Source organism: Quercus robur, chromosome 5 (assembly GCF_932294415.1).
Source record: "Quercus robur chromosome 5, dhQueRobu3.1, whole genome shotgun sequence".
Taxonomy (NCBI): domain Eukaryota; kingdom Viridiplantae; phylum Streptophyta; class Magnoliopsida; order Fagales; family Fagaceae; genus Quercus; species Quercus robur.
The window spans coordinates 28,662,870-28,734,958 of NC_065538.1; the positions used below are offsets into that span (position 1 = coordinate 28,662,870).

The 72,089-nt window shown below is 38.8% G+C and overlaps 2 protein-coding genes and 1 pseudogene across 2 annotated transcripts; all 3 read right to left on the reverse strand.

Moving 5' to 3' along the window:
* Positions 1-21,715: 21,715 nt before the first annotated feature.
* On the reverse strand, positions 21,716-30,586 carry LOC126728059 (uncharacterized; annotated as a pseudogene).
* A 9,140-nt stretch (positions 30,587-39,726) lies between these two features.
* On the reverse strand, positions 39,727-40,925 carry LOC126728060 (uncharacterized). The gene is made up of 2 exons (XM_050433939.1): positions 40,044-40,925; positions 39,727-39,990 (listed from the first exon to the last, which is right to left on the reverse strand). Exons 1-2 carry the CDS (start codon positions 40,923-40,925, stop codon positions 39,727-39,729), a joined length of 1,146 nt encoding a protein of 381 aa, XP_050289896.1.
* Positions 40,926-41,100: 175 nt separating this feature from the next.
* LOC126728062 (uncharacterized) lies at positions 41,101-43,912 on the reverse strand. Its single transcript, XM_050433940.1, has 2 exons — positions 43,488-43,912; positions 41,101-41,239 (listed from the first exon to the last, which is right to left on the reverse strand). The coding sequence occupies exons 1-2, from the start codon at positions 43,877-43,879 to the stop codon at positions 41,101-41,103; spliced, it is 531 nt and encodes a 176-aa protein (XP_050289897.1). The 5' UTR covers positions 43,880-43,912.
* Positions 43,913-72,089: the final 28,177 nt, after the last annotated feature.

The window sequence follows — 72,089 nt, forward strand, 5'->3', positions numbered from 1 at the left end:
AAACATAGAGGGTGCGAGTCTTCCTCGGCGATTCCATCAACCCATGTTCACCATTTATAATGGTCGAACAAATCCAGTAGAACATGTCAGCCATTTCAGTTAGAGGATGGCCGTCCATTCCAAAGATGAGGCCTTGATTTGTAAGGTCTTTTCATCTAGCTTGGGCCCAGTGGCGATGAAGTGGTTCAATGGTTTAAAGGCAAACTCTATTGACTCATTTAAAAAACTCACTCGGGCCTTTGGTGCTCGTTTTATTACTTGTAGTAGGGTTCCTTGGCCTTTAGGATGCTTATTATCTATGTCCATGCGGAAGGGTGAGACTCTGAAGGTTTACTCAGATAGATACTGGGAGATGTTTAACAAAATAGAAGGAGAGTACAATGATATGGCCATTAGTACTTTTAAGGCTGGCCTTCCAATCGAGCATGATTTGAGGAAATCTCTAACTGATAAACTTGTTACCAGTGTATGTCAACTGATGGATCAGATTGACAAGTACAGAAGGGTAAAAGAAGACCAACTGTAAGGGAAAAAGAAAGGCTAAGGTGATCCCTTAGGAGAGGAGGGATTTTAGGTCGGACCGGTACAATAATAACCAACCTCAGAAAGACTTTTTTGGGCAGCTAGGATCTGCCAGCACCTAGGTGGTTAATGCTGTGTTTCAAGAGTCGGTGCAGCAATGCTAGAGAAGATTAAGAACGAGCCGTTCTTCAAATGGCCAAACAAGATGGCAAGAGATCCTATGAGACGTAACCAGAACCTTTATTGCCAATATCACCAAGACTATGTGCATACCACCGAAGATTGTAGAAACTTGTGGGACCATTTAGACCAGCTGGTCCGGGAAGGGAAATTGAAGCAACTCCTACATCATTCTAGTGGACGGGGAAGTCAAACGAGTTTAGAATTTCGGGGAGATGCTTCTTCAAGACTTCCTCTCGGCACAATAAATGTTATATTTGTTGCCCTAGGGAGAACCAGATCTTGTTTCTCCAGGGTAATGTCGGTGTCCCATTACCTAGCCGAGGAGTCTAGTTCAATGCTGAAGAGAATCAAGATGGGCATCCCATTGGTGTTAGATTTTTCAGATGAGGACAAACTTGGAACCATACAGCCACTTGATGATGCTCTAATGGTCGCACTCAGGATTGGTGGGTACGATGTGAAAAGAGTGATGATTGACCAAGGCAGCAGAGCTGAGAGAATGTATCCAGACCTATATAAGGGGCTAAATCTAAAACCTGAAAACTTGACAGCCAACAGTTCTCCTTTGGTGAGTTTTGAAGGTAAAATGGTTGTATCGAAAGGTCAAATCAGATTACCTATGCAAACTGGCCCAGATGTGGTAAAGGTGGACTTCATTGTTGTAGATGCTTTCTCTCCTTACACAGCCATTATGGGCAGACTCTGGCTTCATACCCTGGGGGCCGTCTCCTCTACTCTTCACTAGAAGATAAAGTACCCATCCGAAGGCCAAGTTTTGGAGGTAGTAGGAAATCAGTCTATAGCCAAACAATGCTTGGTAGCGGCCATCCAACATCGGCCTGAGGCTGAAATCTCGATCACTACTGATAACGACTTATAGCAATCAGAAACTCCAGCCTTGCCCATCAATGGACCAACCGACAAAGCGAAATGTGAAGATCTAGAGAAGGCAGTTGTTGGCGACGATCTGAAAAAGTTCTTTCAGGTTGGAGCTCAGCTGCCTATGCAGGAGAAGGATCAGTTGGTTGAATTCCTTAGGAAAAATGTTGATGTATTCGCATGGAACGCGTATAAAGCCCTGGGTGTAGATCCAAGTTTCATTTGTCATCATCTGAATGTTAACCCTTCTATTACCCCGAAGATATAGCCACCTCAGCGCTCGTCAAAAGAGCACGCTGAGGCTGTCAGAAATGAAGTAACCAAGCTCAAACAGGCAGGGGCTATCAAGGAAGTTTTCTATCCTTAATGGTTCGCTAATACAGTGGTGGTGAAAAAGAAAACTGGGAAATGACGTATGTGTGTGGATTTTACGGATCTCAATAAGGCCTGTCTCAAAGATCCTTTCCTTATGCCTTAGATAGATCAGTTGATGGATGCAACGGTAGGTCATCCTCGGATGAGCTTTTTGGACGCCTTTCAAGGATATCACCAAATACCATTAGCGTTGAACGATCAGGAAAAGACAACTTTTGTTACTCCCATTGGAAACTATCACTACAAAGTGATGCCCTTTGGTTTGAAAAATGCATGGTCTACTTATCAGCGGATGATGACTAAAATGTTCGAACCACAACTAGGCAGGAGCATTGAAGTCTATATCGATGATATGGTTGTAAAGAGCAAGGTAGCGTCGGGGCATGTGGAAGACCTCACAAACGTTTTTGAAGTTCTGAGGAAGCATAATTTGCGCCTAAATGCATCCAAGTGTTCGTTTGGTGTAGGTTCGGGAAAGTTTTTGGGTTACATGGTGACTCACAGGGGAATTGAAGTAAATCCAGATCAGATCAAGGCCATTAATGGCTTACGAGCACCTCGAAATGCCAAGGAAGTCCAGAAACTGACCGGGATGATTGCTGCTTTGAATCGATTTATATCCAAGTCAGCAGATAGGTGTAGACCCTTTTTCCTTTTACTGCATAAATGGAAAGGATTCGAATGGACTGAGAAGTGTGCTCTAGCCTTTCAACAGTTTAAAGAATACCTATCTCGGCCACCCATCATGTTCAGTCCTGAGGTGGACGAGGTTCTATTTGCTTACCTGGCGGTAGCCTCTCACGCGATAAGTTTTGTTTTGAGATGAGTAGATGGTGGTATCCAAAAACCAATCTATTATGTAAGTAAGTCGCTTTATGAAGCTGAAGTTTGGTATTATCACTGGAGAAAGCCATTTTGGCAGTAGTGTATGCTACATGGAAACTCCCCCATTATTTTCAGGCGCACACCGTAGTTGTTCTAACTCAATTACCGCTCAAATCAATACTTCGGAGTGCAGATTATACTGGGAGGATTGCTAAATGGGGCATGATTCTAGGAGCTTTTGACATCAAGTATATGCCTCGCACCTCTGTAAAAGGCCAAGTCCTTGTTGATCTAGTAGCCAAGTTTGCTGAATCTCTTGAAGAAGTAGATACGAAGCGGCATGGCATGGATGAAAAATCTGTTGGCTTAATCTCCACCCAATACCCATCACCCTGGAAAGTATATGTGGATGGAGCAGCAAACCAGCGGGGATCAGGATTGGGGCTAGTTTTGGTATCCCTTGAAAAGATCACCATTGAAAAATCCTTAAGGTTGGGATTCTTGGCTACAAACAACGAAGTGGAATATGAAGCTTTGTTGATGGGAATGACGATGGTCCAGCAAATGGGTGGAAAGGCAGTGGAAATGTTCTCAGATTCAAGACTGGTCGTAGGCCAGGTAAAAGAGGAACTAGAAGCCCAGGATACAAGAATGCAATAATATCTGGGTCAAGTTAGGCGTATACAAACGAAATTTGAATCCTTTAACTTATCGCATATTCCCAGAAGTGGAAATACCCATGCAGACTCTTTGGCTACCCTTGCCACTTCCTCGGCACAGAATTTGCCCCGAGTGATACTTGTTGAAGACTTATGCACCCCTACCCCAACAAAGAAAGATTTGCTCTGGATCCATCAAATCAAGCTAAGGCCGAGCTGGATGGATCCTATATCGCTATTCCTTGAAAGGGATATATTGCCTGAAGAAAAGTTAGAAGCTGAGAAAGTACGAAGGAAAGCTTCTCGATTTTGGTTGTTCGAGGATAAAAAGCTATATAAATGTTCTTTTTTCTGGACCATATCTGCTTTGCGTACATCCAGAGGCATCAGAATCACTCCTAGAAGAACTACATGAAGGAATTTGCGGAAGTCACACAGGGAGAAGATCCTTATCTCACCAGGCCTTTTCTCAAGGATATTGATGGCCAAGCATGCAAAAGAAGACACAAGAGTATGTTAAAAAGTGTGATCAATGTCAGAGATTCGCTCCAAACATCCATCAGCCAAGAGGAGTTCTTAACCTTCTTTCCAGCCTTTGGTCGTTTGCTTAATGGGGCTTGGATATTGTGGGTCCTTTCCCTAAGGTACTGGGAAATAAAAAGTATCTGTTGGTTGGCATAGATTATTTCACCAAGTGGGTCGAAGTTGAACCTTTAGCTAATATCAGAGACATGGATGTTAAAAGGTTTATTTGGAAGAATATCGTTACTCGATTTGGGGTTCCCCATACCTTCATCTCGGATAATGGCCTTCAATTTGATAGCAAAGCCTTCAGGCAGTACTGTTCTGATCTGCGGATAAAGAATAGATATTCCACTCCAGTCTATCCGCAAGGAAATGGGCAAGCTGAAGCTGTCAATAAGGTTATAGTGAGCGGACTTAAAAAGAGACTAGATGATGCAAAGGGAAGATGGGTGGAGGAATTACTGCATGTCCTTTGGATGTATCAAACAACGCCTCGCTGGTCAACTGGGAAGACCCCATTTTCAATGACATACGGGGCTGAGGTTGTAATCCCTCTGGAAGCAGGTTTCCTGACGCTGAGAACAAATGCATTTACCCCGGACGGCAATGATAGGTTACTGGAAAAAAGTTTAGACTTGATCGAAGAGCGAAAGGAGAATGCAATGGTCCAACTAGCCTACTACCAGCATAAGCTCAAGTAAGGTTATGATACCAATGTAAAGCTGAGGCCGTTGGCCGTGGGAGATCTGGTATTGAGGAAATTTTTGGGAACCACCAAAAATCCAGCCTGGGGAAAATTGGGGCCTAATTGGGAAGGATCGTATCAAATAACTTCAATGGCAGGAATAGGTGTATACTATTTGAAGGATCTAGATGAAAAAACTGTATTCCATCCTTGGAATGTAAACAATCTAAAGAGATATTATTATTAATAAAAACAGTCCTGTTTAGTTTTTTCTTTATTTTATTCTAATTATGTATCATGTGTTTCCCTATCTATTGAAGTGTTAAACAGAAGCTAAGTTATGTTAGGTTCCTCGAACCACAAACTTAGTGGAAATTAATACCCCTTGACATCTATTGAAGTATTAAACAGAAGCTAAGTTATGTCAGGTTCCTCGGACCACAAACTTGGTGGAAATTAATACCCCTTAACATCTATTGAAGTATTAAACAGAAGCTAAGTTATGTCAGGTTTCTTGGACCACAAACTTAGTGGAAATTAATACCTCTTGACATCTATTAAAGTATTAAACAGAAGCTAAGTTATGTCAGGTTCCTCGGACTATAAACTTAGTGGAAATTAATACCCCTTGACATCTATTAAAGTATTAAACAGAAGTTAAGTTATGTCAGGTTCCTCGGACCATAAACTTAATGGAAATTAATACCGCTTGACATCTATTGAAGTATTAAACAGAAACTAAGTTATGTCAGGTTCCTTGGACTACAAACTTAGTGGAAATTAATACCCCTTGAACTGAGTTATGACCAAATTTATATGCCAAAGTAAAATCCATGAGCATCACTTAAAGCATTTTAAGGTACCTTGGACTTGCCTGTTATTTAAACATTTGAATATTTTCTCAAAGTTGGAAACTTATTAGAATTGATGAATTAAAAGCATCTCTTGATGGTGCTGTGGGTTTAACAGTCATAACATACTTGGATTCTCAGTTAAAATATGTAAAACTGTGTTTTCCCTCATATTAGCAAACTTCGCTCTTCTATGGCATATGGTTAATGAACAGAGAACAGTCAAAATGAAAATTGCATAAATAAAAGATAAAATAATAATAACCCATGTAAATTTGGAAAGGTAAAGCGTACATCTCATTAAAACTTGTCTTAAAGTAAAAAAAAGAAAAAAAAAAGAAAAAAACAAAAAAGAAAAAAAAAAGAGGAATTTCATTACATTAACTATAACTACCCTATGTAAAAATAAAGAGTTATGGCTTTAACTTTATTTGGAGCTTGTTCTTGGAGGCTTTGTCAACTGCTTCAGGAGGAACCACTTTTTCTTTTTCCTTAGGGACTTCTCCATAGTTGAGGCTAAAACCTACTCAAAACTTTGAGAAGCTACCTTATCCTGAGGAACCTCTGCGGCCTTGTCCAAGGAGGTGTCTTTAGGAGCTTTAGGCTCTTTGGACTACTCCTGCTGACTAGAAGGAAGAGGATTCTGAGTTTGGGCTTCCTCGGCGAGGTCAGCAACTGTAGAGGCCGCCTCTTCTTGGTTGGAAGGAAGGTCTGAGGCTTATATGGCTGGAGGGAAATAGACATTTTCTAGACTTCTTAGCTCAGAAGAAGCCTTAACCCCAGCTCGGTTGAGAGCTTCTTCCCAAGTTTGAGCACAGTAGGCTTGGCATACGGCAGGGACCTTTGCCTGGAGGGTATCCTTGGTCTCAGCTACGCCGATTTCGTAGCCATGTTGTTCAGCCTCATCCCTTGCCTTCTCAGCCTCTACCTTTGCCTTCTCCACCTCAGCTTTTGCTTTTTCGGCCTGATCTTTGAGCCTTTTGGCTTCTTCCAGTTGTTTCCTAAGGGTTGCCATTTGTTCCCTAGAAGCAGCCAACTGTTCATTGGCCTCACGCAGGTGCTTCCTCTGATCCTCGGCTTGTCTTTGTGTGCTCTCCAGAGCCGAGTCAGCACTTTTCCGGGCATGTTCCTCATCGGCCAGCTTTTTTCTCAACTCTACATTGCTTTGATCAGCAATGTTGAGCGTCTGCACAGCTGCTACCCGCCTTTTTCTTTCATTATCCAGCTACTGGTAGCAGGAGTTGGTTATCTCCTCAAGTCTGAAAGTGGCTTAGACAGCCTAAAAGAAAAGGGTCAATAATATAACAAATAAGAAATATATATATATATATATGATAATTATAAGTAAAAAAAAAGGGGTTAGCATCATACCATGCCCAAATATCTCTTAACATTTAGGAAAACTTCGTTCTTCCTGATATTCCACAGCTCGATCATATCCTTTGGAAGTAACAAAGCCTCTTCCAAGACCGAGGCAACATGGCACCCAATACCCCCGTTGAAGTCCCTGAGTGATGCATCATTTCTCAAGGGCTCACCACCGAGCATGGGTGCTGAGAGCCAAGCCTGAGACTCCGGAGGTTGGTTATCTGTTCTTTCCGTGCCTCGTTGTGACGCATGGCTAACTTTTTGCTGCTTCGCAGCTCGTTGAGTCTCGTCTTCACAAGTAGGACGAGGTCTCCCGGTCTCCATCACATCTTTACCTTTTTGCTCCCTCTTCCTCTTCGGATCAGCAGGATCAGGCCTGGAAGGCAAAGATGGCTGAGGAGGAGGGAGAGGAGATTTGGGAGGAGGAGGAGGAAGTTTGGGATGGGTGGACTTCCCCAATGTGCCTCTCTCGGGTTGATCTTTAATTAACTCCATCAAACTCCTCTAGGACTTCCTCTGGATACCCATTTCGTTTGATGTACTCTCGAGGGATAAGGGCTGGTTGAACGCTTCGAATTCCTTCAAGGAGTATGACATGTCAACAATCCCCCTTCAATTTTCTTTTTCTTCTTCTTCTTTTTCTTCTTCAAGAATGAGTTGGGATGAGGATGCTTTTATTGAAGGGGTGGCAACAAAGAGCGGTTAAGTATGGGGAATGCCTTCAGAAAGTGGAATACCCTCTGGAACAACGAGCCCTTGGTAGGCAACACTAACACGGTGGAACCGAGGATCGTTGGCTTTATCACGTACTTTGGGGTTTGGAAGGCAAGAGAAAGGGGTGTATACCCAAGAATTAGGTGTGCCGCTCGAAGTTGACCATCAGCTTCGTTTACGTACACCTCGGCCCAGAAAATCCTATCTAAACTCTCTTTGTTGACTAAACTGAGCTTGGGTTTAGTAGCACTCTTATCTGCAAAATCATTGAATTAGAGTAAAATTTCGTTAGAGACAGGGATGTTGGGAGACAAAAGAGAAATGCAAACCAATACACATAAATCTATGGCTATACCCCCACCTGGTTTTCCCTCCTTAGTTGGACAGGGTAGGCCATCGTGCCATTCCCCAGAAAAGATTAAGAAATCCTCCTTTAAGTTTTTTTTTGAAGTGGGGAGACACTGGATTAACCTTACTTCGGGATGCCTCAACTTAAGGTAGTATCCCTGTCCTTTTAGATGGTGTAAGTTGTATACCCAATTCACATCGTGGTGGATCAAATTGAGGTTCATTCTCTTGTTTAGAGCTTCTATACTTCCTAATACCCTAAACATATTTGGGGCGCATTGGGTGGGAGATAGTCTAAAGAACCTAAGATAGTTCCTAGTAATGGGGCCCATATGAATGGTCATCCCTCCCTCTATAAAGGCGATCATGGGTATAACCACTTCTCCTGTTTTCCTAGCATCTACCCTATTAGGACATATGTGTTTCACATATTAAGAACATATGTCATGATTTTATGTAATTGGATTATCCTTTGACAAAACGCACTTTACTTGTATTTGGGTAGATTTAGGATGTTTTAAATACTTCAAGAAACCTTGTTTCAAGATCAAGTATTGAAGCTCTCAAGTCTGTTCAAGAAAACAAGTTCAGAGTGCAAAATCATTAAAGCTCGACAGTTGGCTCGACAGCTGCATCTATCGAGTTTAAGGAAGCTGTTCTTCATTCAGTGTGCTCGACACCTGCTCGACACCTGCTATTTGTCGAGATTTAAGATTTTCAGAATTCCAATATGATTTTCTTGGGATCTGTGAATGTATCTTTGGGCTTTCTTTTCTCCTAATCCTAGACATATAAAAGGATCAGTTTAAGGGACGTTAAAGTGTTCACAAGTTGCACAAGCTTTGAGCAAACTCTGTTCATGCAAATTGTGACTGGAGACGAAGTTCCTGCCCTAGTTCATCTCTTTCTCTTAAAGAAGTTGTTGTATATGTGCACCGTAGGATTTTGTGACCAAGCATATTTTTGATCTTCATCGTGTGGATGAACTGAAGAACTTTGCAATCAACAACCTTCTTAGTTGGTGATTGAAGTCGTGTACTGGGATCTGCGCAATTGGTTAGTCACGTACTAGGAGTTGTGCATTTGAAAGGGGAACTGTCACTACAGAACAAGTCCAATTGGGTATTGGGGTAAGAGTTCAACTGTAGGTTAGTAAGGTACTTGGGTTCCTTTACTTGTAACCGCTTGTTGTGATAATAGTAGAGTTTCGGGAGTGGTGACCTGAAAATCACCCGGTAGGGTTTTTGCCGTTAGGTTTTCCCTATTCGTAAACAAATCACCGTGTTATTTATTTTCCACTGCATAATTAGTTTATTGCTAATTTGTTTGTGCTACCACACATTTGCATGATAAATTGATTAATTAATAAATTGGTTAATTAATTAATTAATTTTTATCACAAGAAGTCATTCAGTTTGTGGCCTATCAAGTGGTATCAAAGCAGGCATACTCTGATTAGGGTTTAATCTTTGCTGTGTTGATCCATTGACCCCTGTTTGTCATGGATAGAGGATAGTCATTAATCATACCTCCTTTATTTGATGGCACTAACTATGCATACTAGAAAGTATGCATGAGAGCTTTCTTGCAGTCTTTAGATGAGAAAGTGTGGCAAGTTGTGGAGATAGGCTGGACAAAGCCTACAGAAGCGCCAGCCAACTGGGATGATGCCAAGATTAAGGTAGAAAACTTCAACAGCAGAGCATTGAATGCATTATTTAGTGCTGTCACCAATGAGGAGTTCAAGAAGATATCCTTAACTGAAACTGCCAAGGAGGCTTAGACCATTCTCTAGACAACCTATGAGGGTACTAAGGCTGTCAAGGACTTAAAGCTTCAGAGGCTCACTACAAACTTTGAAGAGATAAAGATGGAGGAGGATGAATCTTTCAATGAGTTCTATGCCAAGCTAAAGAACATAGTGAACTCAGCCTTCAATCTTGGGGAAACCATTCCTGAACCCAAGACTGTGAGGAAAGTGTTCAGATCTCTACCCGAGAGATTTCATGCCAAGATTACGAAAATAGAGGAATCAAAGGATATTGACAAGATTCCTCTGACTGAGCTGGTTGGAAACTTGTAGACCTACGAGCTAGGGTTGACAAGAATAGGCAAGTCGGGTAAAAGTAAGAGTATGGCACTGGAGGCCAAGAGCAGTGAAATAGATGAATCTTCTGATGATGAAGATTCCAAGATGAAGTCCTACATTACCAGGCAGTTCAAGAAGTTTATGAAGAACGCCAATGGAAAGGGTTTCGACAAGGACCGTAGGCAATCCAGTTCTTCTCAGTTTAAAGGCCAAGACAAAGGGAAGAAGGATGCTAAGGAAGGTGGTCAGTACACTATTCCCTCAGGACCTAAGTGCTTTGGGTGTCAAGGCTTCGGTCACATGAAGCATGAGTGTCCTACATACCTCAAGAGCATTGGGAAGAGTAAGACACTTGCTATTACCTTGAGCGACACTGAGCCTGAGGATGATTCCGACAATGAGGATGACGGAATCTTAAATGCCTTCACGGCCACTGTCAATCCTATTGATGGGATTGTTGAAGATGTGGTTGAAGAAGAGGAACTGGTGGAATCCAAATTTGAGAAGATGGATGATCAAAATGACATCCATACAGCCTATGAGAAACTGTACAAGCTTTCTGAGAAGCATGAGAAACTGTATACGCTAACCACCAAGAATCTCAGTGATGTGGAACTTGACCGTGAGGAGCTTTCCACAAAGTTTGATGAGGCTAATCAAACTATTGGAGCACTGATGTTTGAGAACAATTTCTTGGCTGTGAAGACCAAGAAGCTTGAAGATGAGCTATGTCAAGTTAGAGCTCAATTGGAAAGGACTTTAAGCGCAAAGCTAGATGAGATGCTAAGCATTTACAAATCTGCTTCAAATCGAACAGGCTTAGGGTATGGTCTTTCTTCCTCTAATACTGCTTCTTCTAGTACTACTATTTTTGTTCCTCCTGCTAATAATCTTAAAACTGAGAACAATGAGATTAAAACTGAATTAGCTAGTGAGAACTTAGACAAGGGTAAATCTATCTTAGGAGCACCCCCTAAGTTTAAGAAGAAAGATGTTAAAAACCCTAGGGTTAAGAAGGCTAACTCTCAAAAGCCTAAACAAAAGAAGTAACATCTCTGTCATCATTATGGAGCTACTGGTCATACTCAACCAAATTGCTACAAGTGGCTTGCCACTCAACAGAGCAATGACATGATAGCATCTGGGAACCAGAATCAGCTTCAATCCTCTCTTGCTCCCCTTGGTGATTTTCTCAAAACCCTCATGTTCCTTTTGAACTTGAACGGTTTTAATTCTTCCCCTTCATTGCCAGTTCAAGGGTTTGCTAGACGGAAAGATTCTTTCAAGGTGTGGATGGAAAATGGCTCCAAGTGATTCTGTCACTTTTCTCTCTCTCTTCTTGTTTTTGTGTGTGCATTACTTATGTGTTCTACTTTCATGTTTTGAGTCGGTCTAGTTTTTATGCTTTGTTTGTTTAACATGTTTTTGTTTGGTTATTTTTCAGTTTTTGCTTTGCTTTGTTTTTTCTTTATAAAAAAAAAAATTTGAAAAAAAAAAAATACAAAAACAGTGTGTGTTTTGTGTACTTTGGTACTTGTGTACCTTGGATGGCCATTGAAACAAAATCTTCTAAATTTTGTATCATTTGTAGCTTAGATGAGCATCTCTATGCACAACTAAGCAAGTGAGCTTTGTGGCTCGTGTTTGTGATGAGTACGATTAAATTGTCTCTTAAACTTAACATGCATATCACTCTTTTTGATAGGAAGGACTAAAAAAATCCTGAGAAAAAGGCATAAATAACCATCTCACCACTGTTGCCCGTCAATCATAATATGACACTTGTATGCTTCGGCATAGCAAAAGTGCAGTGTCAATGACATTTGTGTGCTTAGGCATAGTAAAATTTGAATGTCAAATATCATTGGGTAATTCTTTTCTCTCTCTAATAAGCCCATGCATGATATGTTTAAAAGAAAAATATGCAAAGAAAAATCAAAAGCAAAAAGATAAAATATGATTTAAATATGATTGCAAGCGTGTATTCTAGGAGATGTTGGAGTTATAGGATGTACCTCAAAGGTGATAGTCCCCATCAAGTAGTTATGATTGTGTGTGAGTGAAAGTGATTTTCTCATATCTCAAATCGTCATAACATGCATACACTTATGCAATCTTACAATGTTTTTCACACACAACACGCAATATTCTATGCTATTCTTGATACATATGTAGGTACAATGTGATTTGGCCATCACGAGGTTTTACATATATTAATGTATGCTCTCTAAACTGTCTAGACTTGTTTTTGAAATATAAAATTGGTTAGACCTGTTGTGTGTGTGTGTGTGTTTTTGGAGATCCACGTGCTTAAATTTTCATTTGAGAGATGTTTTTAAGAGCTTAATATGTTGATTGGATCGTTGGTTGAGTTGCATGTTGAATTGCATTCATGTCTGTGTTTTTCACATCTGGAAAAACTGTTTTTAAAAGCTGGCTCAACACCTCCTTGATACCTCCTCGATAACTGGCTATCTGTCGAGCTTCCTAAAGCTTTTTCTTATCGCAATCTCGCCTGCACCTCGATACCTGGTGGATTGATCGAGATTGGGTCTGTATGCTTCATAGCTTCTCGACACCTGGTGGATCAATCAAGCTTCTATTCTTAAGTCTGATGAGTTGATCCTTAATACCTCCTCGACACCTCAGCTGTCGATGAGCATTTCCTCGACACCTCCTCGATAGATCGCTCGATACCTCTCGATACCTGCATCTGTTAAGATTTACTGGCTTTCCTATATAAAGCCTTTGCGTGATCCGGCTCTTATTTCCATCGATCTCTCTCTCGATACTTCTCTGTTTCTCTCCCAAAAACACTCCAATCTCACTCCTATCTTGGTTCTCAAGGAGTTTACAAGGTTTTTCAAGTTTTTCTTCACTTGGTAAGCTTCTAATCCTTTCTCATTCATGCATTTCATGTTTTGAAACCTATGATTTGGGGTTTTTGAAAATTTTTGGGGTTTTTCAAAATTGATGAGATTTCATTGAAATTTTGGGTTGGGTTTTCACTTAAATGTGTTTAAAACCTCATACATTGCATCACATTTGCATTATAATGGTATTGCCATGCATTTAGATGTGTGCTATATGTTTGTGTGCTGATAGATTTGGATTGGACTGTGTTTAGGGATGAGCTCATGTTTGCTTTCTGTGAGCGCCCTTTTTCTTGGGGTGAGCGTTTTTTTACACCATGTCCACCTTTTGCTAAAGGTCCTAAATTCATGAACATGGTGATGACTTTTGTTTTGCATCCTCTCTCTCACTATAACTCCATCACAGAGCCTCGTGCTTGATTTTTGTTGTCTCTTCTTGAGCATCTTATCATAGACTTTCCTTCTCATTTCATTTTATCTATTATAGATGTTCATTTAGATTCGGCGTCTCATGATAAGCTCATCTTTCCTTCCGCTATCACGAGGATTCTACGCAATTTTTCCGTTCCTTTTTCCTCTTCCGACCATTTTACCGTCATGTGTGCCATAGATTACATACCGTTAAACATTGTGAGGCCCAGCTTCGGTCGTGGCAATTGGATTCAGCAGCTCCTTCCTCCCGTTCTGCTCCATCCCATTCGGCTCCATCCACATTGGCTCCTCCTTCTTCTTCGGGCGATGTGTCTCTAGGAGATATCATGGTGCAGCTGCAGTGCATGGATGCTCGCCTCGATACACTCTCTACGGAGTTGTATCAGGTGAACGTTTGTGTCGGTCGTATTGCACGACGACAAGTGTCCATTGGTGGTTTTGCTCCTGAGGCTACTCCTTCACCACCTTTTCCCGTGGCTTCTGCTTTTGAGGATGAGGATGATGATGATGGTGATGACAATGATGCTTTAGTTGATGCTGATGGAAATGCTAGCTCTATCGATGAGATGTTTACTTGACATTCTTACCCTTTGTCATTCGTGACAAAAAGGGGGAGTAGTTTTGGTATGAGAGTAGTCCATCTTAGGGGGAGAGTTAGTATAGAACCATTTTTGTTAGGGGGAGTGTTGATACTTTTTGAGGGATGTAGTGAGGATAGTATGTATCTTTTCTTTTCTTTCTTTTTAGATACATTACTCTTGTACATGAGGTCTTGTGACCATTTATAGAAATACATTGTACTTATCTCTTTCTTTATATTGATGTATGTTTTTCTTTCACCTACCCCTTCATGTGTTGTTTCTTTTCTCTCTTTATACACATGTTTCTTATACTTGTATGCAATCTATTATTTCAGTTTCACACAAAGATACCTTGATGAGTTTTGTTTAAAGTGTTTTAGAAATACAGGTTGTCAAAGTCTACTTGCCATAAACTCTTTTCTTGCAAAGTTTTTCAAGAGTTTGTGTTAGGATAGATTTTATTGTATTCAACAAGTAAATATGAGTTGAGTGATTTATGACTTCTCTCATATGTTCATTTGCTTGTTGTGGTTTTGTCACGGATTGCCAAAGGGGGAGATTGTTAGAACATATGTGTTTCACATGTTAAGAACATATGTCATGATTTTATGTAATTAGCTTATCCTTTGACAAAACGTACTTTACTTGTATTTGGGTAGATTTAGGATGTTCTAAATACTTCAAGAAATTTTGTTTCAAGATCAAGTATTGAAACTCTTAAGTCTGTTCAAGAAAACAAGTTCAGAGTGCAAAATCATTGAAACTCGACAGCTGCATCTATCGAGCTTAAGAAAGCTGTTCTTCATTTAGTGTGCTCGATAGCTACTTGACACCTACTATCTATCGAGATTTAAGATTTTCAGAATTCCAATATGATTTTCTTGGGATCCGTGAATGTGTCTTTGAGCTTTCTTTTCTCCTAACCCTAGACATATAAAAAGATCAGTTTAAGGGCTGTCAAAGTGTTTACAAGTTACACAAGCTTTGAGCAAACTCTGTTCAAGCAAATTGTGACCAGAGACGAAGTTCTTGCCCTAAGGTTTTGTGACCAAGCATCTTCTTGATCTTCATCGTGTGGATGACCTAAAGAACTTTACAACTAACAACCTTCTTAGTTGGTGATTGAAGTCGCGTACTGGGATTTGCGCAATTGGTTAGTCACGTACTGGGAGTCGTGCATCTGAAAGGGGAACTGTCACTACAGAATAAGTTCAATTGGGTATTGGGGTAAGGGTTCAACTGTAGGTTGGTAAGGTACTTGGATTCCTTTACTTGTAACCGCTTGTTGTGATAATAGTGGAGTTTCGGGAGTCGTGACCTAAAAATCACCTGGTGGGGTTTTTGCCGTTAGGTTTTCCCCATTCGTAAACAAATCACCGTGTTATTTATTTTCCGCTAAAATAATTAGTTTATTGGTGATTTGTTTGTGCTACCATGCGTTTGCATGATAAATTGATTAATTAAGAACTTGGCTAATTAATTAATTAATTTCTATCACAAGGGATCATTCAGTTTGTGGCCTATCATACCCATTCCCCATGGGCAGCATATCTCATGCCCACTATTGATGGGATCCTATACTTGGCCCTAAAACTTTCCATACCCTCCTCGGACTCAACTAAACGTTTGAACTTACCCATTTTTCTAAGAGGTTTTGAAGTAAAATTAACAAGTTTAAAACGAAAACTAAGAGGGTTTAAGAAAACTTACAAGTTCAAAAAAGGAGTCCTTGGACAAATTTCTAGTATTTGTGAACGTACAGGGAGATGAGAAAGAGAGAAAGAGAGAGACAGGTTCAATGTATAAGCTCTAGGACTGTGTGATTGTTGAAAGTAGGAAAAGGAATTGATTTGAAAAGCTATTTATAGTGGCGCAGAAGTTAAAAGCGGGAAAGTTCCCACTCGTAAAACTAGAAAAATCCTCCACCGTTCGATTTACATCCCACTGTTGAACATGGGGGATAAGGTGCCGCAAAATTTAATGATGGCACGCTTTGGACGCTGAAGCATCAGAAGCGTGCCTTGAGCAGGTAAAAAGGCATTTAGGAGATCAGGAATACAGAGTAAAATCATAAGCAGGATGGGCTGAGGGCATCAAAATCATCCTTTCCTCCCGAGGAGTCGAAAAACAAGATTTTGAGGGGCTATTGTGGGGGCCAGTTAGTCAAGAGGTATTATTAAGGTTGTATGAATTGGGCCTATGGCCCAATCTGAGGGCATTAGCTAATCCGGAAATGACCAAATGAGGTTATAATGGGAATGGTATAAAGAGTAAAATAAAGATAGTACGAGATAAGTCCGACACACGTCCGAGGAGAAAAGCCATATCGGGAACAAGGATCCGAGGTCAGTAAGAGTGTTATATCACCCTAGACCTTCTTCAAAGTTACATCACAACTAGGAGTTGGACATTGGACAAGGGGTAAGCAAAAGGAGGCAACAAATATCTTCAAAAGTTGCTACCTCCACATTAAATGCCTCCTCACTAATTCTCTGACCGCATTAATGTGGAGGTGATACCTGAACAGTGACCAAGCAGTCTTACAGCTACTATTTGATGGTTTTGGGAGTTGTTGGATGGGACAAGAAGAAACTCCTAGAATCCAACCTACACATGTATGGTAGGGATAACACCAAGATTGTAATATATAGCAAAAGGGGGGATCGAGAAAAAATCATAAAATCTAGGCAATAACATTATGAATTCTTGTAATAGTGTTCATCACTAAGATATTATAAGATAAGTTTCTCAGTTTGTGCCGAGGACAAATTTTCTTACTTTACTTATGTTTAATAATCTTAATTCAGCAACTGTTATGGTCCATCTTTTAGAGTAGAACTAGTTCTTTCACCCACGCTCTATAAATTCATTGTTTGGGCTTGTTGTGCTTAAACCCAATCCTACACTGGGTCTAATCCAAATACTGTCCTTACAAGTAGTATAAGTAAATTTATAATTACTCTATTAATTATACCTTGTTAAGCCAATGGATATTCGAGATACATAGATAATTAAAAAAAGAAAAGTGTTCTTTATTTTCTATAAAAAAAAAAAAAAGAATTAGAGATATCAACACTATGTTTTAAACCTTTTCGAATAACTAAAGCATGGTTTTTTTATTTTTTATTTTTAACTTCTGCCCTTTTTCCTTTAGGTGGAAAAAGTTTTTTTTTTTCCTCTACACCTTAGTCCTTACAATGTGTGCAAGGAGTAGACCATGCCACATTTTTGGATTTGACATAGAAAACCATATCAAAGAGATTTGAAAGAAAATGAGAATTTGATTTCAAGTACATGAATTAGATATCACTATTATATGATTATACAAAGGCAAATATTTGGTGCACACTTTGTTTTTTTCCTTTTCTCTTCTGTCCCATCCGTTACATGCAATCCTAGGACCCCCCAGTGGTCCATACTTTTATCCTTATGGATGACCCCTTTCACCCAAGAGAGTTTGGGTGGACAGAGTGTAGTGAATCAGGTTTTAGCAATGACTTGTTTGCTGATGAAGTTGAGTCAAAGCTTCAGACTAGTGATGAAGAAGAGTTACCTTTTGCCAGGCATGGACCAGTCTTAGAAGCTAATCTTGAAGAACTTTCTAATCAACGTGATTTCTGGATCTCCTGTACAATAGGTTTTATTCTTGATTACTGCCGATTTTCTGTTTCACATCTCCAGCATATTATTAGTACTGTATGGCGTATCCAGGGAGCTGTTCATGTTGTGGGAAGGGATTCTTCCTTTTATCTCATTCATTTTGAGTCTATGGATGATCTGAACCATGTTTGTGAGGAAGGCCTTTGGTCGGTTGATGGTGCTTTGTTTATTTTGGAAAAGTGGAGGCTGAACCTTGTAATCAGCAAGCTCCAAGTGAATTTCATCTCAGTGTGAGTCCAATTTCACAACTTACTATTGGAGTATCAGTATCTCGAGCTAGTGGAGAGAATGGGACAGTTAATGGGTGTTTTTGAGAGATTGGATTGGGAAGACAACATACCTCGCAACATCCACTTCATGCGTGCCAGAGTTCGCATTGATCCGTGGTCACCTGTGGTATCAGGCTTCGTTCTGAGGTTGGATGATTCAATGCAGGTACGAGTGCATCCATAAATTATGTAACAAATGTGGCCTAATTGGCCATACAAAAAACCAATGCACACAAAGCATGGATGATATCGAGGTGAGTATAGTCCGACAGAGGTTTTGGATCTAGAGATTGCACCAGGTACATTTTAGTTTTGATGCCCTTGAACCTCTTTTTTCAAATGAACGTAGAGCCTTTTTTAATCAGAGAAGTCGTTGGACTAGCCAAATTCATTTTGGGAATCTCATGCAACCTCATCGCCCCCAACCCCAGCCCAGAACCTCATGTAGGCCCTCATACCCATAATTCTAACCCACACACATATTCTGACCCAATGAACCCCCCACATGCTAGTACCCAGCCACAACAACATGTTGGACCCCCACAACCAAAAAATTTATAGGAATTCGAACATGCACACCTAAACTCAACAATTAATTTCCTCAACCTTGGTCATCACCATTTACCTTCAGCTCCACCTAACTCACTAGTATTTCATGTTTCATCTCTTTTTGTTTCTCCCCATCAATCTCAAACCTCTGATATACCCTCACCCTAACCCTAACGACAAAAACCCTTTAACCCAGTACCTGATTCCACCTTCTCTACGAGACCCCCTTGGTTGCCCCCTGTTTCTACTGATTTAAGATGGATTTGGGTCGGCCAGGATGGCCCTTTCATAACCAATGGGGAGTTCAGGGAGCAGAGACAAACTTCCTCTGACTTTGAGACAAAGAGTGATTCTCTTGCTGCTACCCTATTTAATCTTAACATCATAAATGAGACTCGACCAGAGGTCATGCAAGGTGCAACGTGGAGTCATGGACAAATCCCGGAATCTCTGGAGTCATTTATAGAGCCTTTAGTTCAGAGGACGATTTAGGTTTGAGTTGGGTAATTCTAGTAATGGTCCTAGGTTGTCCAGGACATAAGTAAAGTGCTATCAAAGTCAACGAACTCATGACAATGTGAACCAAGTGGGTTTGGGCCTTGAGAGGGAGGTGAACAGCACAAACAAACACCAAAAAGGGCAAGAAGATGTAGACCCAAGCCCAACAAGGGAGGCTGAGGTCCAAACCTTGAGTGATCCGGAATTGGGGTCTCTGAGATTGAGCCCTGAGTCTCATAATTCTGCCCAATTTGATCCTAGCCTAGCATCATGTGTTCAATGCAAGGACTGCTGGCCCATTTCTACTTCTACTAAGGTTTCGAAGAAAAGATTGAGGGAGGATTTTGGGAGGTTTGGTCGTAACCTTAGACCATGCCATCTGTGTGGTTTCATTTCAAAGGTGGATATTGGGCAAAATCAAAAGGGTAACTCTATTGCTGAAGAGGACTGTCAAGCTTATGCTTAGATTAAGGATAGCAATTAGAATGATATGTACCCTGGATATCCAAAAGGGTTATGGGAAGCTAACCCCAACAAGCTCCCCATAATCCATGAGGATTCTCAACTGGAACTGCAGGGGTTTGGGCAAGTCCTTTACAGTTCAGCAATGCAAGAAAATTGCCCTTGAGTCCAAGCCTGCCATTATTTTTCTTATAGAGACTCGGCTGGTACAAGGTAAAGGGAGCATTATATGGGAGAAGTGTGGTTTTGCAGAAGGTTGGGAGTTGCCAAGAGAGGGTCTTAGCGGTGGGCTGCTGCTTGCTTGGTTGCCATAGCTTCAGCTTCATATTTGCTATGAGTCCAAGCACCTTGTCCATACCAACTTAGTGGACAACCAAGGTAACCCACTCTCTATTACTTTCATTTATGGTAATCTTGAAATGTCTAAAAGGGAAGAAGTGTGGAACAAACTTAGATCTTTAAAATTATTAGCTCATCCAACAATCAAGTTGGTGCTCAGCTATCTCCGTGTTGCCCAAGTTTTTAGTTACCAAACAAATTAAATAGAAGTCCCATATTCTATAAAGTAGCAATAACATCTACTAGTTTGTACTAGCTAATGGTTTATAATTGATACAATTCAATACATATTATTATCTTATTTCATTTTTTTTCATAGGCTCATAGCACAAGCAATGCATGCTTCTTAAGGCCCTAACACAACCAATATTAGCTGCAATAGAATGCATAGTATTTCTTAGGTCTAATGCAACGTACCTCTAGCTTAGACATTATAGAATTGAGAAAACACAAAAAAGGAGAATTTAATGCAGTATCAATAATGATAATAATAATAATAATGATAGTAAAAAAAGGAGCCCAAAAGGTTGGTGCACCAGTGACTTGCCACTGGTAATAATTATATGAAGGAATTGATTCTTGTAGTTGACATTATGATACTTGAATGAATCACATCCAACTTTGACTTCAACAGGTCAGACTTTACCACACACAACCAGTAGAAATGATTCCTTTCACTTCCATAACATCTTCTTTATTGGGCATTGCAGCGTTGACAACTTCAATCTTGAGAGTGACATTTGATTTTTTTTTTTTTTGGGTGCGCGTGGATGTGCATAGTGTTGAAACACAAATTGAGATTGAATGAATTAAAAAAAAAAAAAATTAAAAAAGTGTTAAAGAGTTAAAAAGTTAAAGTTTAAAAATAAGATGGTGAAAATTAATGTGAGATGAATTAGTAGTATTGCACTCCATTTTTGCCTCTTCTTAAAATTCGTTCCAAAAAATATTGCAATGTGAGAACAGTGCAATGTGGTATAAGATGAAGAACTTGAAGTATTTTAGAAGATTAATGAGGCTGATGGCACTCTAACTCATTTAGGTTATAGAATCTTGTCCCAAATAAGTGTGTCACATACAAAATGAGTGCAATGCACATTGTGAGCGCAAAATTTCCACAAATTTCTGATTCCATGGGGGGTTTGGCTTATCTCTAGTATTTTTTTTTAATTCGACATATTCTTTTGTTCTAAATATACAATAACAAGTGATAGTGGGTTTTAATTTTCACATTTTATTAAGTTAATGGGTGATGTGACAGTTTTTTATTAAAACAAACAGAGATTTTTTTAAAAAAGTATTTGAGATAAGCCAAACCTATTCTATGGAGTCTAAAATATTAATATAGCTTAATTGGTGTTTAATGCATTTAGACCCCCATCATATTTACTTAGGCTTTTGCACTTAAATCGAACAATAATTGGGACATGAAAAGCAAGAAATCTCTATTTTGCCATTCTTTGATTCTTGCATAGCCTTTTGGTCATGTTATTTTAATTTTTAATTTATGAAAGTCTTTTGGCTTCTTTCACACATTAGAAAATGAGTGTGAGTTAAAGAGGTTTAAAGCCTGTGCTGTATATTTAAGAGTTAGGCCTTTTTGGATATACACCACTGTAAGTTTCTTTAAAACCTTCTCCCCTCTCCTCGTGTGTGTGTGTTAAAAATATTTAGTATTCTCAAAAAAAAAAAAACAAAAAAAAACTTCCACTTCTACAAAAATAACTATATAATTCTTTTTACTAGTAATTTACACACATACACACTCAGTGAATCTTAAAACAACAATTTAAATTCAAATTTTAACCATCCATGAATAATTGGGATTTGGAGAATCCATGTACCAATATGTGCTTCTCAATAATAATGAAATAACTGTAAAGAAATAGATATTCAAGTAGAAATTCATACTTAATAAAGCAGCCTTGTAGATCATATGACAAGGTCTATTCAACCACCAAGCTTAGTGCCATTAGAGGTGATAGATTGAATGAACCCATAGAAACAGTGCACAAATTACTAATAGAATTTATTTGAACTTCTTAATGAAGTCATAGATGTGAGAATCGGTTTCCTCTGCTCTTTCTTGGTTGATGAAGTGACTCACCCCTTCCATCACAATAGCTTCCTCAAAAATGGCACATCTTTCTTGAAATCACCATTGTGTATGTATTCCTTTGTCCCCAGGGTGGTGTACACCATGTCCAAATCCCCCACTATGAACTTCACAAGTACCTTCACTTGCACTCTGGTCCATTTTTCTATGACCTCCCAGTTTCTGCAATAATCAGAAACTAATTCTCAAACATTTGTTTTATGAATACCAAAGTACTGGGACATTTAATGTTAAGGAAGGCCAAGATTTAAGTTTCATGCTTATATTTTATGTGAACCCAAGATTTTGGTTCTTTTGTTGATTAAAAACGTGCCGGGTGAGCGTCTTGGAAGAGGATATCTCCATTTGAAATGAATCAATCTCATGTTTCATATTAAATATTACAAATCTAAGATATAGTCATTTAAAAAAACATGACTCTATGCATAGTTAGATTTAAGAATTAAAACCTTAAACATGAAATGGGCACCTAGAATTTGTTACATATCAAGTCTTAAGCATAAGAAATGTTTTGACATTTAGATTCTGAAACATTTTCATTGATGTTTGTAACATACTGGTCAATTGCTCGGTAGTAGTTCAATCCTCCAGTGAAGCCTTTCCGGTCAAATTTTGTGACATAATAAGTAAGCTCTTCTTTTGAAAGCCAAGAGGGAAAGGAAATTGAAGCGTTGGTACGGATTCTAAATGCATTTCCTTTCGGGAAGCAGGGTGGACTTGGTTTTTGAATTGAGAAAATGGTCTTGACTACATTTGCTATACCTATTTTAGCAATCTCAGCTTCAATTTCTCCTGGTGCCTGCAACACATATGGAAATATCAAAGTAAAATTGGGTGTCGATATAAGATATTAGTTACCAAGTTTTAGTTTTCAATTTTCAGAGTCCAAGATTAGCCTCTTATAACTTGGAATGTAACGTGCACGAAAGTCTAAGCCTAAAAATCTTGAGCAAGAATCATAAAAAAGCAAATAATGTGACTTAGAGAGCCTTTGCTCAAATCAAACAAGTGATAGGCCAAAAACGAATTGACTCCTTGTGATAAATTAATTGATTAATAGCCAAGTTTATTAATTAATCAAATTAACATGCAAAGTGCGTGATAGCACAAACAAATCACCAAATAACTAAATATGTAGCGGAAAATAAATGACATGGTGATTTGTTTACGAATGGGGAAAACCTACATAGCAAAAACCCCATTGGGTGATTTTCAGGTCACTACTCTTGAAATTCCATTATTATCACAACAAGCGGTTACAAGTAAAGAAATTCCAGTATCTTATACCAACCTATAGTTGAATCCTTACCCCAATACCCAATTGAACTTGTTCTGTAGTGATAATTTCCCCTTTTGATGCATGGCTCCCAAGTACATGACTAACCAATTGTGTGGATCCCAGTACGTGACTTCAATCACCAACTAGAGAAGGTTGTTGGCTGTAAAGTTCTTCAGTTCATCCACACGATGAAAATCAAGAAGATGCTTGGTCACAAACCCTACGGTGCACAAATACAACAACTTCTTTAGAAGAGATGAACAAGGGCAAAACTTTGTCTCCGGTTACAAATTGCTTGAACAAACTTTGCTCAACACTTATGTAACTTGTGTATACTATGACGACCCTTAAAATAATCCTTTTATATGTCTAGGGTTGTGAGAAAAGAAAGCCCAAATACATAATCACGGATTAGAGTCAAAATAGAACTGGAATTCTATTTTTCATAAAGCTCGACAGATACCTGTCTGTCGAGATGCTATCGAGTAGCTATTGAGCCACGGGGCTAGAACAACTTCTTAAGCTCAATGGATAGCTAGCTATCGAGTTTTAATGAACAGCACTTCTTCAGCTTGAATCTTGGATAGACTTGCATGTCTTCAACACTTGATCTTGAAACACAGTTTATTGAAGTATTAAACATATCCTAGACTTACCCAAATACAAGTAAAGTGCGTTTTGTCAAAGGATAAGCCAATTACATAAAATAGTGACATATGTTCCTAACAAGTGACTCACATATGTCCTAACAATCTCCCCCTTTGGCAATCAATGACAAAACCACAGCAAACAAATGAATATAAGAGAGAAATCATAAATCATTCAACTCATATTCACTTGTTGAATACAATAAAATCTATCCTAACACAAACTCTTGGAAAACTTTGTAAGAAGAGAGTTTATGGCAAGTAGACTTTGGCAACCTGTATTTCTGAAACACTTTAAACAAAACTCATCAAGGCATTTTTGTGTGAAACATAAATAATAGATTGCATACAAGAATAATAAACATGTGTATAAAGATAGAAAAGAAACAACACCTGTAAAAGTAGGTGAAAGAAACATATATCAACATATATAAAGAAGATAAGTACAATGTATGTCAAAAGTGGTCACAAGACCCATGTACAAGAATAAATGTATCTAGAATAGAGAAAAGAAAAAGATACAAGTAATCCTCACTACATCCCTCAAGATATCAACACTCCCCTAACTAAAATGTCCTATACTAAATCTCCCCCTAAGAATGACTACTCTCATATCCAAAACTACTTTCCCTTTTTGTCACAAGTGACAAAGGATAAGAGTGTCAAGTAGACATCTCATCGGTAGAGCTAGCATCTCCATCATCATCATCCGAAGCATCATCGTCATCACCATCATCATCATCCTCATCCTCAGAATTAGATGCCACTAGAGGAGGTGGTGGAGGAGAAGCCTCAAGAGCATAACCACCTATGGTTGTCTGTCATCGTGCAATACGGCCAACACGAACGTTCACCTAATACAACTTTGTAGAGAGTGTATCAAGGCGAGCCTTTATGCGATGCAGTTGCGCCATGATGTCTCCTAGAGTCATATCGCTTGTAGAAGAGGAAGGAGCAGATGGGGATGGAGCAGAACGAGATGGAGTTGAACGAGAGGGAGGAGTTGCTGAATTCGACTATCGTGACCTCAATTGCGCCTCGCTACGTTTAACGGTAGCATAGTCTATGGCACACATGACAAAAAAATGGTCAGAAGAGGGAAAGGGAATAGAAAAATGGCATAGAATCCATGTGGTAGCCGAAGGGAAAGTGAGCTTATCACAGGTAGCCGTATCCCTATACACATCTAAGATAGAAAGAATAAAATGTGAAGGAAAATCTATAGTGAGGTGCTCTAACAAAGCCAGCAAAAATCGAGCACGAGGCTCTGTGATAGAGTTATAGTAAGAGAGTGGGTGCAAAACAAAAGTCATCACCATGTTTATGAATCTAGGATCTTTAGCAAAGGCCTTACATGGTGTAAACTGATGATCACCCCAATCTACAGGACGCTCACAAAAGGCAAAAATCATCTCGTCTTTGGACACAGTCCTTAGATGCTCACAACCGGGGTAGTCAGGATGCTCTACCCTCAGAACATGAAGCACATCCGCAACAAGCTGTGTTGTGACTATAATGCGTGTGCCTCAAATGCGAGTAGAAAAGAGAGGTACGAAAAATCGAATCCATGCATGTTGGAGTAAAACTCCTGGATCAGCACGGATGGACAAGTGATCGGAACGTCACACAGTGACTCCCATCCTCGACTATGAATGACAGTGGGAAGGTTAGTGTCGGCGAAGTCCGCCAAAATGACTCAGCGTTCTGAATGAACACCTTGTCAAGAAAAGTTCTCTGAGAAGTCCTTTCGAGCATCCTCATCACAGAACTTAATATGAGAAGGAGTAGGATCAAAAAAAGACGATGCCCCGGAATGAAGGGGGTTCTGGGACAGAGCAGATTTATGCTTAGGTGCCATAGACACGACTAACGTAAACAGAAAGAGAGGGAGAGAAAGAGAGACAATTAGAAAAGTCCCAAAGCAATTCAAATGTAACAAGTATATTGAAAAGAGAGTACGTATGCATGGGGAATGCATGAACATGTGATATTCAAAACGAATTGCATCATGGGCTTAGCCCAATCCAATCCTACCAACACACAATCAATTTGCATACATCTAAATGCATGATAATATGTTATAATGCTTATGTGGTGCAATGCATGAGATTTTAAACTCATTTAATCAAAAACCCATCCCAAAAATTTCAGTAACAACTCATTAATTTTGAAAAAGCCCAAAATTTTTCAAAAACCCCAAAACCTAGGTCTAAATGCATGAAATGCATGAAAAATGAGAGAAAAAGAACACATACCAAGTGATTAGAAGCAAGGAAAGGCCAAAAATCACGTGGGTTGAAGGTTTAGAGGGAGAAGAAAGTGTTTGAGAGGTGAATAGGCACGGATAGATCAAGAGAGATCGAGGAAATGAGAACCGGATCGCGAAAAACCTATATATAGATCCTCAGTAATTCTCGACAGATAGAGGTATCGAGAGGTGTCGAGACATCTGTCGAGAAAGGTGTCGAAAAACACAACGTCGACAGATATAGCTGTCGAGAAGGTGTAGAGAAACAAAGTAAGGACACAAGAACAGAAGCTCGATCGATCCACCAGCTGTCGAGAAGCTATCGAGGGTCCAGGAACTTTCTCGATCGATCCACCTAGCTGTCGATGATCTGTCGAGATTGTGATAAGAACAAAGCTTAAGAGCTCGACAGATAGCCAGGTGTCGAGGAGGTGTCGAGATAGCTTAAAAACCATTTTTCAAGAAGGGAAAAACACATATATGAATGCAATAAAGCATGCAACTCAACTAAAGATCCAGTCAACATTTTAAGCTCTCAAAATCATCTCTCAACTAAAATATTAAGCAAAATGATCCCAAAAACACACACATACACTAGACAAGTCTAACCAATTTTATATTTCAAAAACTGGTTAAGACAGTTTAGTGAGCATACAATAACACATGTAAAACCTTGTGATGACCAAATCACATTGTACCTGCACATGTATCAAGAGTAGGAAAGAATATTGCGTGTTGTGTGTGAAAAATATCGCAAGATTGCATAAGTGTATACTTGTTATGATGATTTGAGATATGAGAAAATCAATATAACTCACACACAATCATAATTGTTTGATCGGGACTATCACCTTCGAGGTACATCCTATAACTCCCACATCTCCTAGAATACACACTTGTAATCATATTTAAAGTATTTTTGATCTTTTTTCTTTTCATTTTCTTTGCATATTTTTGTTTAAGCAAATCATGCATAGGCATTTAAGAGAGAGAAAAGAAATACCCAATGATGGTAAGCATTTGACATTCCAATTTTGCTATGCAGAAGCACACAAATGTCATTGACACTGCATTTTTGCTATGCCAAAGCATACAGATGTCATTTCATGATTGGCGGGCTATAGTGGTGAGATGGTTATTTATAACTTTCTCTTAGGATTTTCTAGTCCTTCCCGTCAAAAAGAGTGATACGAGTGTTAAGTACAAGAGATTACTTAATTTTACTCATCACAAACAAGAGCCACAAAACTCACTTGCTTAGTTGTGCATAGAGATGCTCATCTAAGCTACAAAAGATACAAAGTTTAGAAAAATTTGTTTCAATGGCCATCCAAGGTACACAAGTACCAATGTACACAAATACACACTGTTTTTGTATTTTTCTAATTTTGATTTTTCAAAAAAAAAAATTATATGAAAAACAAAACAAAGCAAAACTAAAAAATAGCCAAACAAAAACATGTTAAGCAAAGCAAAGCATAAAAACTGGATGTAAATGCATGAGGAAGAAGGAGGAGAGAAAGAGATCAATCCATCGAGATAACACCAATGTTTTGATGAAGGAATTCAAAAGTTTGCTGTCAAGAGGTTTGGTGAACAAGTCAGCCTTCTGATCATCAGTGTGAATAAACTCAAGAGTGAGAATATCATCTTCGACAAGCTCTCTAATGAAGTGATGTCGAATCTCTACGTGTTTGGTTTGAGAATGTTGAACCGGATTCTTAGAGATGTTGATGGCATTGGTATTGTCACAATAGATGGTGAGATGCTCTTCATAAATACCATAATCATGGAAGAGTTTTTGCATCCATAGGAGTTGGGTGCAACAGCTACCGCAGCGATGTACTCAGCTTCTGCAGTGGATAACAAGATGGAGCTCTACTTTTTGCTCATCCAAGAGACAAGATTGTTACCCACATAAAAACAACCCCCCGATGTAATCTTTCTATCATCAGCATTCCCAACCCAATTGGCATTAGAATATCCAACTAAGACATCATTTGTGTCCTTGCTGTACCACACACCGAACTCAGCAGTGGGTTTGACATACTTTATAATTCTTTTTAAAGCAGTCATATGGGATTATTTGGAATTAGCCTGATATCTAGCACACACTCCAACACTATAACTAATGTCAGGTCTACTAGTAATAAGATAAAGAAGACTATCTATCACGCTTCTATATAGGGAAGAATCTACACTTTTGCCTAACAAGTCCACAGTGAGTTTAACATTTGAGCTCATAGGGGTTCTAACAGAACTAGCAAATTCCAAACCAAACTTTTTCACAAGATTCTTAGCATATTTAGATTGAGATAGAAGTATACCTGAATCTTGTTGACGAATCTACAATCCAAGGAAGTGTGTCAGCTCTCCAATCATGCTCATCTCGAACTTGGCTTGCATGAGTTTTAAGAAGCCATGAACAAGTTCATCCTTAGTCGACCCAAAGATAATATCATCAACATAAACTTGAACAACTATCAACTCGCCATCTTCCTTTTTGATGAAGAGAGTCTGATAAACTTTTCCTCTTATGAAACCATGTGACACCAAGTATTGTGTGAGCCTCTAAAACTTTGAATCCTTGACAACCTTTGTTCCCTCACAGGTTTTTTTGAGGATGGTCCATGCTTCCTTAGTAGTTTTAGTGGAGGATATCTTCTTGAACTCCTCATTGGTAACTGCATTGAATAAGGCATTCAACGCCTTGCTGTTGAAATTTTCCGCCTTGATCTTGGCATCGTCCCAATCGATCGGCGCTTCTGTAGGCTTAACCCAGCCTAATTCCACAGCTTGCCACACTTTTTCATCTAAAGACTGTAAGAATGCTCTCCTGCGTACTTTCCAGTATGCATAGTTAATGTCATCAAATAAAGGAGATATGATTAAAGATTGTCCTCTATCCATGACAAATAGGGGTCAATGGATTAACACAACAAAGATTAAAACCTAATCAGAGTGTGCCTGCTCTAATATCACTTGATAGGCCAAAAACGAATTGACCCCTTATGATAAATTAATTGATTAATTAGCCAAGTTTATTAATTAATCAAATTGACATGCAAAGCGCGTGGTAGCACAAAAAAATCACCAAATAACTAAATATACAGCAGAAAATAAATGATATGGTGATTTGTTTACGAATGGGGAAAACCTACACGGCAAAAACCCTACACCTGAAATTCCACTATTATCACAACAAGCGGTTACAAGTAAAGGAATCCCAGTACCGTATACCAACCTACAGTTGAACCTTTACCCCAATATCCAATTGGACTTGTTTTGTAGTGACAATTTCCCCTTTTGATGCACGGCTCCCAAGTACGTGATTAACCAATTGCACGGACCCCAGTACACGACTTCAATCACCAACTAGAGAAGGTTGTTGGCTGCAAAGTTCTTTAGTTCATCCACATGATGAAGATCAAGAAGATGCTTGGTCACAAAACCCTACAGTGCACAAACACATCAACTTCTTCAGAAGAGATGAACAAGGGCAAAAATTTGTCTTCGGTTAGAAATTGCTTGAACAAACTTTGCCCAACACTTTTGTAACTTGAATAAAAAAATCCTTTTATATGTCTAGGGTTGTGAGAAAAGAAAACCCAAACACATAATTATGGATTAGAGTCAAAACAGAACTAGAATTCTGTTTTTCATAAAGTTCGACAGATACTTGTCTGTCGAGATGCTGTTGAGTAGCTGTCGAGCCACGGGGCTGGAACAATTTCTTAAGCTCGATAGATTGCTAGTTGTCGAGCTTTAATGAACAACACTTCTTCAACTTGAATCTTGGATAGACTTGCATGTCTTCAACACTTGATCTTGAAACACAGTTTCTTGAAGTATTAAACACATCCTAGATCTACCAAAATACAAGTAATGTGTGTTTTGTCAAAGGATAAGCCAATTATATAAAATAGTGACATATGTTCCTAATAAATGACTTACATATGTTCTAACAACAAGCATGCTTACCTAACTGTTTTAGCTATTTCATAGAAACTAGGCACCAAAGAGGTAAATGGGATTAAACAAATAAGATTTTATACTAAAACATGATCATTTAAGCATACAAGAAGCCAAATCTGGTTATGTTAACGAAACAAGAACCTGAAATCTGCATATATAGTAGTCATCTCCAAAGAAACCTCGCATTCTATCCATTGGCTTCATCTATGGACTCCTTGGCATGAATGGAGCACTAAGGCACACAAATTCCTTCACTCTTTCAGGCTTACACATGCACAAGTACCAACCTATGATGGCTTCCCAATCATGTCCTACAAGAAACACTTGCTCCACACCCAGTGAATCAATGAGAGCAACAAGGTCATTGACAATGTGATTGCAGGTGTAGCTGGTGATGGAAGTTGGTGTATCAGTATCTCCGAAGCCCCAGAGAACTGGTGCTACAGCATGGTATCCAAGTGAGCTCAAAGCATGAATCTGGTGGCACCAGGAGTACCAAAGCTCAGGGAAGCCAAGGAGGAATAGTACTACTGGGCCTTGTCCTTTTTCTGCTATGTGCATTTTGATGCCATTGACACTCACAATCCTATGATCTATCCCCTCCATACCTATCTCTCTTTGTCTAAGAAGTAAAAACTCTTTTTTTTTTCTTGTTCTTTCACATGAGCCTAAGCTTCATGGGTTGGTGGAAGTAGCTAGCTGGTGGATTTAAAGAGAGGTGTTATGAACAGTACAGGAGTTAATGCAGAGCACAGAAAAGTTGAGTCTCTAATTAAATAACATTGCTACTGCTTTTGGGAAGGGCTAGCGTGGCTTTTCAAGGCAAAGGAATGTTGGGGAAGAACACAGTAACATAACATTAATGCTGGAGCACATGTTAGATTGGTTGAACAAGGAACTTCTTCGAGAAAGTATGTCCATATCAGGATTACATGTAATCATACATGATAGCATTTTTTAAACTTTATACTCGCGTACATTCATTCACCAAAAAAAACTTTGAAAGCATAATTCTATGCCAATTTTGTGAAGACATTATTAAAACCATCTATAGCTTATAGCTAATGGGATAGGCTAGAATACAATGATGACTCAATGAGTGTCTTTTCCCATTTAAGTTTTAAACTATGGTGATATTCATAAAATTAGAAATTTCAACCATGGGATTTGTTCCTCTTAATAACTCTGCTATTGACACAAATTTCACTCTTTAATTTTTATTTTCGCAATTTGTTGTTCCTCTTATCAACTCTGCTATTGACACAAAATTTCACTCTCATTAAAGGCATGTTTAGTATACTGAATAAAGATTACGACAAGAATCGTAATATTTATTATTGAGAATAAAATGTGTTGTGATAGATTAACTAAATCTGTTCATAAGTTTGGTTATGAGTGGTAACATTAGAATATAACTTAAGGTTTATTTTATGAAATATCTTACTGAAAGAATTATATTTCTTTAAAATATATATATATATATATACATATTTTTTAAATTGAGAGACAAATGAGTTATTTTTTTTATGGTTTTTTATTTTTATAACTGTTACTTGTATATGACAAGTTTGTTTATTTGAATATATATTAATTTTAGAAGTCATTGCACTTGCTAAAGAATAGCTACTACAAATTTTTTAAAGAACAATAACTATTCCTCATTTTGAAAAATCGTTATTCTTAAAGAATGACTATTTCATGTAGTGTAAAAATAACTAACTAAAGAATAGCTAAACCATATGAATAGCTATTACTTTATAATGTGTGTTACAATCTACTAAATATTTACCACTGATGAAGTGTAAATCGTCAGTCTTTGTAAGTGTGTCCAAATGGAGCCGAGTCCTCATCTGCGTTTCTGCAAATATGGTAAGATGGCTCCTTTGAGGTGGTCACCGGTGTGGTGCTTGCCACAACGTTTTCGATGCCAGAGTTAGTATAAGGAAACCTTTAGAGAATAACACAAAATATCAGAGTAACTATAGGTGCTTTTTGGTGTAGCTATGTATCTTGTGTTGGTGTTGTGAGGGCTTTCCACAGCTACTTGCCGTTGTGGCTGTTATTGTGGTTTGAATGCCTCTCTTGGTAACGCTTCATGCTTAGTAATGTGGGCTTTAATGGGCTTGCAGTGATCTATACAGCTAGTCTTGTAACCTTCTGTGGCATTATTGACTGCATTGAATGGCTTCATTACCTTTGTCAGTGACGCGGATATATCGTTGGAGATATTTGATTAGCTCGTCTGAGAGAATGGTCTCGTCAGTCTTGATGAGATCATCCAGGGAAGTTGAGTTCGTCAGTCCCATCTGCTGCCCCCAAGGTCCTGTGGTCGTCGTGATGTGTCATGACGATCATAGAAGATGAAAGGTTTTCGGGCTAGACATGACTCTTGGGGTTTCTCTCCGCATTTAATGCGTGGTGGTGGTGCCACACGCGTTGTGGCCACGTGGCTTGTTCTGATAAGTGGAGTTAATACTTCAATTGTGTGACCCTTGGGTTTCTCGTTGATTTTTAGTTTTTGTGTCTTGGTTTTTAAACTTCCCTTCTTTTCACTTCCCCCTTCACTTTTCCCAATCTTTTAATCATTGCTCTGTGCTTCTTCTTCTCCACCTTGGTCTTGCGATTTTCTTTAAACCTTTTGCATTCTGTGACTAAGTTGTGGTTGCTTCCTTTTAAGGTATGTTTCTCTTTTTCTTTTCCTTCGTTTTCTTTATGGCATAGATAAGTAGTGCTTGATCTCTGATTTTGCTTTTGTTGTTTTCCTTTTTTTTTTTATTTTTTTTATTTATTTTTTTTTTTTTTGTGTGTTGGGGTTTTTTAGGACTATTTTCCCTTTTCCCTTGTTCTCTGTTTTTCCATGGTTAGTAGCTCTGAGGTTAGGATAGCCTACCCTTCAATTTCCTTTCTTTTTGCTCGTTTGGGTGGTTCCTTAAGTGTTTCCCATAGCTTTGCCCCTTTAGTTGGAGGGTTTGTTTTTGGAAGTAGTGGCTTGAGCATTGCGTTGGCTGATTTGCTTCCCTTATCCAGTCAGTCGCTTGATTTGTTTGAGGGGTTAGTGATTAGGCAGGGAGTGATGTCTAAAGTGTGATCGAGTGAGCTTGAGACCGGGTTGTCATCTAGTGACGACACGGTGGAGGGGGATACCGCCGTCTCTGCCCCTTAAGAGGTTAAGGCTTTCCATGCCCTTGAAGAGGTGTATGGTTTGGACAGTGAGACACTTTCTAGGTTTAAGGGTAGATTCCAATTCCCAGATAGGGTTAGGGTTCATCTACCCTGTGAGGAGGAACGAGCTTGCCACTTCTTCCCTGGGAAGGTATGCTTCTACGAGGCTGCCTTCCTGTGCGGGCTTAGATTCCCCATCCACCCATTTATTATGTTGCTTTTAGGCCATTTTGGTATTGCTCTCAGGCAACTTACACCCAATTCGTGGAGGATAGTGGTCAGCTGTATGGGGATATGGCTGGCTGTTACGGATGGAGACATGATTAAAGTGGACGAGCTCTTCTACCTGTACCGTTTAAAGGAGTCTAAGGAGCATAGGTATTATGAGCTGGTGCCTTGGGAGAGGAGGACTAGGATCGTCTGGGACCTGCCTTCATCCTTCAGATACTGGAAGTCCCAGTTCTTTTTTGTGTTCAGGGATGACTGGGAGACTCCCTTTAACAAGGTTTGGGGTGATCTCCCAAGGTTGCTCCGTCGGTGGAGAACCCCAAAAATAGGTGCGTCATTATTTCTTCTAGTCCTTTAATTTTCATTATGTTTATTTTATCGTCACTAACTCCTTTGCCCATTGTCTTGTACAGTTAAGAGATGGCCCAAGCTTAAAAGTAGGTACAAGAAACGTGTTAAGAAGGCCATCGAGTACATGAAGATGATCGAGGATTTTGACAATCTAGTGGACCCGTGAACTTTTGCCTTCTATTGCCTTGGTCCAGAACCGGCTGCCTTTTTCTTGTTCGTATTTTTCCTTTTGCATGATCTCTGCTTGCTTCGTTCCTTTAATCATTTCTTCCGCATTAGTACCTTGTACTTAGTCAAATTTTCTGTTGTGGTTCGTACCTTTGTTGAAGGGTGGTAACCTATTAGTGACTTACTCTTGCCTAGGAGGAGTCCCATTTACTTAACCAATTTTCAACTTATTTAAGGGATTCATCAGTAGCTTACGTTCGTCTAGGCGGAATCTTGTTACTTAGCCAATTTTTGGCTTACGCCCTTTTAAGGGATTCGGTAATAACTTACATCCGTCTATGCGGAATCTTGTTACTTAGCCAATTTTTTGGCTTACACCCATTTGAGGGATTCGTCAGTAACTTACATCTGTCTAGGCGGAATCTTGTTACTTAGCCATTTTTTTGCGACTTACACCCTCTTAAGGGATTTTGTCGTTCATTGGATTCGTTAGTAACTTACATCCGTTTAGGTGAAATCTTGTTACTTAGCCAATTTTTTGGCTTTTAAGTTGCTAGGTTTGCTTGTATTGAGTCATTGGCTGAATAGTTCTTTTATTGCTTTCAAAAATGAATACAATTTTCTGTTACATCTATTGGTGGTACATCTTCAAGTGCTTAATGTTCCAAGGTCATGGAAGTCTCCGCCTATCCAAGGTCTCCAGGTGACAACTGCCTTGTCTAGAATAATGGACGACTCGGTAAAGTCCTTCCTAGGTTGGGCCGAGTTTCCCTTAGGCAGGGTCTTTGGTTGTCGGGGTGACTTTGCGTAGGACAAGGTCACCTATGTCAAGCCATTTGAGCTTCACTCTCTTGTTGTAGTAATCAACCATCTTCTGCTGGTACTTCGTCATCTTGTTAAAGGCTCCATCTCTGACTTCGTCCAGGTAGTCCAGGTTGACTCTTAGTTGATCATCGTTGTTGTCCTCGTGGAACATCTCTCGTTTGATACTGCTTATTCCCACTTCGACAGGGATTACTACCTCAGTGTCGTAAGTGAGTTTGAAGGGGGTTTCTCTTGTTGGGGTTCTTGTTGTAGTCCTGTAAGCCCATAAGACATTGGGCAATTCTTCTGGCCAGGCCCCCTTAGCATTGTCCAACCTGGTTTTAATGATCCTGAGTAGTGTTCGATTAGTCACCTCCGTCTATCCGTTTGCTTGTGGATGTCCCGGGGACGAGAATTGGTTCTTGATCCTTAGACTTGAACAAAAATCCCTAAAGCCTTGGCTGTCGAATTGCTGCTCGTTATCTGATATGATTGTCCGTGGAATCCCAAACCTGCAAATTATGCTTCTCCATACGAAGCACTGAATTCTTGCTTCGGTGATTGTTGCTAATGCCTCCGCTTTAACCCATTTTGTGAAGTACTCAATAGCGACCAGTCCTGTCCTTTACCTTGGGGCAATGGGCCAACGATGTCGATTCCCCATTGTGCAAATGGTCAAGGGGAGGCTATCATCATCAATCTCTCGGTTGGAAGGTGTTGGACATTGCCAAACCTCTGGCACTTGTCGCACTTCTTGACAAGCTCCCTCACATCTACCTGCATAGTAGGCCAGAAGTAACCTATTTTGATAACTTTACTTACCAAGGACCTAGGGCCTACATGGTCTTCGCAAACCCCTTCATGGATCTCTTCTAGGATATACTTAGCTTCTTCTTCGTCGATGCACTTCAAGTAGGGCATGGAGAAGCCTCTCTTGTATAGGGTGTCATTCAGGATCGTGAATCTGGCTGCTCTCTTCCTGACCTTCCTAGCTTCCTCGACGTCCTATGGGAGGCGTCCGTCTTGGAGGAAAGATATGATCAGGGTCATCCAGCTATTTGTGTTTTGGATTGCAAATGTAGAGACTTCTTCAATGCTGGGGTGTTTCTGGACTTCCATCTTTGAGCCCTAGCTCATTGATCTTTCTTTTGACGATGCTAGCTTCACGATTTTGTCTGCTATCATGTTCTGGCTTCTAGGGATCTGCATGAATTCCACTCTATCAAACTCCTGTGTCAAATGCTTCGTCAGCCTGAGGTTTTTTTTGCATTTTTTCCTTCTTTTCTTCATACTCCTCCTTTATCTGCCCCATTACCAGCTTGGAATCGCTCTGGAGGAGCAGGTTTTTAGTCCTAGTTCTTTTTCGACCCTTAGCCCCATCAATATTCCTTTGTACTCGGCTTAATTATCGGTGGCCGGGAATTTTAGCTAAACTCCATATTTAAGCATTTCTCCATCTAGGGTGGTGATGACGACCCCTACTCCTCCCCTCCTCTGAGCTGACGAACCGTCAGTTTGTACCATCCACTGTTCTGTCTTATCGAGGGGGTTATCCTCGTCTGGAAGAGTGAACTCGGCGATGAAGTCCGCTAAAGCCTACGTTTTAATAGCTATCCTAGGGTGGTAAATGGTGCAAAACTGCAAGTGCACAGTATCGTAGTTTTATAGTAAAATGATGAGAAGAGTATCGTCCTCAGGGATTGGTAACTTACTTTTGACAAATACCAAAATTATGCTAATCTTGATTTTATCTAGAGAAGTCACTAAGATTTTTGTAATTGGAATTCAAAATAAAATCAACTTAAATAAAAGATACGCCGAGGAAAAGAAAGATGCTGCTTGAAAATCGACTTAATGAGAAAGAAACTTCTAGGAAATCAATTTCACCTAATCCCTCACTATGCTTTACTCATCTAGCTAATTTAATTTAATTCTCTTTGTTTGTTATCAATTTCCAGACTCTTCCAAAAGCCTCTTTCGACAGTCAATTGGAAACATTCTTGTTCATCAATTTACACAAGAGTATGCAATTTAATAAAGCAAGAAAGCATTAAAACCAACGATTTTAATACTACATAGGTTCATACAAGTCTTTTGATCTCTATATTTACCTATGCTGAAATATTCAAGATCTATTCTATAATTCCCTCTTTCTACAGCAAATCACAAGATCAAAATCATCTAATTAATGGCCAGTTAATTAGAAGCAATAAGCTCAGAATAAACCAGACAAACATGAAGAGAATTAATTCAAATTACCATAGAAAAGCAAGTATAAGTCGGAATTAGATTACATCGTTTTCCTAGAATAAAGAAAATTTAGTTCATGCTAAAAATTAAATTCAATATAAACAAATTCACCATAATTTTTTCTGAGAAGATTTGAAGGAAAAAATGAACGCAAAAGAATCTCCTTCAGCCTCTACCAGCTTCAGCGCCTCTTTCTTGTTTTTCTGTTTCAACGCCTCTTCTTCTTGTTTTCTGCTTCAGCGCCTCTTTCTTGTTTTTTCTGTTTCAGCTCTCTTTCTTGTTTCTGTTCAGCGCCACTTTTCTTTCTTTTCTGTTCAATGCCACTTTCTTTCTTTCTTTTTTTTTTTTTTTTTTTTTTTTTTTTTTTTTTTTTTTTTTTTTTTTTCTTTCTGCCCAAAACGTTTTTGGTTCAGTGCCTCCTCTTCTTGTTTTCTTTGTAAGCGCCTCTTTTCTTTCTTTTAACATGTTGCCCTTTTAGTTCAACCCCTCTTTTCTTTTGTGCATGCCTCCTTCTCTGTTCCTTGCCAACTTCTAAGGCCATAAAGAAATCTCTTCCTTTGGTTCCATTTATCCAAGACCCAATATTCTCTCTAGCTGCTTCACATCTCTTTTATTTGAGTAAATCTTTATTTTCTTCAAATCTAGAATAAAATTTAAAAAACAAAAATCAAGTCTAAAATCAACAAAATAAATAAAATTAGACTAAAGTTTAAAGTTGAGAAGTGATAAATTACACTCAATTATGCAAGTCATCAGGTGGTATTCAATGTCGAACTGGCTAAGCTCGATCGCCCATTGGACCATTGTTCCTGCTGCCTCGGGCTTATTCATGGACTTTTTCATGGGTTGGTCTGTCATTACCAGGATTAGGTTCGCCTGAAAATAAGGTCGCAGCTTGCGCGAAGCTACTATTAACACGAATGCAATCTTATCGATCCTTGGGTACTTGGCTTTTGCCCCTTAGAAAGCTTGGTTGATGTAGTAAACTGGAAGGTGTTTCCTGTCCTCTTCTCGAATCATGGCTACGCTCACTACTATGGCTGATACTGCCAGATACAAATACATGTTTTCTCCCTCCTTGGACGGACTTAGGAGGGGTGGATTGCTCAGATAACGCTTGAGTTCTTGAAATATTGCCTCACATTCGTCAGTCCAGGTAAAGACCTGCTTCAATGTCTTGAAGAAGGGGAAGCATTTTTCCGTCACTTTAGAGACGAACTTGTTGAGTGCCGCTATCCTTCTTATGAGTTTCTGGACTTCTTTGAAGGTCTTTAGTGACGTTATGTCTAGTATGGCTCGCACCTTCTCCGGGTTTGCTTCTATCCCCCTTTGGGACACCATGAACCCCAAGAATTTCCCCGAGGCTACTCCAAAGGCACATTTATTGGAGTTTAACTTCATCTGGTACTGTCTGACTGTGGTGAATGTTTCTTTGAGGTCGTCCAGGTGAGCAATCTCTTCTTTACTCTTGACGAGCATATCATCCACATATACCTCCATGTTTCTTCTAATTTGCTTACTGAACATTTTATTTACTAACCTTTGGTAGGTTTCTCCTACATTTTTCAGTCTGAAGGGCATTACCTTATAGCAATATAGCCTTTGGCTCGTGATAAAAGCAGTTTTCTCTTGGTCTTCTTTGGCCAGTTTGATCAATTGTATCCCGAGAACGTATCCATGAACGTTAGTAACTTATGCCCTGCTGTAGAGTCCACTAGCTAGTCTATTCTTTGTAGAGGGAAATTGTCTTTTGGGCAAGCTTTGTTCAAGTCCGTGAAGTCTACGCACATCCTCCATTTTCCATTCGCATTCTTCACTAGGACGACATTGGCGAGCCAATCTTGGTAATAAACTTCTCAAATAAAGCCTGCTAACAATAGCTTGTTAACCTTGTCCGTAATTGCTTGATTCCATTTTGGAGTGAAGATTTGTCGTCTTTGCTAGACGGGCTTCTTCTCGGGGTCCACATTTAGCTTGTGTTCGATGACCTTTGGGGATATACCTGGCATGTCCTCGTGGCTTCATGTGAAGACATACAGGTTCTCTTTAAGGAACTGGACAAGTCTTGTCTTTATATCGAGACTCAATGTCGTCCATATCCTGGTCATCTTTGCTGTTTCTCCTTCGACCAGCTCCATTGTCTCTAGAGCTTCCACTTTATCTTCTTCCTTCTCCTCGATCATCCATGTATGGCTCTCTTTGGCAGCTAGCACGGCCTGATAACATTCCCTAGCTAGTACTTGATCTCCTTTTACCTCGCCCACACCGTTTTCTATTGGGAACTTTACCTTCAAGCAATAGGTGGACATGGTTGCTTTCCAGCAGTTGAGCGTGGGTCTCTTGATGATCACATTGTAAGATGAAGGACAATCTATCACCAAGAAGTCCAATTGACGAGTCAACTGCCTCGGGTGAGTCCCTACTGTAACCGTCAACGTCACTACGCCTTTGGGATATACTCTATCTCCACTGAAGCTGACGAGGGGGGAGTCAAATGGGCGCAACCTTCCTGGATCCAGCTTCACCTGCTGAAAAGTGGAGAGGTAGATGATGTCTGCAGAGCTGCCATTGTCCACGAGGATTCTCCTGGTATTGAATCCTTCTATCATGAGCATTATTACCAGGGGGCCGTCATGAAGCTGCTTTACTCCTCTAGCATCCTCTTTCGAAAAAATCATGTCTCGGTCCGTTTGTCTTTGCTTGAGTGGGGGTATTCTATGAACGCTGTTCACTTGCCTCTAGCATGCTTTCTTGAGGGATTTGAATGACTCACCTACGGATGGGCCACCTATGATCGTTTTTATCTCCCCTATCACACTTGGCGAACACTGGGACATGTGTTCCTCGTCCCTGGGTGAAGAATCATGTTGGTTTTGTTGTCGTGTCTGAACCTACTGGAATTCCCCTTCTTCACATACTTCTGCAGTTTCCCTTTTCGTATAAGTTCCTCTATCTGCTCTTTTAGGTCCCCACAATCGTAGTGGTCGTGATCCTTATGGAACTGACAATACTTCTTTTTGTTGCGCACGTTGGGTGACGAATGTAATGGCCTTGGCCATTTGAGGTAGTGCTCATCCTTAATTTGCGCCAAATTTTGTCAACATGTATAACTAAAGGAGTGAATTTTACTGTTCGAGTAGTTTTTTCATCTTTCCTTTTACTTTCGTCACTAGTCTGACGATCTGGGCTCTTCCTTTTTCGTCCTTTACGATCGTCTTCCTGCTTTCCCTTGTTTCCTATCTTTTCCTCCTCCTTTATGGCAGCTAAAGTATCTTCAGCGTTCATGCACTTTTGTGCCTTCAGGAGCATCATTGCCATCGTCTTAGGAGGATTCTTCGCGAGTGAAACCACAAACTCTCTGGACTTCAAACCCGCTTTAAAGGTTGTCAACTGCACCTTTTCGTCAGTTTCGTCTACCTCCAGAGTCTCCAAAGTAAAGCGTTTCACGTACGACCTCAAGGTCTCTTTTTCTCCTTGTCTAATGGTGAGTAAGTGGTTTGCTGGCCTCTTCGGGCATTGTCCCCCGACGAAGTGGCGCAAAAAGGCATTGCCCAACTGCTCGAAGCTGTCGATGGACGATGTTGGTAACTTTGTGAACCATTCCCGTGCAACTCCTTTGAGAGTGGTGGGGAAGGAACGACACAGTATTTCGTCAGGAGGCTGTTGAAGGCCTAATGTCGTCTTGAAGGTGTTGAGGTGGTCCAGGGGGTCCTTAAGTCCATCAAACAGCTCAAGCTGAGGCAATCGAAATTTCAACGGCACAGGGCATTCCAAGATTGCCATGGTGAAAGGCGAATTTGTTGTCCTGACCATTCTATCCAGGCTTCGGTCTGTTTTCCCCTTAATGGCGTTCCTCAGCTCGTCCATCTCCTTTCTCATCTCCCAGAGGAGATCTGAGTTTGGTTCTTCTGGAGTAGTTGGTCCTCGACGATCGCTCCTTCTATGGCTATCTCCTTCATCCTCTTGACTGGCTTTAGACTGGTTCTCCTCCTGTTGAAGTCGTAACCTCATTTCCTAATTCTGTCTGGTGAGCTCTTCAATGTTAGCTACAAGAGCTTGGACTTGCAAGGCTAATGCTGCAGAATCCTGGTTGGACTCCATCTGAATGTAGAAGTTAATTGGAAACTTTTGAACCTAAGTACAAAAATGTCGTTCCCACAGATGGAAACTGGTGAAGTGCAAATCGTCAGTATTTGTAAGTGCATCTAGATGGAGTTGAGTCCTCGTCTGCGTCTTTGCAAATATGGTAAGATGGCTCCCTTGAGGTGGTCACTGGTGTGGTGCCTGCCACAACATCTCCGAGGCCAAAGTCAGTATAAGGAAGACTTTAGAGAATAACACAAAATATCATAGTAACTATGAGTGCTTTTTGGTGTAACTATGTACCTTGTGTTGGTACTGTGAGGGCTTTATATATGTTTCCACAGCTACTAGCCATTGTGGTTGTTATTGTGGTTTAAATGCCTCTCTTGGTAACATTTCATGCTCAGGCTTTGATGGGCTTCCAACGGTTTATACAGCTGGTCTTGTAACCGTCCATGGCATTATTAACTGCATTGAATGGCTTCATTACTTTCGTCAATGACGTGGATATATCGACGGAGATATTTGATTAGCTCGTCTGAGAGAACGGTCTCGTCGGTCTTGATGAGATCGTCTAGGGAAGTTGAGTTCATCAGTCCCATCAACCACCATTCACAATTTATCACTTTAGCAAATTATGGAAAAAAAAAGTTGTTATTAAACCTATTCTTAATTTATACGTGCAATTCTGGTTATCTTATCCCTATTTCTAAGGGGTTGAACCCATCAATTTTCCCCTCACCTATATTTCTATTTAGGAAGGAAAGTAATGGTCATGACTATGGAACCAACAATTTAGAGATTAATATTGGATCCAAACAATTACTGAATCTTCTATTAGATAATTAAATGAAATAGAGAAGAACTAAAAATAATAATTACTTATGTCAACTAAAAATAAAGGGAAGATGGAAAAGTTTTGCTAGAAACTTGGGAGTGGATGATTCTAAGTACAAAATCCTCGTAATAACCACTGTAAGGTCAAAGGGATCGGTTGAACAACGTGGTTGTGTGGTCATACTTAATTCAATCCTGCACTAAAATATTTCATTTACTTTTTATAGATCAACTTTCAAAATAGGTAGTTGAACTTAGAACCAATCACATCCCAACTCTTCTCTATATAACCATAGTCCAATAGCTACAAGTTTCTCAAAAACACAAAAAAGAAGAAGCCCAATAGCTAGATTGACCACACCTATTCAAAAACATAAAATTTATCTGAAAAGAAAACATTATAGTGAAAACATGAATCCCATTTCAAGCCTCGCCTTTGTGCTTCTTTTGACCGTCTTTCCAACCCAAATTCTTTGCCAGACACCCTTGATTGAACAAGCTTGTGGTTACACCATTTACAAGGTTCTGTGCCTAGAAACTCTTCTCTCGGACCCTGGTTCCAAAAAAGCTACAACTCTCAAGGAGATAGCCGTAATTTCATCAAATCATATAGAGAATAAAGCTAACGAAATATATACCCAATTCATCAATTTGAAAAATTCAACAGCGGAGGGGGACTTGAAGCAAGCCCTATTCAGATGCTCTGATTACTATTTATCTGTAGGTGACGTACTTTTTTCTGCGAACTTTTTGTTGAAATATAGCAAATATACACGTGTTAAAGAAGAGATGAAAAAGGCCACGGTCCATAGACAAATGTGTGACGAAGTTTTCCAGGGTAAACCCTTCAAGTCTCCATTATCCGAAGCGACTACCAAACTTAGCCAGATGCAGAACAATGCGGAATCCATTATCAATCAGCTTAAGCCTTGATTCCACGTTGATATGAATAAAATTTCCAACAATCAAGTTGGTGCTCAGCTATCTTCGTGTTGCCAGGTTTTTAGTTACCAAACAAATTAAATAGAAGTCCAATATTCTATAAAGTATCAATAATTGATACAATTCAATACATCTTATTATTATCTTATTTCATGTTTTTTTTTTTTCATCGGCGCATAGCACAAGCAATGCATGCTTCTTAAGGCCCTAACACAACCAATATTAGCTGCAATAGAATGCATGTTATTTCTTAGGTCTAATGCAACGTACCTCTAGCTTAGACATTATAGAATTGTTTATTTATTTTTTTTTTTTTGAGAAACGACATTATAGAATTGAAAAAATACAAAAAGGAGAATTTAATGCAATCTCAATAAAAAAAAAAAATAAAAGGAGCCCAAAATGTTGGTGCACTAGTGACTAGCCACTGGTAACAATTATATGAAGGAATTGATTCTTGTAGTTGACATTATGATACTTGAATGAATCACATCCAACATTCACTTCAACAGGTCAGACTTTACCACACACACCCAGTAGAAATGATTCATTTCACATCCATAACATCTTTTTTATTGGGCATTGCAGCGTTGACAACTTCAATCTTGAGAATGACATTTGATTTTTTTTTTTTTTGGGTGCGCGTGGATGTGCATAGTGTTGAAACAAAAATTGAGATTGAATGAATTAAAAAAATGATAGACAAAGAACCTTGGCGTGAATGGAACACTAAGGCACACAAATGCCTTCACTCTTTCAGGCTTAAACAAGCACAAGTACCAACCCATGATGGCTCCCCAATCATGTGCCACAAGAAACACTTGCTCCACACTCAGAGAGTCAATGAGAGCAACAAGGTCATTGACAATGTGATCATAGGTGTAGTTGGTGATGGAAGTTGGTGCTTCAGTGTCACCGAAGCCCCGGAGATCTGGTGCTACAGCATGGTATCCAAGTGAGCTCAAAGCACGAATCTGGTGGCGCCAGTAGTGCCAAAGCTCAAGGAAGACATGGAGGAATAGTACTACCGAGCCTTGTCCTTTTTCTGCTATGTGCATTTTGATGCCATTGGCTCTCACAATCCTATGATCAATCCCCTCCATGCCTGTCTCTCTGTCTAAGAAGTAAAAACTCTTTTTTTCTCTTTGCTCTTTCTCATGAGCTTAACCGCTTAAGCTTTTTGCTCTTGGGGTGGTGGTCGTGGCTAGCTAATGGATTTAAAGAGAGGTGTTATGACTAGTACAGGAGTTAATGCAGAGCATAGAAGAGTTTAGTGTCTAATTAAATCCACTACCAGACTCTTTTTATTTTTGCAATTTGTTGTTCCTCTTATCAACTCTGCTATTGACACAAAATTTCACTCTCTTTAATTTTTATTTTTGCAATTTGTTGTTGGCAAGTTGTAAATAGTTGACAATTATTTTTACATAAGCCTACCACTAAAGGCATGTTTAGTACACTGAATGAAGTTTACAACAAGAATTGTAATATTTATTATTGAGAATAAAATGTGTTGTAATAGAATAACTAAATCTGTTCATAAGTTTGGTTATGAGTTGTAACATTAGAATATAACTTAAGATTTATTTTATGAAATATCTTACTCAAACAATTATATTTCTTTAAAAAAAATATATTTTTTTTTAATTGAGAGAGAAATGAATTTTTTTTATGATTTTTTATTTTTATAATTGTAACTTGTATATGGCAAGTTTGTTAATTTGAATATATATTAATTTTAGAAATTATTGCACTTGCTAAAGAATAGCTGCTACAAAATTTTTAAAGAACAATAGCTATTCCTCATTTTGAAAAATAGCTATTCATAAGGAATGACTATTTCATATAGAGTAAAAATAACTAACTAAAGAATAGCTAAACCATATGAATAATTATTACATTATGTAGTGGGCGTTTTGGGGCCTTGGGTATGATTGGGTTCAAGCCCAATAAGCCCTATACAATGAATTTGTAGAGAGTGGGTTAGAAAACGATGCTCTAATGAATGGGACAACAATTAGCTTAGGTTTTCTTAACAATCAAACAGATATGGACTGGTTTTTTATGAATAAATTTGTCCACGGCACCTCATATATATTGATTGAAAAAAGGTTACACAAATGGTTCAAACTGCTACAGTGCTTTCTTTTACAAATTTCTGATCCCCTTTCTTAGGGTCTCCATCTCGTTTTCTACCATCCTCCCTTATCATCTCCACCTTCCAAGTGTAGATCAGATCCTTGGAGTTGGTTCTTGTCCCATCAACCCCTTCCTAAAGTCTTTGGGTAGTAGCTATAATGCTGAAAATCACCGTTCAAGGATCACTTCTTCATTAATGCGGTCAGAGAGTTAGCCGAGGTGCATTCAATGTGGTGGTAGCAGCTTTTCCTTAGATATTTCTAACTTCCTTCTGTCCTGTTCCTTCCTAATGTTTTATCTTTATTCGTAGAACGGTCTGGAAGGCTCATGATGGCAGACCGCATCGCCTAACCTCGGCTTGGCTCCTTCGAGGTGACGTTCCTCCTTGGACCTCTTCTGGGTGATCATGATTAGATTTTACCTCTCCACCTTCTACCATGGGTCCTTACGTTACTATTTACTCATCCTCGAACCACTAAGGTCCACGGATTGGGCCCCAAGCCCAATACATATGTGGACATGTATTCTTGGGATTTCCACCCTACAATAGCCCCTCAAAATTCTGCTTTCTGGCTCCTCGTGAAGGAAGGAGGATTTTGATGTTCTTAGGATCGCCCTGAGCTTATTACGTCTTACTTTTTGACTGGGCAGGCGCCTTTTTAACTGCCCAAGGCACGCTCCTGATGCTTCGGCATCCAAGACACGCATTCAATAAATTTTTACAACTCCATGTCTCCCACGTTCTACGGTGTGATACAGATCCAACGGCTAAGGATTCTGTTGGGATCTAGGCGGGAATTTTCCCGGTGGCAACCCTTCCTTTGATACAAATACCACTTAAATCAATCTCTCACTTCATCTTCACATTCACTTCATTCTTGCGTACATGCACTGAACCTGTGAATTTACCCAACACACTCGTGCCCTTACAAAAACCCAGAGCTTGTCTAAGGAGAGACTTTCTTTTTCCTGTAAGTTTTTCATATACCCTTTCACTTTATTTTTCCACACATTTTTCCTTTCTTTGCATCCTTCCCTCCTTGGCTATTCTTTCTTCTCTTAATCTTCTCAATTCCTTCAAATTTGTCTCAGAAAAAATGGGTAGATTTGCTTCCGAGGAGGGGTTAGAGAACTTCAAAGCCCAATATAGGATTCCTCCAAGGGTAGCCATTAGGTATTGTAAGGAAGGGCAGTGGTTTGAGGATAGAAAAGAAGGAGAGGTAGTTATCCCCATGATAGCTTTCATAGAGGGAGGGATGAGAGTCCCTATGGGTATCGTGACTAGAGATTACCTTAGGGCCCATAGGTTAGTCCCTACTCAGTGCGCTCCCAACATGTTTAGGATCCTAGGGAGTATAAACGCCCTTTAACGAAAAGATGGGTTTAGGGCTTACCCATCATGATGTCAACTTGGTTTACAACCTCTACCACCTAACCAGACAAGGGTATTACCTAAAGTCTAGGTACCTCGAGGTTAGGCATATTCAATGCCTCCTAGAGTCCAGCAAAGGCCTAAAAAAGGACTTTTTGATACTATCTAGGGAATGGCACGATGGCCTACCTTGTCCAACGAGGGAAGGGAAATTAGGTGGGGCTCTAAGTCTAGATTCTTAAACTCAAAATCATCCCTTTTGATTTTTCTTCAACTTGTGTTCATACTTGAAATTTCCTTTGAGTTATGTTTTGCTAATGATGTCCTTCTGTTTTTCTTGTTGGTTTTGCAGATCCACACGCGACCATGCCCAATTTCCACCTTGTAAATCAGGCCAACCTAGACAAAATCTTAAAGGCCAAGGTGTTCGTCCATAGTGACGGTCAACTTAGTGCTGCTCACCTCATCCTTAACTATGATCCCATATATAAGAGCTTCCAGGCACCCAAGTGTGTCATTAAGTCTAAAGACCCTCGACTGCAAAGGATCAGTGTTGCTACCCTGGGCTTCCTAGCTAGTGTTCCCATCCCATAAGGCATCCACCTTACAACCCCTATATTGGAAGGCATACCTAAAGTAGGAGCCTCCTCTTCCCGTCCAGTTGTCAAGGAAGAGAAAGAAGAGAAAGAAGCAGAAGAAACAGAAGAAGGAGAGGTTGTTGAATTGTCTGATTCTGAGGATGATTTTACGGTGTTCAACCAACCCTTATCTCAAAGAATACACTGAGTGACCTCAGCCACTCTTTTCCAGTCCAATCCAGCCAACAACAAGGAACTTCTTCCATTCCAAATGACATGGGCATCCAGCGCAAGCCAAGGGCCACTTTACAAGAACTATTGGAAGCCCAACTAGGGGGGAACGCGCCTGGGAAGGCACCCCAGGCTAAACTTCCTACCCCCCCCCCCCACCTACACCTGCCTTGCCCCTCCGACTTGAACCTGCTGACCTCAAAAGGAAGTGGGAGCCCAAAGGTAAACAGGTGGTGCAAGTTGGACGAACTCAATCCTTTTAGGAGGACGAGGCCCAAAGAGTGGCCAAGCTATCCAAAGTGGGGCAACGGGGCGCTGAGAGGAAGAGTGATCCTCCAACTGTACCTCCTACTTGGACCCTTGCCCCAATGCTGGATGGGGCTCCTCTACTGGCCAATGCCTCCATTAGGGATTACCAAGGAGGGAAGGCTAGCTATGTGCTCGACGCGGTGGAGCATGCTTTGTTGTTCCCCGATGACATGGCCGAGTTGAGGACTTTGAAGAGGCACGAGGTCTTCTTCAGTTTGAAGAGATACCTGGGCATGGTAAGTCTTTTAACTTAGCTTTTTAGTCTTTCTTCACTATTTACTTTCTTCTCTTTATTTAATTTGTGTTTCTTTTTCTTGGCAGGCCATTCAAGCTACGTTCAAGGAGGAAGAAGTAGCCAACTCCTGTCACAAACAAATGAAAGAGGAGGAAGGCAGGCGCCACACAATTGTGGAGGCCTTTAGTGTCATTGCGAAAGTATTCAGGATCTCAAGAACAAACTGCTTAAGGAGAGAGGGAGAGAAAAAGTGCTGCATTGACTTTGGACAATGTTGAGAGGCAAGTTGAGAGCCAACGAGTGCTCATACGCAACGCCAAGGATTAACTATCTGCCTCTAAAGCCCAGATCACTGCCTTCAAGAAAAATTTGGGGGAAACCAAGAAGGCTAAGGATGATGCAGAGAGGACTTAGGAGGAGGCGAAAAGGGCTCGGGAGTAGGCCAAGCAAGATGGATATTATATAGGAGTGGCGGAGACCGAGATAGCCCTTAGGGCAGAGGTCTCGGAGGTGTGTAGAAATTACTGCTCCCAAGTGTGGATTGAAGCTCTTAATCAGGTTGAGGTTGAGGCTTCATCTATACTTAGGAGGGCAGAGAATATTTACTACCCCCTGCCATTCGAGCTTCTGTCTCATCTGGCTCTAGGACTGACACTAGCTCTGAGGTAACAGGAGTAGGCAAAGCTAGCACAGACAATGCTCCAACTCCTTTTGACAACCCCTCTGCAGAGGCCGAGTAGCCCGGGGTCACGGAAAAAGAAGAAAATGCAAACTAGGGAGTGGCCCCTGATGCAATGAAGCCCTTAGTTGCTGTCCAAGATCTTCCTATTGAGAAAGAAGCTCCTAAAAAGATGGAGATTGTCCTGGCCTCTCTTCCTCTGGTTCCTAAGGCTAATCAAACAAATAAGGGGCCTGAGGCCTTAGAAGCAGCATCCACTTAGCTTGTCAAAGGTCCTCCCAAGTAAAAAATTATAATAAAAAAGAAATAGATTTTTTGTGTAGTTCTTCTTTTTGTGTTACTTGGAAATTCTGTTTCACCTCTCAAAATTTGTAACCAAGTTATTCCTTTTGTACTCAATCTGCCTTGCTTTAAGGTTTTAGTTAATGAAAGTTATGCATATTTTCTTGGCCTCAATGATTCTCATATTGGTGTTAACATAATTTCTATTTTATCTAATACTTAATAAATACAATAATGAAGCAATACTCTTCTCATTAATCTGTATAAGTAACAGAAAAGTGACCCTCTCTTGTATGGTCAGTAGTAAAATTGGTTAAATCCACAAAACCCATCATCCCGACGAAGCATAATTTTAACTTCAAGGGTACATAAAATAATACGGTCTATATACAGGTTTAAACTTACTTGGTCCCATTCTGATCAGTAAATTTAAAGGTAAAGATGAATAATTAATTTTTTAAGCAGATGCAAGTATGCCTACAAATACTTTAAGTGACGCTCATGGGCATCCACCGGGGTATGTTGTTATAATATAAATCTCTATCATTCAAGATGGTTGATTTCATCAAACACTTAAACAATCAATGGAAAGAGCTAACTTACTTAAGATAGGTGGTTCGAGGACTTAAGCATGATGAAGGTTTTTTTTTTTTTTTTTTTTTTTTTTTTTTTTTATAGTTAGGAAAATGCTGTAAAGTATCAACTTACCCAAAGTGAATGATCCGAGGAATCCAATAACTGAGGTCATGTTTGATGATTAGATAGATGTCAGTAAGTATTAATTTTCCCAAAGCTTGTGGTCCAAGGAGCCAGGCATAGCTTAGGTTTTATTTAATACTGAGATAGATGTCGATGGATATTAATTTCCCCTAAGTTTGTGGTTCGAGGAGCCAAGTATAGCTTGGGTTCTGTTTAATACTTAGATAGATGTCAATAGATATTAATTTCCCCAAAACTTGTGGTCCAAGGAGCTAGGCATAGCTTAGGTTCTTTTTAATACTTAGATGTCAATAGATATTAATTTCCCCAAAACTTGTGGTCCGAGGAGCTAGGCATAGCTTAGGTTCTTTTTAATAATTAGATAGATATCAATAAATATTATTTTCCCCAAAGCTTGTGGTCCGAGGAGCCAGCATAGTTTAGGTTCTATTTAATACTTAGATAGATGTCAATAGATATTAATTTTCCCAAAACTTGTGGTCCGAGGAGCTAGGTATAGCTTAGGTTCTATTTAATACTAAGATAGTGTCAATGGATATTAATTTCCCCTAAGCTTGTGGTCTAAGGAGCCAGGTATAGTTTAGGTTCTATTTAATACTTAGATAGATGTCAATAGATATTAATTTTCCCAAAACTTGTGGTCCGAGGAGCCAGGTATAGCTTAGGTTCTGTTTAATACTTAGATAGATGTTAATAGATATTAATTTCCCCAAAACTTGTGGTTCGAGGAGTCAGGCATAGCTTATATTCTGTTTAATACTTAGATAAATAATGAAACGCATGAAAAATAATATGACAAACCATAAACATGGCAAAGACTGCTTTCATTAATAATAATACCTTCTCAGGTTGTTTACATTCTAGGGACAGAGTACAGTATTTTCATCTAGATCTTCCAGATAATATGCACCTATTCCTGCCACTAAAGTGATGCGATATGGTCCTTCCCAATTAGGCTCCAGCTTTCCCCAGGCTGGGTTCTTAGCAGTATCCAAAACTTTTCTTAACACCAAGTCTCCTGGTGCTAAAGGTCTTAGCTTCATATTGGCCTCATATCCTTGCATGAGCTGGTGTTGATAATAGGCCAATTGGACTATTGCATTTTCTATTCGTTCTTCAATTAAGTCTAAGCTCTTCCCTAACAGCTCATCATTGTTGTTTGGAGTGAAGGAACTCGTTCTCAGTGTTGGGAATCCAGTCTTCAAAAGAATGACAGCCTCGACCCCATACGTCATTGAAAAGGGGGTCTCTCTTGTTGACTGGTGAGATGTAATCCGATATGTCCAAAGGACGTGTGACAACTCTTCCACCCATTTTCCCATCGCATCAACCAACCTCTTCTTGAGTCCGTTCATTATGACCTTATTGACAGCCTCGGCTTGTTCATTCCTTTGGGGGTAAGCCGAGGTGGAATATCTATTTGTAATTCCCAGATCACAACAATACCTCCAGAAGGCCTTGCTATCAAATTGAAGGCCATTATCCGAGATCAGGGTTTTGAAACCTGGACCGGGTTGTATGATCCGACTAGAAAAACCGTGAACCTCTCAGTTTTGCAGTTTTTTTAGCTTCAAGAACCGCTCGATGGGAAAAAAGCAGGGACCCGTGCGAACTGTGCGGCATTTGGAATTGTGACTGGTTTTTGAGGTTCTGACGGTTTCTTTTTGCTTTAGCTTTTCCGGTGAATTTTGGGTACACCGGTATGAAGTTACGATCAAATCTAGAAGAAATGAAAAAACACGAAGAAGAACAAAGATTAGAAGATCTAATAATTTTTGGAGGTGCTTAAGCTTCATTGATTCACAATCTTCAAATCTACTGCAAAGAGAGACCGAGAGCTTTTTTGTTTTTTTTTTTTTTAATAATCAAGAGAAGGAACACTTTTTTATTGATAACACAAACACAAAGAGACCACTGATGAAAGAGTAAATTGTTGATTGTGGAGAAGAAACCCAGCAAACAGATGTAAGCTACTCTAGGACGAAGACCAAAGCAGAGACAAAGAGCTCACACAAGAACAAAAAGGAAAAATATTGAATAATGAATGATGGCTTCACTGCTTCAACAGCCAAAAGTAAAGAAAGAGAAGTGGTCAAGGTAGTAGGTGGGGTAGGTGGGAGAATTTATTGGAGTTCCATGTTTTGCTTTGCTAGTGGTTGAAGTGTTTAACTTTTTATGTTTTGTTTTTATTTTAAAGAAAATAGTTGATTCTTATATTTCTAGTGGCCACGTTGTAGACATTCAATGCAAACCAAATATCATCCTTTCGTCCCTTAAAAAAAAATAAAAAAAAAGAAAAAAAAAGAGTATTACGTCCACAATAGTTTTACAATATTTTCACAATAAATTATAGGTGGTTAGTTGTTATTGGTTTAAATTTGAACCTAATGCTTAGACTACTTTTTTGCTCCAACAATAACAACCAGTAATAACCTGCCACTTATAATTTTTTGTAAAATTGCTATGAACATGTTATGGACATATCATTTCATTTATAAAAAAAAAAAAAAATTAATGCATTCGTAATTTTATAAGTGCCATGTTGCGGACATGCAACACAATTACACAAAAACCATTATATATATATATATATTATTCTAATTATTATATTATTAGATATTATCACAAATTTAACTAATCAACGTAAAAAATACTAGGATTTAATATTTCTTAAAGTTATGAATTATGATATAGAAAATACATTTGAAAGATAGATTTGTTCCTATAAAGGAATAATATATCTCTATATTTAATTGCACTATTTTAGTTCATTTTTTAATATTTTTACTAATTTAATATAATTATTTATATTTTAAATAATTATTAAATTAATTATGACGTCATCACGGTTCGACCCTAGTTCAACCTCGGTTCGACCTCAAAAACCTTGAACCTCTCCCTTTTACGGTTCAATGAACAGTCCGAGTTTCAAAACCTTGTCCGAGATGAGGGTATAAGGGATCTTAAATCAAGTGACGATGTTTTTCCAAACAAATTTCTTAGCATCCATATCTATGATATTTGCTAATGACTTGGCTTCAACCCACTTGGTGAAATAGTCTGTGCCGACCAGTAAATACATCTTATTTCCTGCTGCCTTAGGGAAAGGACCTACAATATCCAAACCCCATTGAGCAAATGGCCAAGGGCTGGAAAAAGGATTGAGGACTCCTCCCGGTTGGTGAATATTTGGTGCAAATCTTTAGCATTGGTCACACTTTTTAACATATTCCTGTGCTTTCTTTTGCATGCCCGGCCACCAGTATCCCTGAGTAAGGGCTTGGTGAGACAAAGATCTACCTCTCGTGTGGCTTTCACAGATCCCCGCATATATTTCCTCCAGCAATAGCTTTAATGCTTCAGGACGTATACACAGCAAGTATGGCCTAGAAAAGGAGCATTTGTACAACTTGTGGTCCTCGAATAGCCAAAACCGAGGAGCCTTTCTTCGCACTTTCTCAGCTTCTGACTTCTCCTTAGGCAAGATGTCCTCTTTAAGGAATAGCACTATAGGATCCATCTAGCTCGGCCCTACCTTGATTTGATGGATCTGGACCATGTCTTTTTTCGCCACAACAGGCTTGCATAAGTCCTCAACAAGTATGACTCGAGGCAAATCTTGTGCCGAGGAAGTGGCAAGAGTAGCCAAGGAATTTGCATGTGTGTTTCCACTTCTATGGATATGTATCAAGTTAAAAGATTCGAAACTTGCTTGCAAGTGCCTAACCTAATTCAAATATTCCTGCATTCTCACGTCCCTAGCTTCTAACTCCCCTTTCACTTGGCCTATGACTAGCCTCGAATCTGAGAACATCTCTATTGCTTTCCCGCCCATTTTCTAAACCACAGCCATTCCCACCAATAGGGCCTCATACTCAGTCTCATTGTTTGTAGCCGAGAAATCTAGTCTCAAAGATTTCTCAATGGTGATCTTCTTAGGAGATACTAGAACTAGCCCTACTCTGGATCCTCTCTGATTTGCTGCGCCATCAACGTGTACTCTCCAGGGTAAAGGATCTTGCATGGAGATCATGCCAACCAATTTTCCATCCATGCCTTGCTTCTCTACTTCTACTTCCAATGGGGATTCAACAAATTCTGCTACTAGATTTGCGAGGACTTGACCCTTGACAAAGGTACGAGACATGTGTTTGATGTCAAAAGCTTCTAGGGTTGTCCCCCATTTAGCAATCCTTCTTGTTTAATCAACACTTCAAAGTATAGATTTAAGCGGAAGCTGAATTAGGACAACAATTGTGTGTGCCTGGAAGTAATGGGGAAGTTTACGTGTAGCAGGTACCACTACCAAAATGGCCTTCTCTAATGGTAGATAACAGACCTCGGCCTCATGTAGTGACTTGCTCACATAATAAACTAGTCTTTGTACACCACTATCAACTCGCACCAACACCAAGCTTACCGCATGTCCATTCAAATCCTTTCCATTTATTTATCAACGGGAAGAAGGGTCTACAACTATCCGCTGATCTAGAAATGAACCGATTGAAGGCGATAGTCATCCTTGTTAGCTTCTAGACCTCTTTGGAATTCCGAGATGGTTGAAGATTGTTAATTGCCTTAACTTGGTCAGGATTGACTTCAATTCTACGATGAGTGACCATGCAGCCCAAAAACTTGCCTGATCCCACACCAAAAGAGCACTTGGAAGCATTAAGGCGCAGCTTGTGTTTCCTCAGAATTTCAAAAATATTTCCGAGGTCTTTCACATGCTCGAACACCACCTTGCTCTTCACCACCATATCATCTATATAGACCTCAATATTCTTGCCCAATTATGGCTCGAACATCCTGGTCATCATCCTCTGATAGGTAGACCCTGCATTTTTCAAACCAAAGGGCATCACTTTGTAGTGGTAGTTTCCAGTGGGAGTGACAAAAGTCGTCTTCTCCTGATCTTCCAAGGCTAGTGGTATCTGATGGTATCCTTGGAAGGCATCTAAGAAACTCATTCAAGGATGGCCTATTGTTGCATCTACCAACTAGTCTATTCGAGGCATGGGGAAGGGGTCTTTTGGATAGGCTTTATTCAAGTTTGTGAAATCTACACACATTTCCCACTTCCTATTTTTCTTCTTCACCACCACAGTGTTGGCCAGCCACTCAGGGTAAAACACCTCCTTAATGGCCCCAGCTTGTTTAAGCTTTGTCACCTCATCCTTCACAGCGTTAGAATGCTCCTTGGATGAGTGCCGAGGCAGCTACTTTTTGAGGGTGACAGATGGATTAACATTCAAATAGTAACAGATGAAGTTTGGATCCACCCCTGGAGCCTCGTGAGCATTCTACGCGAACACATCAACGTTTCTCTTAAGAAACTCTATCAGCTCTTCCTTCTTCTGAGGAGGTATCTGAGCCCCAATTTGAAAGAATTTCTTCGAATCATCACCAATAACAACCTTTTATAAATCTTCACATTTCGCCTCCTCAGCTGGTTTATTGATAAGCAACACCAGAGTTTTTGATTGCTATAAGCCCCTTTTCGCAGAAGCCAAGGACTCATCCTCGAGTTGATGTAAGATGGCAGCCACCAGGCATTGCCTAGCCATGGATTGACTCCCAAGGATCTCTTTAACCTGGCCCTCTGACGGATATTTCACTTTTTGGTGTAGAGTAGAGGAGACGGCTCCTAGGGTATGAAGCCAGGGTTTAGCCACAATGGCCGTGTAGGGGGAATAAGCGTCCACCATGATGAAATCCACCTCCACCACTTCTGAACCAGTCTGTATGGGTAGTCTAATCTGATCCTTTGGAATGACAATCTTCCCATCAAAACTCCCCAAAGGACAATCTTAGGTTGTTAAATTCTCGGGTCTCAAATTCAGCCCCTTGTATAGGTCGGGGTACATAATCTCAGCACCACTACCTTGGTCCACCATCACCCTCTTCACATCATATCCCCTAATCCTAAGCGTGACCACCAAAGCATCATCATGGGACTATATGGTTCCAATCTTATCCTCATCCGAAAAACCCAGCATCGGTTAGATATCCACTCTAGCCCTCTTCGGCTTCGAATTGGTGTCCTCAGCGGATAGTTGAGTCACAGACATCACTCTAGAGGGACAAGAACTAGTCCTCCCCGGAGCAGCAAAGATGACATTTATAGTTCCCAAGGGAGGTCTTGAAGAAGCATCTCCCCGGGGTGCTGAACCTGTCTATCCCTTCTGACCACTAGAATGATGCAAGAGCTGCTTTAACTTTCCTTCTCGAACCAGCTGGTCCAAATGGTCCCACAAATTTCTAAAATCTTCTATGGTGTGTCCCTGGTCCTGGTGTTATTGGTAATAAAGGTTTTGATTGCGTCTCATGGGGTTTCTTGCCATCTTATTTGGCTATTTGAAGAATGACTCATTCATAATCTTCTCCAGAACCTGATGCACCGGTTCTTAGAACACAACACTAACCACCTGAGTATTGGCATGCCCTGACTGCCAAGCAAAGTCTCTCCGAGGTCGATTGTTGTTGTATCGGCCCGACCTGAAATCCCTCATTTTCTAAAGGATAACCTTAGCCTTTCCTTTCTACTACTGTATCTTCCTTAACCCTCTTATACTTATCAATCCGGTCTATGAGTTGGCGCACACTGGTGACAGGGTCCGTCTGACCATTGTAAATGGTAAATGTGGGCTGATGGAATCGCCGAGGAAGTTTTGCCCCCTCTATCTTGTGCGTGAAAGGTGATCTGGAGATTTGATTTAACGCCTTGCTCATAGCATCATTTCCCAAACCTTTAAGAGGCGGGCTTTTATACCTACATTTGTGATGGTGCTCCTCGTCGTAGGAGAAAGACTAGCTGAGTGGAGTTCTTGACCTTCACCTATAACTAGAATCCTCTTCACCCTCAGAGGAAATGTCAGAGTTAGAGGTGGTCCGTTCTCATCGTGCATGGCGCAACTTCCTCTTCAACTGGTCAATCTCCAATCGCATGGCTCTGCTATTTTGTTCTTGAGAGATGTGACTTCCAAATCGAGAATGGCTTCTGCTTGTATGTGTAGTGTCCACGATCCCCTCTTGATCTCTCATACATTCGAGATTAAGGAAATCATCTTGTCGTTGGGACCCCATGGACTCTTGCTGATAAGGACCTGATCCTACCATAGTTAACCATTGCACTAACTATCACACAAGTTGTTCCCACAGACGGCGCCAATTGTAGAGGGGCGTTTTGAGGTCTTGGCCCAAGGTATGATTGGGTTCAAGCCCAATAAGCCCTATACAATGAATTTGTAGAGAGTGGATTGGAAAACAAGGCTCTAATGAATGGGACAACAGTTAGCTTAGGTTTTCTTAACAATCAAACAGATATGGACCGGGTTTTTATGAACAAATTTGTCATTGGCACAATTTGAGGAGGTCTGTTCTAATATATATTGATTGAAAAATGGTTACACAAATGGTTCAAACTGCTACAATGCTTTCTCTTACAAATTTCCGATCCCTTTTCTTAGGGTCTCCATCCCGTTTTATACCATCCTCCCTTATCATCTCCACCTTCCACGTGCAGATCAGATTGGAAGAAATTTCTCTGGACTTTGCGTCCATCTGGAAGACAGAATCTAACCCTACAAAGGAGGTTCCTATCGCCCTTGGGTTCTTTAGGCAGAGGTGGATATGCTAGCTTCGTAGTGGTGCATGTTTTTTCCTCTTCAGTAATAGTTACATCTTTGTCTTCAATAGTCCTCCCTCTTAAGTCTTTCATGCCTTCCATAGAAGCTGCCAATGCATGTATCATTTCCTCGTCCTCTTCATTTGTTTCATCTGTAACCACAAGAGCATTATAGATTTGACCAGCAAGAAGAAACTCAATTCATTTTAACAACAAGAGATGTCTCAAATGAATCTCTCTTTACAACAAGACAAAACTCAAAAGCAAAATGAAAGCCAAAACTTATAACTAACAACATAAAGTAGTTGACATCTGCCTGAGAAAGTGTCTTTTTTTTTTTTTTTTTTTATGATGCGGATCCTCACCAAGGTAGGGCCCTTTGGACCTAACCCTAGTGAGGTGTTATTAATAAATAAAATATCAAAGAGTTGCAAAATAGTAATCAATGACCTCATACCATGTTTCTCACGTGTGAAGTGTCTGGAATGTTTGGTTGAGGGAAAAACTAGAGGGATGGAAAAGGGAAGTTTTCCCTTGTTTGATGTGGTGGAATTGAGGGAGGATGAAAAAGGGGAGTGGGTGGAGATATTTCACCCAGTCCCACCAAAACTCATTTTCCCAGATTGGGAGGAAAAATTCAAGAGAAAAGACATACTTCCATGTCTATTTCATGTCCTGATAGGTCACTAAATAAAATCAGGAAAAAAAATTTCCATAGATAAGATAATAAAAGGCTTATAAGCAATTTGCTTCAAAATCAAAAGATATAAAAGGCTTGGAAACTAGCAAAATTGGACTAGATACCATAAGTAGAAAATGTTGTTTAGGGCAATCATAGCAAAATGTTGAGTCAAAAGCATAATGGATCATCCATGGAGGTGTACAGAAGGCAAAGAGACAACTTTTCACCGACCTTTTTAATCATATAATAAGGTAAGTTCATAATAAACAGATTATATAGGATTGTGTAAGCCTAGCAATAAAACTATTATATAGGATTGAGATATATAATTGCAACTGTTGATTGATAGACCTCACTGAATGTAGCCCATAAAAAAAGAAAAACAAAACAAAGCAACTCACAAGAAAACAGGATTTTCTCAAGTTGCGGTTTGTATGTCAAACCACTAAATCTGAGGAATTCAAAACCATGCACTGATAATTCGAATGCTATGCTAAAAGCAACAATTACTCCATGAGACTTTCTAGCTGTTAAAATTGTTTTGGAACTAGTGTTGCACAAGTCAGCAAATAATGTAGGCAAGCACAATATGCCCTACATAACAACTAAATGATGTTTGATGACATGCATAACAAAAAGCTCATGGCTCACATCAAACTAAACAATAAGGTTTCTGTGCCAAACTAACACAAATTCACTAATTAAATGGAAAAAAAAGAAGGGGAGGGGGGGAAGAGAGAGAATGATAAAGAAGAAGAAATTAACTTGTTTTTATCACTGATGCAAAAAGGCTTATCACACAGAAAACATACCTATCCGACACATGCTAACAAAATGTGTTAAAAAGCTAGTACTACTTAAATGCGAATACAACTAGTAATGGTCACTCATGTCATATAAGATTAAAGTTTATAGTGTGAAAACATGCACATGTAACTTTTCAAAGGACCCATGAAACATCAGATGATAGGGAGGACGATATAAAGAAGCAAGACTATCTTGATGGTTCTCTGTGGTAGACAAAGAACCTTGGTCTGATTCGCAGACCCCATAGCGTTTCATTTCCTCATCAAAATTATGGTGTGCTCTACATGAAAATAACAAAGAAAATTGCATCTTAATGAATGGATAATAAACAAACTAGTCCAAGATAAAATAAATAAAACAAGAAGGCGACACTGCATGTCAAGTTGCTACAAAATGATAGGAGGCGGTGAACAAATATAGTATAGAAGTGAAAAAACACATATAACTGCTGGAACACTCACATACTAAAAGAATGGCATAAAGAAATACCATTGTCCACCATTTTTCATTACGAGACAAATATAAAAATGCAAACAGGACTAATCGTCCTGAACATTGATGGCATAAGAAATCCATTAAAACTGTCATGATACATGAAAACAGAACCTCTTAGGTGTAAAAACATAAAATAGAAGAGAAACATGACTAAACCAATCTTGACTAACATGAAAAAAATGAAGAAAAATAATGACTCACAAATTTTTAGGGATTAAAAGCCCTCTATAGTATGTTCTTCCTATAATCCTATTAAGAAATAAATTTTACATGCCTTTTTTTTATAATGTTTACACAAGAAAATTAATTTGCTAGTAAGATTTCATCTATTAAAAATTTTATGGTATGTGCTTTGCGATGTGCAACTAATCTAGGTGAAGTTCACCTACGTCAAAAATAAAAAAATTACGCCAAAACATTGGAGTTGAAGGGAAGAACAAAGAAAATGTTAAATTGAAGAATATTATTTGCAAGTCCAGTTTCTCCTACATTCAATTCACTCAATGCGTAATTTATTGATGCCCTGCTGATGCAAATGCAAAGTCAATTTAAATTTCAGGGGATTTTGCAAATCATGGCACAAATGGAAGCTATTTTGCAGCATTTTTAAACAAAAAAGGAAAAGCTTGATTCACAAATGAGGTACGTACAAAAGTTAACAGGGCAAGCCCTGATTATAACATAAAAAGACAACCATACAGGACACAAATTCGGAAAAATAAAATAAAATCATTGCCGCAATTGAAATTGTATGGAAAGGTTTCAGTTCAATGATCAAGGCTGGAGAAAGAAAATAAAGAGCTTCCCTTATAACGGGTAAAGGAGGGCGTACTTCATCTCCAACATTTTCATTTCTTGTGTCCCTCTCCAAATTACTGAATCAATAAACAAAAGCTACTCTTATAATCTAAACCAATCATGTAAAATTTAATCAATTAAAAATCACAATATTAAAAAGAACTAAATAAATTTCTTAACTTACCCTGTATTCTCATCAGCCAAATAGTTCACATTTTCCGCTGCTAGAGATTGTGATGAAGCTACTACTGGCTCACCTTCTTAACCACAAAGAACAACTGAATAGCTTCCTCGAGCTTCCAATGCGTGGCCTGTTACCACAAGGCTCCACCATTCAGTTCCATACCTTCTTCAATTCAAAGACATTGGTAGCAAACAACCATTCATATAGTTCAAGAAACTAGATACCGAACACAACAGTAAAATTTAAAATAATTTCTATCAATCAAAAGAGATCAAGAGAACATAATAAATAACCTAAACTAATAGTATTCCCAAATACTGGCATGTAATTACTAAAGTCAGATTAAAAATTCCTACTTGAGTTGGCTCTAAAAATATTTTAAAAGGGTCATACCCAATGCACAATAAATATATATGATAAAAGGGTCAAATCGTGGTTTCAAAACCCCATGTGTCTATGTAACAATCAAAAACCTTTTTTATGAACTAATTAGTCTCAGCTGCACCTAGCTTTTTTGCCATCCTATCTAAGGTGAAGGTGAGAGTATGTCTTTCACCTCTCAATTTATCATGCCCTTCATTGTTTTAACTTTTATGGATCAATATAAACAATTAATAGTTTACCTAGCAAAAAATAGATCAACTAAAAGAATGCCTAAACATTGGTGTATATTTTTCATGCACCTAAGCATGAGTATGAACTGCTTAGCTCGTTAGGGGTGAATGCCCCTGCATTACTTGACAACTAGTTCTAGCAAGTGGGGTTAGTTGCCAATAAGTTTTACTAGCTAGAGAGTCCAAAAGCTCTTCTTTTGAAAGGCTCCCTACATATTATATATATGTGTGTGTATTTTTCAATATGCAGACAACCAAGTTTGAGCGTGCTAAATCTCAAACAATTGAAATCATATAGTATAAGCTCCAGTTACACCAAAAGATAGCATAATATAAAGTTCGAGCCTTTCATTATAGTGATCATGTCAGACAACAGAAACCATTGGTATATTAAGTGCCCACATAAGAAAAATTCGTTGTCTCAAAAGTAAAGCTTGATGAATAATACACAAAGAACCAAAATCTAATAAACACACATTGTAATCTCCATCCCAAAATTCAAAACACACAGTACAATCGTAACCCAATTTTTCTTTAAAAAAAAAAAAAAAAACCCAGAAGAGTATTCAGTCCCTCAGTGCCAACGATGTAAACTTTATTATCAAAGAAATCAGATATCAATATCAAATATAAAATATATGTGACCTCCAAGAACTGAATGGCGGTATCGGCGGTCTGGCCACCGGCTATCTCTAGAAAAAACAAGACCATGCTCTGCTTATCAGAAGTAGAGAGCAGTCCTTCATCCATAGCTTCTCTTCTCTTTCTGTTCTGTTTTTCTCTCACAAACCTGACTGCTGAGAGATCTCTCTTAGCCCAGGAATAGGAACGAAACAACTGAATGAAATCATGAATGCAGAGACGGAGGGAAAGGTTTATATAAACTACTAACACGTTCGATCAAAAGACAATAAAACCTATTGCAAATTACACCTCAAGTTTGTTTGACTTTAATGGTCTGTTTGGATGTTAAAAAATGAAAGTGGAGTAGAGTAAAGGGAGGGAGAGTAGTCCAATTATATGTGTGTTTAAGACTAGCCTCTAGCATGCGGCTCTTTCTATATTTTTGAAAAAAAAAAAACTAATAATTTACCTCTATTATAATTTGGAATACTTCATTTTCTAATCACAAAAAAACCTAAGGATGTGATGAAAAATTATTTCACCGCTAATACATAATACTCATCACATCCCTAAGTTTTTTTTATGATTAGAAAGTGTAATAATCCCAAATTATATGAATGCAAATTATTAACTTTTTTCTAAAAAAATAGAAGAGTCTCTGAGCACGCGCTCACGTGTGTGCCCAGAGACTAGTATTTCATAATTATCATATATTTTTGGCAATTTTATTTATGTAATAATCAATGTTTTATTGATTGGAAGGTGATGCTATAATTTTATATTAACCTTTAGGGGGAGGAAAAAAAAAATCGTCTAAATAAATCTTATAAATTTACATATATTGAAAATGCATAATGAATTTGCAACTATAAAACTACTTACAAAATACATGTGAAAATATTTACAAAACCTATTATGAAGAAGATGATGGATCAATGTAGAAAATTGAAATATTTAGGTCAGGTAAAACTGTAAAATAATTCACTACATTTAAGACATGAAATAGAAGAGCCTTTAAGCACGCACTCAGTTGTGATTAAAAAATGCATCAATCCCGAATTATGATGATTAAAAATTTTTGTCCTTTAATAAAAATAGAAGACCATTTGAGCACACTCAAAGTGAAAATTCCTGTTTTAAAATAAAATAAAATAATACTTGACACAAAATCTAAAATGGACTTTTTTTGGGCAATCAATCTAAAATGGAAGTCTCTTGATAATGCAATGCAATAGATAAACTTTGGACTCTTCTTCATCCAGTGCGATTGGGATCTCAAATTAATGGGTCTACCAAGTTGCCTTTGTTATTTAAAAGTACCATTTTATTGAACATGTTCTTATGACTTTACCAAAGGTTGGTTGTAAAACCCTCAAAGTTCAAACCATGAAATATAGAATGATAATTCCCTTCTTCTCATCATGTATACTGATATTTTTGTCCAAATTTAACACATGAATTTTTATATCATAAGCCAAAGGAAACTTTATCTTTAATATACAAAGGAAGGGCCTACTTAATAGGTACCCTTCCTTCACATCTTCAGCTTTCAAATGCATATACATCTCTCTCCAAATACTTCACATCACTATCTTCAAATGCAATACACTCTTTTTTTTTTTTTTTTTTTTTTGTTTGAAAATTAGTATAGAAAGTTTTATTTCCCACAGCTAGCCATTAAGGACAAACAAAGTAACCCATTTTTCTCATAAAAACACTTATAACTCGCATTGTCCTTGTGTCGTGCCCACTAGTGTTAACTTTCATGTTTGTAGTCTTGACTCTTGAAGCAGTGTTTTAGCCAAATCCATTATTTGCTGTGAGTGAAGTTATTTAATGTGTTTTGACTTGTCTAGATTTCTCGAACCAGTACTGCCCCATAGCTCCCCTCCTCTCTTCATTCCATTGTTAATCAATGGAAACGGCTAGAGAAATAAATCTTCATATTAGTAGATCATGTCTGTAGTCTTCCCAAATTTCATGCCATTAGACATTCCCGCAACACATGAATCATTGTTTTAGAATATTCATTCTATGCCCCAAATTCTTTATGGATGAACTTGCATAATATTATTTTGTTGGCATCAAATTTAAATCTCCCTCACCACCATAATGTTGGGGAAAACAAAACATAACAGGGTTACCAAATTAGATATAACGTTACCCGAGGGGGGGAAAATGTTAGATATAGCATTAGAGAAATAAATATTTAAATGAATTAGTTCATTTAAACATACAAACCTGATAAAGTCTTACATTTATGCACACCATAAGTAAGTACATTTCCACAAATCATACATAACCTATTGGAATGATCTTTAGGCTACAATTTAACTATGAAATTAGGGCAGTGAATGTTGGGAATATTACACAAAATAATAATGGAAGAACAAGATTAACAGAAAAGACAAACAGAAAATAGATAACTTGGAGGCACTATATCGTTTTCCTTAGACAATATTTGCCCCCCCCACACTTTTGTTGCTAAAGGGTTATCGCAAATTTGTCTCCAGGATACAACCAAGATGTTGGGTTCTACAAATAACAATTTTGGAGAATGACCACAGGATTTCTTGTGTTTCTCTCCAACTTTCAAGTGAACAAAAGCCTCTATTTATACTCATAGAGTTATGTTTCATGAAAAGACATGTATGGAGAGTTAGTTATTTTTCAAGTGAACATAAGCCTCTATTTATACCCATAGGGTTATGTTTCATGAAAAGGCATGTATGGAGTGTTAGTTATTTTTCAAGTGAACATAAGCCTCTATTTATATCCATAGGGTTATGTTTCATGAAAAGACACATATGGAAAGTTAGTTATTTTTCAAGTGAATATAAGCTTCTATTTATACCTATAGGGTTATGTTTCATGAAAAGGCACGTCTAGAGTGTTAGTTATTTTTCAAGTGAACATAAGCCTGTATTCATGAAAAAGCATGTATGTTTCATGAAAAGGCACGTATGGAGAGTTAGTTATTTTTTTTTTATAAAACAGTTAACAAAGATTGAAATCTCTTCAACCTTTCTGAACAATCACTAGAAAATTACAAAAAATTCAAAATTTTGAATTTTCACTTAGAAAATTCTAGAAGTTGAATTTTCACTTTATGAAACCATATTCTCCAAACTCAAACATCATTATCACAACCTATCCATGTATATATCTATATATACAGTAGTGAAGTAATAATTTCGTACAAATGTATATACCTTATGATGAGAACATTTCTTGACTTGAAGGGCTGTTGTTGGTTTAGTTTGCATTGATTTGGTATTCAAAGAATATGTAATCTACCTCCTGTAATCCAAATTAAAATGAACAATCATAATTGAATTCTTTAAAAAAAAAAATGAAAATAAAGAAAATAGACCTAGGATATAGAGTGACCTACCTAAACTGGTTGCCTTTATTTTTTGTTTTAATTTAATTTTTGGAACCATAAATTGTAGCCGAACAGAAGTGGAGAAACGATTATGTAGCAACTGGTTGAGTTTGCTATTAATACATAAATTTATATATACACATGGAAGAAGAAAGAGTACCTCGGCAAGTCCAAATCTAATATCTCACGCTCTTTACAACCATAGTTACTGTCTTCTACTATTTCTCAAATGAAGCTGCACTGACTTGGCACATTGGCCAACGATGATGCTGAACAACTAGCGTTGATTTCAATGATAGCTTCATTGAAGTTGATTTCTCAATAGGTTTTGAATTTGGGGGTTATGTTGCGATTTTGCACATGCTTTCACTAAAATAAAAGTAACAACCAAAACCCAGTCCAAGAAATATAGAAATTTAAGAGGGAGAAGGGGGGAGGGGGGAAGAGGAGTACCATCTGCACTAATTAGACGTGGGAAATCGTAAAACACAGGCTTGAAGAATTGTGGACTACAGAAGTATCTATGTGTGAATGGATTCTTCAGAAAATGATGACAAGAGAGTCTGAATATGGTTTTCAAATTGGGTAAGGATGATAACTAATAGGGTGGTTGCTTATGGTTTTTGAATTTGGGTAAGGATGATAACTGATGAGGATGATGAGCCATTTTAATTTGAGTTTGGAGTGTAGAGGAGTGGGGAAAGTGCGAGACGTTAGGTGAAGAGTTGAGAGAAACGTGGATAAGAAATTGATGGGATGAGAAATGTTTATTATTCATTTAACCATATTATTTAAAATTTTGTGAGGTAATTTTAAAATCACACAAAAATCCAGTGCAATTTATAAAAAAAAAAAAAATTAAGAAAGACATCAACCTGTATTTTTATTTTTTATATATAATTTTTTTTAAGAATCTAATTTATAAGTGGATAAAGTAATTTTAAAATCAACATGAAAATGACCCTATTTTGTAGGCAATGTTTTAGTGGGAGTTAGAATTGTATTTTTACCAGGCTGACTTTTAATTTTGCCTCTACTTAAACCTAGGGTGTAAAGGTATTTAAAAAAAAAAAAAAAAAAAAAAATCCTCTCCAAACAAGGGAAGCCCCTTAAATAGTAGTATAGATGTTTGAATTTCATACCTTAAAGTTTTATAATTTAAAATTTATCCTCTGAAATTTCAGCGTATTTAAATTTATATCTAATATTTTAGAATTTGAATTTTATCTCTTAAAGTTTGAAAGTTTTATATTTTACACTCTAAAATTTTAGGAGTAAAATTCAAACTCTGAAATTTTAGAATCTAAAATCCAAACAACCTAAACTTTAGAGGTGTAATTTGTAATTTATCCTCTTATAATATTAATAAGGAAAATTTATAGTTGACTTATATTGTAGATTAAATAAATATGTACAACATATTTTTTTATATTAATATTAGTAGTGTGGGAGCCAGTTAGTCAGGAGGTATTATTAAGGCTGTACGAATTGGGACTATGGCCCAATCCGAGGACATTAGCTAATCCGAGAATGACCAAATGAGGTTATAATGGGAATGGTATAAAGAGAAAAATAAAGATAGTACGAGACAAGTTCAACACACTTTCGAGGAGAAAAGCCATTTCGGGAACAAGGATCCAAGGTTAGTAAGAGTGTCATATCACCCTAGACCTTCTTCAAAGTTACATCACAACTAGGAGTTGGATGTTGGACAAGGGGTAAGTAAAAGGAGGCAGCAAATATCTTCAAAAGCTGTTGCCTCCACATTAAATACCTCCCAACTAACTCTCTGGCCGCATTAATGTGGAGGTGATGCCTAAATAGTGACCAAGCAGCCTTACAGCTACTATTTGATGGTTCTGGGGGGTGTTGGATGGGACAAGAAGGAACTCCTAGAATCTAACCTACACGTGTATGGTAGGGATAACACCAAGATTGTAATATATAGCACGGGAAGGTGACCTAAAAGGGGGGATTGAGAAAAATCATAAAATCTAATTGCATCACATTTGCATTATAATGGTATTGCCATGCATTTAGATATGTGCTATATGTTTGTGTGCTGATAGATTTGGATTGGACTGAGCCTATGATGAAATTTCCTTTGCATGTCACATGTTCATGCATTTCCCATGCATACGTACTTCTTTTCAATATATTTGATATATTTGAAACTCTTTGGGACTTTTCTGATTGTCATTCTTTCTCTCCCTCTCTGTTAGTTTACGTTAGTCGTGTCTATGGCACCTAAGTGTAAATGCACTCCAGCCCGGAACCCTCTTCGTTTTGATGCTTCTTCGTCGTCTGATCCTACTTTATCTCATATCCGATTCCATGATGATGATGCCTTTAAGGCATTTACGGAGAACTTTTCTAGACGAGGCATTCATTCGGAACACCAAGTCATCTTGACGGATTTCGCAGACACTGACCTTCCCTCTGTCATTTACAGTAGGGGATGGGAGTCACTGTGTGACGTCCTGATCACCTATCCTCTCGTGCTTATCCAAGAGTTTTACTCCAACATGCACGGGATTGATCGGTCAGTACCTCTTTTCTTCACTCGCGTTCGAGGTACGTGCATTCCTATCACACTGCAATTGGTTGCGGATGTGCTTCGGGTCCCTAGGATAGAGTTTCCTGACTATCCTAGTTGTGAGCGTCTGAGGACTGTATTTAGGGATGAGCTCATGTTTGCTTTCTGTGAGCGCCCTTTTTCTTGGGGTGAGTGTCTTTTTACACCATGTCCACCTTTTGCTAAAGGTCCTAAATTCATGAATATGGTGATGACTTTTGTTTTGCATCCTCCCTCTCACTATAACTCCATCACAGAGCCTCGTGCTTGATTTTTGTTGTCTCTTATTGAGCATCTTATCATAGACTTTCCTTCTCATTTCATTTTATCTATTATAGATGTTCATTTAGATTCGGCGTCCCGTGATAAGCTCTTCTTTCCTTCCGCTATCACGAGGATTCTACGCAATTTTTCCGTTCCTTTTTCCTCTTCCGACCATTTTACCTTCATGTGTGCCATAGATTACATACCGTTAAATGTAGCGAGGCCCAGCTTCGGTCGTGGCAATCGGATTCAACAGCTCCTTCCTCCCGTTCTGCTCTATCCCATTCGGCTCCATCCACATTGGCTCCTCCTTCTTCGGGCGATGTGTCTCTAGGAGATATCATGGTGCAGCTATAGTGCATGGATGCTCGCCTCGATATACTCTCTACGGAGTTGTATCAGGTGAACATTTGTGTCGATCGTATTGCACGATGACAGACATCCATTGGTGGTTTTGCTCCTGAGGCTACTCCTTCACCACCTTCTCCCGTGGCTTCTGCTTCTGAGGATGAGGATGATGATGATGGTGATGACGATGATGCTTTAGATGATGCTGATGGAAATACTAGCTCTACCGATGAGATGTCTACTTGACATTCTTACCCTTTGTCATTCGTGACAAAAAGGGGGAGTAGTTTTGGTATGAGAGTAGTCCATCTTAGGGGGAGAGTTAGTATAGGACCATTTTGTTAGGGGGAGTGCTGATACTTTTTGAGGGATGTAGTGAGGATAGTATGTATCTTTTTTTTTTTTTTCTTTTTAGATACATTACTCCTGTACATGAGGTCTTGTGACCATTTATAGAAATACATTGTACTTATCTCTTTCTTTATATTGATGTATGTTTTTCTTTCACCTACCCCTTCATGTGTTGTTTCTTTTCTCTTTTTATACACATGTTTCTTATACTTGTATGCAATCTATTATTTCTGTTTCACACAAAGATACCTTGATGAGTTTTGTTTAAAGTGTTTCAGAAATACAGGTTGTCAAAATCTACTTGCCATAAACTCTCTTCTTGCAAAGTTTTTCAAGAGTTTGTGTTTAGATAGATTTTATTGTATTCAACAAGTAAATATGAGTTGAGTGATTTATGACTTCTCTCATATGTTCATTTGTTTGTTGTGGTTTTGTCACGGATTGCCAAAGGGGAAGATTGTTAGAACATATGTGTTTCACATGTTAAGAACATATGTCACGATTTTATGTAATTGGCTTATCCATTGACAAAACGTACTTTACTTGTATTTGGTTAGATTTAGGATGTTTTAAATACTTCAAGAAACCTTGTTTCAAGATCAAGTATTGAAACTCTTAAGTCTGTTCAAGAAAACAAGTTCAGAGTGCAAAATCATTAAAACTCGACAGCTGCATCTATCGAGCTTAAGAAAGCTGTTCTTCATTCAGTGTGCTCGAGAGCTGCTTGACACCTACTATCTATCGAGATTTAAGATTTTCAAAATTCCAATATGATTTTCTTGGGATTCGTGAATGTGTCTTTGGGCTTTCTTTGCTCCTAACCCTAGACATATAAAAGGATCAGTTTAAGGGCCGTCAAAGTGTTTACAAGTTACACAAGTTTTGAGCAAACTCTGTTCAAGCAAATTGTGACCAGAGACGAAATTCTTGCCCTAAGGTTTTGTGACCAAGCATCTTCTTGATCTTCATCGTGTGGATGAATTGAAGAACACTGCAACTAACAACCTTCTTAGTTGGTGATTGAAGTCGTGTACTGGGATCTGCGCAATTGGTTAGTCATGTACTGGGAGTCGTACATCTGAAAGGGGAACTGTCACTACAGAATAAGTTCAATTGGGTATTGGGGTAAGGGTTCAACTGTAGGTTGGTAAGGTTCTTGGATTCCTTTATTTGTAACCGCTTGTTGTGATAATAGTGGAGTTTCGGGAGTGGTGACCTAAAAATCACCTGGTGGGGTTTTTGCCGTTAGGTATTCCCCATTCATAAATAAATCACCGTGTTATTTATTTTTCACTTCATAATTAGTTTATTGGTGATTTGTTTGTGCTACCATGCGTTTGCATGATAAATTGATTAATTAAGAACTTGGCTAATTAATTAATTAATTTCTATCACAAGGAGTCATTCAGTTTGTGGCCTATCATACCCATTCCCCATGGGCAGCATATCTCATGCCCACTGTTGATGGGATCTTATACTTGGCCCTAAAACTTTCCATACCCTCCTCGGACTCAACTAAACGTTTGAACTTACCCATTTTTCTAAGAGGTTTTGAAGTAAAATTAACAAGTTTAAAACGAAAACTAAGAGGGTTTAAGAAAACTTACAAGTTCAAAAAAGAAGTCCTCGGACAAATTTCTAGTATTTGTGAACGTACAAGGAGGTGAGAGAGAGAGAGAGAGAGAGAGACAGGTTCAATGTATGAGCTCTAGGACTGTGTGATTGTTGAAAGTAGGAAAAGGAATTGATTTGAAAAGCTATTTATAGTGGCGTAGAAGTTAAAAGTAGGAAAGTTCCCACTCGTAAAACTAGAAAAATCCTCCACCGTTCGATTTACATCCCACCGTTGAACGTGGGGGATAAGGTGCCGCAAAATTTAATGATGGCACGCTCTGGACGCTGAAGCATCAGAAGCATGCCTTAAGCAGGTAAAAAGGCATTTAGGAGATCATGAATACAGAGTAAAATCATAAGCAGGATGGGTTGAGGGCATCAAAATCATCCTTTCCTTTCGAGGAGTCGAAAAACAAGATTTTGAGGGGTTATTGTGGGGGCCAATTAGTCAAGAGGTATTATTAAGGTTATACGAATTGGGCCTATGGCCCAATCTGAGGGCATTAGCTAATCCGAGAATGACCAAATGAGGTTATAATGGGAATGGTATAAAGAGAAAAATAAAGATAGTACGAGATAAGTCCGACACACGTCTGAGGAGAAAAGCCATATCGGGAACAAGGATCCGAGGTCAGTAAGAGTGTTATATCACCCTAGACCTTCTTCAAAGTTACATCACAACTAGGAGTTAGACGTTGGACAAGGGGTAAGCAAAAGGAGGCAACAAATATCTTCAAAAGTTGCTACCTCCACATTAAATGCCTCCCAACTAACTCTCTGACTGCATTAATGTGGAGGTGATACCTGAACAGTGACTAAGTAGTCTTATAGCTACTATTTGATGGCTCTGAGAGTTGTTGGATGGGACAAGAAGGAACTCCTAGAATCCAACCTACACATGTATGGTAGGGATAACACCAAGATTGTAATATATAGCATGGGAAGGTGACCTAAAAGGGGGGATCGAGAAAAAATCATAAAATCTAGGCAATAACATTATGAATTCTTGTAATAGTGTTCATCACTAAGATATTATAAGATAAGTTTCTCAGTTTGTGCCGAGGACAAATTTTCTTACTTTACTTATGTTTAACAATCTTAATTCAGCAACTTTTATGGTCCATCTTTTAGAGTAAAACTAGTTCTTTCACCCACGCTCTATAAATTCATTGTTTGGGCTTGTTGTGCTTAAACCCAATCCTACACTGGGTCTAATCCAAATACTGTCCTTACAAGTAGTATAAGTAAATTTATAATTACTCTATTAATAATACCTTGTTAAGCCAATGGATATTCAAGATATATAGATAATTTTTTTTTAAAAAAAGTGTTCTTTATTTTCTATTAAAAAAAAAAAGAATTAGAGATATCAACACTATGTTTTAAACCTTTTTGAATAACTAAAGCATGGTTTTTTTATTTTTTATTTTTAACTTCTGCCCTTTTTCCTTTAGGTGGAAAAAGTTTTTTTTTTTTTTTTTCCTCTACACCTTAGTCCTTACAATGTGTGCAAGGAGTAGACCATGCCACATTTTTGGATTTGACATAGAAAACCATATCGAAGAGATTTGAAAGAAAATTAGAATTTGATTTCAAGTACATGAATTAGATATCACTATTATATGATTATACAAAGGCAAATATTTGGTGCACACTTTGTTTTTTTCCTTTTCTCTTCTGTCCCATCCGTTACATGCAATCCTAGGACCCCCCAGTGGTCCATACTTTTATCCTTATGGATGACCCCTTTGACCCAAGAGAGTTTGGGTGGACAGAGTGTAGTGAATCAGGTTTTAGCAATGACTTGTTTGCTGATGAAGTTGAGTCAAAGCTTCAGACTAGTGATGAAGAAGACTTACCTTTTGCCAGGCATGGACCAGTCTTAGAAGCTAATCTTGAAGAACTTTCTAATCAACGTGATTTCTGGATCTCCCATACAATAGGTTTTATTCTTGATTACCACCGATTTTCTGTTTCACATCTCCAGCATATTATTAGTATTGCATGGCGTATCCAGGGAGCTGTTCATGTTGTGGGAAGGGATTCTTCCTTTTATCTCATTCATTTTGAGTCTATGGATGATCTAAACCATGTTTGTGAGGAAGGCCTTTGGTCTGTTGATGGTGCTTTGTTTATTTTGGAAAAGTGGAGGCTGAACCTTGTAATCAGCAAGCTCCAAGTGAATTTCATCTCAGTGTGAGTCCAATTTCACAACTTACTATTGGAGTATCAGTATCTCGAGCTAGTGGAGAGAATGGGACAGTTAATGGGTGTTTTTGAAAGATTGGATTGGGAAGACAACATACCTCGCAACATCCGCTTCATGCGTGCCAGAGTTCGCATTGATCCGTGGTCACCTGTGGTATCAGGCTTCATTCTGAGGTTGGATGATTCAATGCA

Bases quoted from the DNA above. Each gene is read 5' to 3' on its own strand.
- LOC126728060 (XM_050433939.1), bottom strand. From the start codon at position 40,925: ATGAGGTTACGACTTCAACAGGAGGAGAACCAGTCTAAAGCCAGTCAA. The intron at 39,991-40,043 runs GTAAAATTCACT...GCGCAAATTAAG, and splicing joins ATGAAAAAACTACTCGAACA to GATGAGCACTACCTCAAATG.
- LOC126728062 (XM_050433940.1), bottom strand. From the start codon at position 43,879: ATGGAGGGGATTGATCATAGGATTGTGAGAGCCAATGGCATCAAAATG. The intron at 41,240-43,487 runs GTTCTTTGTCTA...TATTCTCTAAAG, and splicing joins AGTGTTCCATTCACGCCAAG to TCTTCCTTATACTGACTTTG.